Raw genomic sequence first — 72,089 nt, forward strand, 5'->3', positions numbered from 1 at the left:
TTTTTTCTAGCAATAGTTGCAGCAAAACTAATACTAGACAAGATAACAATCTCGATGAACACCCAAACTTTACAGTATTTATTTGATTAGTTGTTGAGAATATACTAATGAAAGTTTTGAGATAACGTCTTGTTTTTTTGCAGGTCTTACCACAAGTTTTTGCGTTAAACAGTTTTGAAGTTTTAGCAAATTGGAGCAGAATTCCTCATCTGGCAACACTAGTTTTGTATGTAGCTATTTTCTTTTTCATAAAAAAAATCACCCGGTATCTGGGCAGTTATCTACTACGTTTCTGGTTATTGTTGAACAATCAACACATGCAAGATCATAAAGCAATTAAACGAGGAAAAGTAGCAAATGAAATAGACCTTTTGTGTCTCAATCAGCTACTCCTGCTTTTTGATAAGCAAAAACAAAACAAACATGAAATCGCGTTCATATTTTATAAACGGAAAATTAGCCTTTTTTCTGTTAGAGCAAGTGACAGCAACTTCTTTGCTTCTAACAGTCTAGATTTAGTTATTTCTCACCTCAAGAAATTTTGTGCTGTTTTCACCATTAAAGTTGATGATGAAGCAGTCGCAGACTCATTTCTGGAAGCTTGATGGGTTTCTTGAAATGGATTGTTTGATATGGCAGATGCCACAGCTTTACCAGTATGAGTTTTATCATCCATGGGAATAATTGCTCCAGGAATAGGCACATCTTCTACCTAAGCAAAAATAAATAAAACGTAAAGAAAAAATCGCGACGAAGAAAACACCTTGAAATTAAATATTAATTAAAACATCAAATTTCAAGTTGACTTCAATAATTTTATTTAACAAACATCCCAAAAAAAATTTCCCAAAAGTGAGATTAATTTGCTTAAAAATAACTTTGCCAACAATGTTTTACAACTGTAAGAAATAGTAAAAAATATTTTTTGAAAAACTATACACAGTATTTATCAGCCCAGACAGCCACTTTATCTGGTCCAGATCAGGTAAAGATCTGGTCAGGTCCGTAACTGATCTTGTAAAGATCTGGACCAGATGAAGTGGTTGTCTGGGAGATTTCTTTCAACAGTGTACTCTTTAAAACACGTTTGCTATTTTTCCACAGTAACTAAACTACTGTAGAATAGGTGTAAACTGATGTCGTTGTGCATTGTTTTAGCTAAAGCGATAGCTCTCTTCCAACCCAAAACGACCTTACTTGTTCAAAAGTGGATGAAGAAAAAATCCTGTTTGTTTCATGATTCATTTCGTTTTTCTTGCATATGTTTGAGAAGTGTCTGACAGAACACTGTCTTGAAAAAAAGATTGTTGAACAATTTTACTGGTTTTAGTTCATCAGTTACAGCAGGCCTATTCTGTTTTGGCTCAAAGCCTGCAAAACAAAAGTTGTAGATGTTGTTGTTTTCTCCATCAGTTTAGTAATTGGTTGAATTACGAAAAAAAAGAATTTAAACATTTCGAACTTTTAATTCGGTGGTTCGAAAGTTAGCATAATTTTTGTTTCCAAACCCAATGTTACGGTAAATCTGTAGTTTTAAGTCTTTGCGGAGACCTACACTAGTGACAATTAACTCTTTTTAACTTTGGTAGAGAAATTGGTTTGTCGAACTTAAGTAGAAGAAAGAAAAAAAACCTAACATGTGTCATAACAAACAGAAGAAGTATGTCAATCTTTTTGGCAATACACCTAGCTCTTGTCAAATATGTGTGCTTCAATGATCTACCGTTTTGTGATTTCATAGCAAATAAACCACCCAGACAGCAAATTCGTCATTTTTACATTGATTTAACGTCTGCAAGCGTTAAATCAATGTAAAAATGACGAATTTGCTGTCAGGGTAACAACCTTGCCAAACAACGATAGCTGAACTCACACCGTGGCCACTGTGCAGATAAGCAACGCACTTAAACCAGCTCATTGGTCGAGTGGTTATCGTCTTCGTCTCTGGTGCTGATAGATCTACTGTAGGTTCGATTCCAGGATGTCTCAAACCGAAAACTTTAAAAACGGTACCGAATATGTTCTTTCTTCCCTAACAAAATGGAAATAAGTCGGATAATGATGCGATGACTGTGTATCTGACAAAAAGTTAAACATGAGACCTGTCGCTAAAGACCTTGGCAGTTGTAGTGCGACAATACATAAAACTATAACATTTTTATTACGCAGCAACAATATAGTAATTCAGCGAAGCATCACACAGTCACCAGCGGTAAACGGCCTCTGCCAATAGTTAGAAGCCTCTAAAAGTGTACAAACTTGCTAAGATTGAAATTCCAAACAAGCTTTTTTATTCTGGAGATAAATATTTTTGCAAAAAATAGAAAAAAAAAACAATTAGCTCTTAAACAAAGAAATAAGAAAAACTTTTTCGTCAATTGAGTTGTTGGCATACGTCATCAAGGCTACTAACATTAAAATGTAGCCACCAAAAAAGGTTAAACGTGACCTGGTGAAGTAGCCTAATTTATACAAAATATTATTTTCCTTGGGACTGGGTGATTTGCTCGACACAGCGTGAAAGGTTTAATACGTTAAAAAGACAAAAAATCATATTCAAGTAACATTAGGCCTAATCAAGAAAGTTCTTATTCAGTTTGGTTATTTTCTGACGAAAGTTGAACCTTATGACATTTTTGTACAACGAACTGCCACAAGCAAAAAAGTTTAGAAACAGTTGTCGCAACAGATAAAAAGCTGGCATTGAAGAAAAATTCCATGGTTTAGGCATTTAGGCATTGGTTTAGGCATTGAAGAAAAATTCCTATAAGATATTCCTACGCAGGTTCGAAACCTCACGTTTTCCGAAATCCGGTTCTTAAGAGCAAAAAAAAAACTGTTTGCAACGGACTAATCTGCATTTATTTCCATAATTTCTTTTTTCAATTTTTTATTCTTTTAGATAGAAAAAATACATAATACTTTATTTGCATTTGTCTAAATGAGGGTGATCCAGTGATGCATCTACTACAGATGTTGAGTTTTATTGAGAATATAAAGCAGCACTATCAATTGCAAATTTTGCGTCTGTCAAAATAATTAACGAAATAAAAGATTGTACATCCATTGAAGGCTACTACAAGTACCTTGCCAAAACACAGAATTTGTGAATAAAGCTCACGTGCCACTATACTGCAAGTATAGTTTTAAATTTTAATGCGCTGTTAGGAAATGATAAATTTACGCAGATATACTTTTTGCTTTGTTTTACGATGACGCAACAGAATAAACTAATATCTGCTGTCGTCCGCGGAATCATGTCGCCAAAGAGCAAAGCCAGTTTATTAAATGTCAAAAGTCAAACAAAACTGCTACAAAACATTTTTTGAAGACAAAAAGTAAATAAATCTGGCAAGTTGTCTTTTTAAGTAACTATTGTAAAACGCATACAAACGTTTGATTTCAGTTTTCAGGTCACGCCTATTGTCAAAAACGATTCAAATTGATATTGCATCCGAGTTCGCAATTGGGCTACATTGGGATTGCCTGCATTAAAACCGCAATAGTGAATAATCAACGTCTATTCTGATTCTACGGTAGGCTATACTTGCTTTTTGCTATAAGTAGAAACAAATACATGCAGTCAATGTAAAAAGAAGTTGAACTGATAACTTAATCACGCACAATTCTACGCTGAAGGCCTCAACTTGCAGAGATGTAAACCTCACAACGCTGGATGACCGCACAATCCAATGGCTGCACTGTGCCTGAATCAAACAGGGTAACCTACGCGGCTTCAAATGCAGATCGCATTTGATCCGGACAAAATAAACTAAATTTTACAATGTTACTTTTCATTTTAGTTTAAGCGATTTTTTTTTATCATTACCCATCTGATATGTAGGCTACTTAACTTTGCTTGAGTTTAAAAATCCTTTGCAGCAGCTAGTCAAAGCCAATTCAACAATAGCAACTTATCAATTTAGAAAAGTTTTTTGGCGAAACGCTAAACTACTGAACGTAACTGACCATTGCTATTTCTTGAAGTAACTATTTTTTGTTACTGACGTACTTACAGTTTTACGATCAAAGCAAAGTCAAATATTGACCATTTCTCTTACGAAAGATTTTATCAGTTTTAAAGGTCTCCAACTCATCAATTTTCTTTCCGGCACTAGATATATTTACTTTATCAACTTCGATTAAGTTTTATGAATGTAAATTGTAGAATATGAAACGCGCTTGAGACAAAACTATTCTGATTGGCTTCTTTGCCAATGCCATGACTAAACTTCATGTGAAACCATGATCAGACACAAGACATTTTTGAAGAAGCTAAAGTGAGTCAAGACGTGGTCTTCGCGAAAACATAACAATAAAACGAAACGGGGTCACAGAAATGTGATAAAACAAAATTGAAGTTAATGGCGCTTTTTTCTTCAGAGAGCATCATCCGTTTCAAACTTATTCAATAGCCTATGAAAAAAAAATTGGTCAGATTTCGGATAACACTAAGCTCGTTGCTGAAAAAGTTATGTTCGAAAAAAACGTCAAACCAAGAATTTCATAAAAAGTGAAGATAAACAATGATGTTTCGACGAACCATATAATCTACATGCCAGAGGTGTACGGAATCAGTTTTTTTAGACTCTCGTTTCACTCTGACTCCGAAGTCTGTGACTCCAAACTCCACTCTGGCTCTAAACATTTTAGGGTTTGTGACTCTAAACTCTATTCCGACTCCGAACGCAAACCATAAAATACAATCCACAACAGCGTATTGGTAAAAGTATGAACTAGCAAATAAATCAGGCTCCGGCTCCTGTACACCTTTGATTTGCTTAGTCGTTAGATTATTTGCTGTTGTTGCATCTAACTCTAAATGACATGTTGGAAAGTGAGGACAAAGATTGCCTTCCTTACCGTCATATCTGCTTAATCTATATCGTTTATCAACAAGCAGTAATGTGCATTGTTTAATCAAATTTTCCTCAGTGTAAAACTGACAAACTAGAGATCAAACGAAGGTATACAGTATATAGGCCCATGCCAGTTTGAGATGTTTTTTTAAAACACAGCTTGGAAACACATTGTAGCCTAGTACATTCTGTCTAAGCTGCACTAGAATCCAAAAGTAGCTTATAATGTTTTAGCCAGAACCGTTGAGAGGACATTTTGGGCCCGGTACTTACAAGATACTTGAGCCTCAAATCAAGACATTTATAAGAAAAACGCACTGTATCCTAAGAATATGAGGTGATTTCTTCATGTTTTTAGACATCTTGGAAAGGTTCCCAGCCCAACAATTATCCCCGGCTCAGGTCCCAAAAAAACCAGGACCACTTTGTCAACGCTACTGGTTTTAGGGCTGTGTTACTTGATGACACGTAATCAAACGTGTTTGCCTACAAAGTCTTTCTCTTTTACTTCTTCTTAGTTGGCATGCGGTAAAACAAAATGAAACTTTGTCAATACTTTGCTTCAATAAAATTTAGTTTCAAAGAGCCAATTTCTTATTTATTTGTATATTTTGAGAAGTTCTGATTGCTGTGAATATGCTATTCTATACGTATTTTTCAGAATATAGCCCCTCCCTTGGGGGAGAAAGCGATATAATAGGGGGATAAAACCTAGGGGAAATAGCGCCTCTCAAAAATTTAAGATGATCGCAAAATTGTTTTGTTTATCTGCTGGTTGTAAAAAGCTATATGAATAACCTGGTAAATTGTGATGTGCTAAGTGCTAAGAAACTGCCTTTTCATCAGCCAGCAAAACGGGGTGATTTACAGTTGTAGCCTACCTGACCAAAATGTTTCTAAAAATTAAAAAGCTTTTTGGAGATCAGGCTATTACATCACAGCAAAGATCTACTTCAAAAACGAAATGCTTTCTCCGAGCGTCTGCAACTTCCAGTAGCGAGTTCAAACGAAACAAGTTAGCTTTGTATTGAACAACGTTGTTAAGGCAAATACGTTTGCTTTCAAATGCGAAAAAAACACCTTAAAGCAAATTATGGCTACGAATTCTTTCTGTGCAACTGCACAATCATGCAACATTAGTAACAATATATTTACTTTTAAATATTAAAGTTTTATGCGAAAAAAAGAGAGTAATTAAGAAAACAAAACAAAACTGGCAGGAAAGTAATAAATATAAAACTGAAGAGAAATAGAAAACAAATTTGTGAATCAACATCCTTTTTTCAATGGGACAAGTTTTCCTTTGTTGGATAAGCGACGGTTAGTTCTGACAGCAAACCTTTCGAAGTCCTGAAAAAGAAAGATGTTTAATAATTTTTTTTCTGAAGTGTATTCACATATATGCAACATTTTCTTGCTTACTTGATTAACTATTTGCTGTTGTACGAGGTAATACCATTTGAAATTTAAGCCAAGTTTAAGAGTATGCTGTACCGTTGAACATTACATGTAGGCTATTGCGTGCTTTGTCGCTAAGCACTATCTTACGTTATTTTAATTGGCATCATGCTTTGGTGTGCAGTAAGCCTAACTTCGTCATACAAAACTAATATTGAAAAGCTTGGTGTTTTGCAAAATAAGGCAGTCAATACTGTGGCGAAAGGCAAATGGGCTGACCATGTCAAAACCTTTTATAAACAACTCAATATCCTAAAGTTAAATGATCTGTACAACTTTAAAATTGCTGAATTTATGCATTAGTTTAGTTTTAGTTTATTACCAGGCACTTTCCAAAACTACTTTAAAAATGCAATGAAATTTATAACCAGACTACTCAAAACTCGACCAACCTAGATTATTATTATTGTCGATACAGAACCACTAAACTACAACGCTCTATAAAATACTCTGGGGCAAAAAATATGGAACAATATACCAGTTGAAATTCGCAAACATTGTGTTTTGATCTATCGTGCATTTTTTTCGCAGCAACCAATAAACCTCTATCTATCTATATCTATCATATTTTTAGTAAAGTATCCTTATATGCATACGAATTTTATTAGTTACAGTAAGAAATAGTCATATTTTTTATTGGAATTAGAATAATAATATAAAGGTTTGTTTATCAATAGCTCAACTTTTTAATTTTAAAGGGCGGGGAAACCCAAATTAACTTTTTGCGAGTTTTTTGTTTCAGCGTGATGTCATTGTGTACAACATGCGTTTTAGCAAAAAAATCCAAATTTTGTTGCCCTCGTCTCGCTAAGGCCGCTTTTGTTTGATACCCGTTTGCGAGGTCTCGCGTGCATCAAGCTGTGACGCTGTTCGCTGTGACGTCACAAGGTACATATAGTTGTGGCCAAAAGTTTAAGACCAGACTTGATTTATGACCATTTTTGCATTACTTCAAAATACTGCATCAGATATTGTTTCAGTTGCATCATCTTTATGCATCATCTTATATCTGATGCAGTATTTTGAAGTAATGCAAAAATCGTTATAAATCAAGTCTGGTCTTAAACTTTTGGCCACAACTATATGTACCTTGTGACGTCACAGCGAACAGCATCACAGCTTGATGCGCAACGAAACCTCGCAAACGGGTATCAAACAAAAGCGGCCATAGCGAGACGAGGGTAACAAAATTTGGATTTTTTTTTTTGCTAAAACGCATGTTGTACACAATGACATCATGCTGAAACAAAAAACTCGCAAAGTTAATTTGAGTTTCCCCGCCCTTTAAAGCAAAACCTTCAAGTACAAAAGTGCAACAGGTTGTGACTAAATCTTGAGGGACGTCTACCGGATAAAAAAGATAAAATTATTACCTCTATAGTTGCGAGCACAGAAGCATCCACTTCTTGTTCTATTCGTTTGTCTTGTTTTGTTGAACATTTTTTAAAGTCTCTCGTTTTGTGAAGGTGTTGTTCTGATGAGGTACTGGATGAAGAGAAAAAATAATGTCTTGGTTGTTCATGAGGGGAAGTACTTCCTTGAATGGAGGCAGAAATAGGAAGAGTGCCTCTTGAAGATGAAGATGCAATGGATCCAGTGGACTTGGAGAAGGACCGATCAAGACTGATGTCACTTCGACTTAAGGTGTCACCATTTCCAAACCCACTGTCGCAATCTGACGTCACGGCACAGTCAATAGATTGACAGCGACCTGGAGCAAAAATGAAAAATACATATTCGATAGAGGCAGCATATGATATAGATTAAACTATCACATGCAAAGTACATCAGATTTTTGCATCAGGGTAACCGGGATGATTGATGGTCTTTTTGTCATTTAGTAGCTTATCTTGAACAAAAAACTCGCAAGTAGGCTTTGATGAGGACTAACTTTCTAGCCTAGTCCAGTCGACTATGGTAGGCCAATACAAAAAACAAACAGAGCGACTAAATGTAATGTCTGTAGTAGAACTCAAAAAGATGCAAAGTCGGTCACTTTCAGAACTCAACTAGAAACCTCAGTTGAGCTACGTTAACTAAAACAATGTTTTAGAATATCCATACATAGGGAGAGCAACCGTGTTAAGCATTGCTCTGCATCTACGAGTTTCAAAAAAAAGAAAATCACGATGTTTGCAGTCAGCCACAGCTTTTGAATACAGGTGACATAGATGTATTACAAAAACGAGCCGCTTATTGCGACCTTTCTCAACATTGCTCGACAAACTAAATTTTGAAACTAGAATAAAATTTTACCGGAATTTCTCCCTTCTCTCCGCAATTCGTCGATCGACGTACATTTTTCTGTTTGTGTCTTCGAGGTTGATACGTCACACACACCAGTGGAACCAGAGCGCCGATCGCAAAGAGAAAGTGAAGAATTGAGATTGTTGTCCTTTTGTTCCTGAAGATTCAAAACATATTATAAAAGTTTCTGATATCAAAAACACACATTTCGTAAATAGAAGAAATGATGAGAAATTTGGACTTTTTGCTTTAAAAACACAGCCTTAGTTTATTAGAATCAGGTTTATTAGAATTGTAACCGATCTTCCTTCAAATGCAAAGAAAACTCAAGGCAGTACAACAAAGCATTGATTTAAAAGTAGCCAAAACAAACGAGTTCAAAAGCAAAACTGTAGATGTTGAAAAGTCATGTTTTACTAGCTGGATATGGACTTTTGTAAAACAGCAAATACTGTACACTGCATGGTTAACATTGCTTTGACATAAAAGTATATATATTTGACGTTTTTGTTAATCGTAATCGACCGATAGCCTGAAGTGAGACAATAAAACTCACCAAAGAGTTGACAGAAGAAGTGTCATCAAAAACACAATTCTCATCCACTGATTGCAAGGTCTCACAAGAGGCAGAGGAAGACGATGGATTGTTCTTCGAAAGATGTTTGTTCTGTCTCTTCTTTCGGACGCAGCAAGAGTAACCACTCCTCTCCTCCCGAATGAGATCCAACTGGTAAAGTTCCAAACTCTTCTGGAGCATGATCTTAGCAGAATCGGCCTGGAAATGCAAGTAGAAACATTGACAAAGATTTCTCTATAAGTTTATAGCTTACTTCGAATTTAACAGCACAGCAAAGGCAAAACTTTAAAAAATTTTAACATTAACCTGAAATATGAGCATGGAAAACTTTAAGTCCTCTCCCAACCATCTCTTAAGCAAACATTGTTATAAAACTTGAGATTCTTTCTAGTAAGGTAGTGTTAAATAGATGAATAAAATTCTGTTCTTGCCCAGAAGCTTAAATAAAAGTAAAAATCCTACTATAAATTAAAACGTAAATATTACAGAAATAATTTTTATCTAATGTAAAAACAAAGAGCCCAAAATGTTAAAATTAAACTCACACTTCTATATTTCTGAGTTTTTATTATTTTTGATCAGATTGACCAGGCGTTGCAACCGATGTGCTCCAAACTTTTACTATTTACTAAATTTGCATCTCAACAAAACCGAACAGACAGAGAATTTAACCAAGCTTAATTTGTTATGTTTTTCACTTCATACACTGAAAAGATGGGATCACCAAATGATTTTTTAAGCAATTATAGATGAAATTTTGTACTTCAAACTTTTTTTTGAAAGGAATAGTAAACTATTTGAACAGAACCTTCATCGCTTTCGTCTGCTCATCGATACATTGTTCCACGATCTTGAGCTTTTTCTTCATTTGTTTTATGCGGGAACGAATCGTCTTTGAAACGTCATCATCGCCAGTTTGATCAAGCAAGTCCTTGCCAAACTGGTCACACTTTATTTTCAGCGAATTCTTTCTCCTAAAATAGTAACAGGATTCAATAGACGAATATGGCAGATAGTAAAAATAAAAATACTCATAAGTAGAACGTCATGAAGTTGCTTGCTGTCATGTTGGCTGGCTGCAAGCATTGAAATGTGATTAGTCGTCCCAAATGATGATAACTATCGAAGCTAATAGCAAAGTAAACAACTATAGTAATAGCCGAAAAATATAAGCAACCCGATAGTTTAGTCGATTAAGCGTTCGACTTAGCTCGAAAAAAAACATCAAGATCAAGAATTCGTGATTCTGCTGTGAAAATTTACGCTTGAGCAATGCACGTTAAAGAAAGCCTTCCGTTCAGTGGCACCTGTTGGACGGAATAAATGACAGACCAGAACACTTCCAACAACCGAAAAGCTTCACTCTATCAATCATTGTGACCGGGACTGCGTCAGAGATCCAAAGCCTCAATAAATACGCGAAACTGTCAGGATTAAGATCACGAAGAGACTTTCTCAGTTTTAGGATAACGATTTCCAGATTAAATCAACCAAAGTAGTATGCAATACAAATTGCAGCACAATGCAGTAGCCTGCAGGTGAACTCCCATCATTGCGCGCATATTTACAGAAAAGGAAACGAATAGAAAAGAGAAGAGTATGTTTTGTTTGGATTTTACCTTTTTAGCAAAGTAACAATAGCAACTCTTCGCAACTCTTCTTCTTCGCGTATGTCTTCGTATTTTTTCATAATCTCATACTCTGGAGTGCATGGTTTTGGTTCAGGGATGTCGGTAATGTTTGGATGTGAGTTCTGTAATTATACTTTTTTGTAACGAAAAACATACCTTTAACTTTATACCTTTAGCTTTATACCTTTAACTTTATGGTCATTACCCGGTGTACCTACTGCGCCAAGGAGGCTGGAAGACCGATGCGGTGTGCACTGTTTGCAGTTACCTTTAACTTTAAATGCATGGAGTAAATAAAAAATAAGTTAGAAGCTGCAAGATGAAAACCTCACCTGCAGCCCTTCAGTAGCAACACTTCGAAAATTTGACTTCATGCGGTTTTCGTTTTCGGTTGTTGTTTTCGCCTGCTTGTGTAGGTTCAGACTTGAACTTTTTTCTCGAGTTGTAGGAGGCTGCAAATAAATCACAATTTTTTTTCGTTTCGGAAAGGCAATAACAGCCTGGTAAGGACGACTTGATATTTTGCTTTTAAAGAAGCCGTTTAAAGTTAGTCGCTCAATCTGCAACACAAAAAGAGTGCAAATTTTCCTTCTTAATTTGACAAAAAATAGTGAACAAAATAGCACAACACACAATATTTTTATTATTTGTCAATGCCCTTTACGTCCGTAAGTAAGCGAAAACATTTATGTTGAACACCATTGAACCAAGTGATATAAGCCACTCGGTTGCATCTAAGATATTGCGAAATAAGATATTTTTCTGAAGCAGCACTTGAAAAATCTTGGACTGTAAAAACTCAAAACAATGTAGTGCTGGTGGTAAATAGCCTACTACAATAATGCTCAAATGCTAAACGCAGTGTGCCCAAACAATTGTTTTTTTTTCAAACTTTCGTTTGATACTTACAATGTTTTGTGGCACAAAAATGTATCAATTAATTTAGTTTATTTGATTATTAAGGAAAAACCTTGACGTGATATGTGGCGCATACGTGTATCAAAAAAAATTTTTTTTTCAAATATTTAAAGTAAAAATTTTTTTCATATTTTTAAAAAGACAAAAAACTAAACTATAGATTCATCCCAACTGAATATTTCTCACAAGGTAAAATAACTCAACTCAGTTTATGACGTACTGAACCGTGAGCAAGATGCGTCAATTGTAATGACTTAAGAAGATTGGAAAAAATTACAGTGAAAACACACATGCTTTGTTTATACGATGATGTGCAGTACAATCTACCGTTATTCTACTCATTATGATTTTCAATGGAAACTAACATCAGATTTCTTAGTTTTTTTATGGAATTCTTATCATGTTGAAAGAACCCGTGCTATGAAAAATAAAAAAGGCGTCGCAATGTCAAACTATGAGAAGAACTGGAATTTTTCAAAAAGATTTAAATCCAAACTACACCTCGAGTAGAACCACAACGGATTTAATAAACAGATACACCTGCTTTGGTCTGCACAATCATCATCGGGTTATGCCGATCGATAAGAAACTAACTAGTTAATCCTATTTTGCTCAAAGAGTGTAGACTTGATCCACAAATATGTGACGCTTAAGTTAGCAAGGTTAGAGTTTTTACCAAAGGCTAATGAAATTCCATAGCCGTTCTAACTACCAGCTTTCCGGCCAGAAAAAGTTGCCTCTTGTATATTCTTTCAACGAGGCTAGACTTTATAACGATGTAAAAACAGGTTTTTCTGATTACTAGAATCACAGATTGTTGTATGAACGAAAAATTGATTGATTAAAACCTTTTACAAATACAAAAAAATATGTCTGCTCTCCAACGGTTTGCAAGAAATGTTTCTGTTACACGGAACAAATTCTCATCTCGCTCGTTGGTTTAACAACTCGTGTTCTTGAGTGACTATTTATATTTTTGAAGGCTTGATGCGTAATGAATCAACTCATTTCATACTCACTGGCTCAGTTGACGATGTGATAATCAAATTATCGCTGGAGCTTCTAGTCAGTGTTGCTGGATTGTGGCGGGAAAATGACGTAGATTGTGACATCACTTTCGGAACGTGATTGTCGTCACCAATCGGAGGTCGTACACTAGAAATATAAAACAAACCTAGATAAGACATCAATAAATAGAAAAGAAAACCAATGAGCAATGGCATTGGCACGTAGTTGTGCTGTTTATCAAAACCTAATGCGAAAAGCTTCACAGCTGTTTTCCTCCTTTGAATTGAACGGGCTTTTGCAATGTTTTTTTTGTAATTGTTTTTAGCAACGAGATGAAAAATGTAGTTGAAATTCTAATTTTGGTACTGAAGGGTTCGTAAACCGTGATGACAAAGAGAATGATAGCACGAGTTCCTTTTTTGATGCTTCTCTTCGAAGACAATTGGCTGTTTGTAATTTGTATCTTTGGTTTGGTTGTATGCAACTTAAACTATTTTGATAAGGATTTATTCCGTTGCTGGGAAGAATTGCCATGTAAAATTATGAACAGCACACCAACCAAAGCTATAAGAGCAACACATATTTTTGCAAAGTTAACTCGCAACTAGGAATAAGCACGGAATGTATAGTGGTAGTGAATATAGCATGATTTGGTTGTTCACCAGCCGTCACGACCCGATGACTCAGTTGGTTAGCTCGTGACTTCAAGAAGCTTCAAGATCATGCGGCGCTTGTTCAACTCTCGGGGTGTGCGCTTGAGCAACGCATTCTAAGGACTACTCTACATTCAGTGGCACCTAATGAATGGAATAATTACTCGGGAACAACACTCGGAAACTTCACTCTGTCAATCTCGGTAACCGGCCCTGAGTCAAAAGCCTTTATACAAGTATGCGAAACTACCAGGAGTAAACCTATCAAGGCTTTTCCAGTCCGAGAATAAAGATTGAAAACCGAAACCAACCAGCCGAACCAGTACAGTAGTTGCTCTCTGAAATGCTTATCAGATCATGAGAAAGCCACAAGTAAAAGATACGATGTTACATGAACCATAATTGCGCTACTAACATTTGAGGCAGTAGACTGTAACGTATCTCCAACGCTAGAGATGTTATTTGCACAAAAGTGCTTCACTCTTCGAACTATTTTAAGTACGAAAATTTAACTCCAGCGCATAAGTTAATTTATACATTTTTGTCAGGACAAAATGTTAAAAATACCAAGCCTTGCACCCCAGTAGGCCTACCACCAAAAACAACCCGGCATTGCAAGCCTTGTCCATAAACATACCGCTTAACAACAACCGAGGTTTCTAGTATGTTCCTCTGTTTTGTGTTCTTATTGCAACAGGCAAAGGTGTTATACAAACTTGTAGGTATTGTTTGAGCAAACCTTATGTTATGCATTTATTTATGCTAGCCTAAATAAGGTGTAAACTTTATGAATTAATTTTGTATTTGTTTTATTAGACGAAATGTACGCTTGCCAACAAAGTCATTACAACTACACCAGAATTACAGAAAGAAGTATATTTTCAGCTATTTTTCCAGGGCGACTGACTGTAAAGATTGACAGAATGTGACATATCGTTCTTTTTTATGTAAGAGCAAATTATACGTTAAATGTCTAAAAGGAACCCAAATAATCGGATGCAACTTAGCAGAATGATAGGGTCATCTGTGGCTAGTGATGCTTGAAGCTAAACAGATATTTGGTCTCGTATTGCCATGACCATGACACCAGTAATCAAACACTTGACATTGCAACACAGAAGCACTGCTCGGTTTTCGCTTTTCAATGCGTTTCTTAAACGGAATGTTTCGCTAGTAAGCTATTGTTATGTAAGTTAGAGATGTACAATTGCACAACAACCAAATGATTTGTTCGTTTGCAGACATAGCAAGTCGAAAAGTGCGCTGCTCACCCTGTTTAAATTAGCCAAGTTTTTTTTTGAAGGCTATTGAAAAACTGCACACGCTTGAAACAAGCTGGTCAAAACTACTCAATTATTAAACAAACAAATATTTAGAAAACTGCTGAAGCCTTGTGGAAAATCAATTATGTAATGAACTAAAGGTCCAACCATAAAACCAAAAAAGCACAAAAAAAGGCTAATTTGGACTCACCATGTTTACCGTCTTAAGCTACTGTAAAAAGCAATTGGAAAAATATTTACTTTGACCTTCTACCCGTTTACCAGAATTAAACAATAAAGTGAAACAACTAAAAGTTTTAAACAAGAAAAAGCAAAACATCATCTTTATTTTAACACAGTTTGGAGGAAAAGTCATACTGGGAACTTTTGTTAAACCGGGGCTATAGCAATTCACTGATACAAGTTTTAAAACACCGAAAAGAAACAATGCTAACATTTGTTCAAGATAAAGTACTTAGGCTTAGAAAGGATACACCAGCGGTTGGCTGAGAAATGTTAAGCATTACTTATCTGGTGCATCGGAAGATGGAGAAAGATTTCACTTTAAACAATGTTTATAGTTCAGTGATTTCAACCAAGATTATTATGCTGTAAAACTTCGAATTATTTGAAGCATTAGAGACGCGGTGAATCTGAAAATCGAATTTTAAAGTTTTTTTTTTTCAATTCTTCACTTCCTTACATAATTTTCAAGTTGCTGTGACCTATAGCTTTCTAAAATAGGCTCTAGAAAAACTAAACAAGAAACATTTGCACAGACTTCTACAAACTGAAGCTCGCGGTGCAATTAAGGCTGTCTCTTTAAAGCTAAGGGCATTGCATGAAAAAACAAAACAAACAGAAGAAAAATCTAAGCAACAATGACAAACTTTTACAACACAATGTAGCACACGCATCTAATTCTGATCCTCACAGTCAATACCAAACTCTGAAATAACTTCGGAGAAAATATTAAACAAACTTCGATATTCATCTTATGGCGTAATATTTGACAAAAATGAACCAATGTTGTAGTTGAAATGTTTTTTTTTTTATATAAAATAAAGTGATATTTGTAAAATGTCTCATGAATGACTCATGGATTAGATGAGAAATTTGAATGGCGATAATTTATCATGAGCATCTCACTAAATATTTTTATGAAAGAAAGCAAACACTATGCTCCTTGTGGTACATTATCTTGTTGTAGTGATGAAACGTCTGATTACGTTGTTAAAATAAAAACTGTTACCGAGTAAATAGCTGTTTTTACCTTGAAGATTTTGTGTCTTGCGGCTGTTTTTGTAAATTTTGATTCCACTTAAACAATTTGTTCCACTTAACAGGTGTGTCGGGACGGGAACTTGGCTTCACTCGTCCTGAGTTCACGTCTTCAGCCGAAGTCTTCTTCTTGGCCATGCGGAAGCTCTTTCTGGCCAAGCGGGACGCAGCGTTGGAGAACTTGGAGTTTCTTCGTTTCATTGGGACTGGTTGTACAGGCAAAGGATCTGTTTCTTCTGAAACGTTTCATTACAGCGAGTTAAAAATCTAGAAAAGAGCGCTGTTGGCTTAAAGCCCCTAGCAGAATAAGTTTTTTTCATTAAACCAATAGCAGACTATTTGTAGCCTACGACGACAGCATACAACGCTGTTTTCAGATATTTTGGTCAGTTTTCATTATTACAGCAGTTGCAAGCTGAGAATAAAAAATGCTTTGAGATGGATGGTAGGGTAAATTGTGGAAGAAACAAAGCTCAAAGAAACAAACACCTTGCTTTTATGCTACCAAGTGTAGGAAGAATGAAATTTCTTTTACCTTGAGTCATGTCTTTTCGTACGATGTTCAATGCGTGATTTTTTCCCTTGTTTGTCGTTGTGTTAATGCCTTGTTCAATATTGTCACATTTGGTCTAAACACATACAAATTACGATCATAACACATCTCAGAGATGCTTTTATATTGTATAATTTATCCATCCAACCGTCACGTTGCTGCTCGTACAATACAGCAATCAGTTCTCCCAAAGATGGCTGGTTCTTTGCAAACATGCATTCACAGCTACCATTATCTATTTCGTTAATGAATATTAGATAGATCAAGTTAAATATCACAAGATTTGTTTGGTACAAACGGGGTACCAAACACACACCATCCATGTTAGAGGCGGGAATTTTATTCATTGGACTGGGAAATTAGCAAAACCAACTTTTCTCAGTCTTGAAAAGACAACCACACTTAAACTACGTAGATCGGCATCTCCCTTGGTGACATTTTAAATAAAACAAGTAAATTCTCACGCGAAAACGGTGAATGTTTATTATATAGCGTCATAAACAAAGTGTTTCGTTGTAAGCTCTGCAAATTCACAAACATATCGCCACGTTGCAAATAGGCACTACAGCTACAACAATGTCAAACAAACGTAGAAGTTCCAAGTCTTAAGTCGTAGTTTGCCTTTTGAGTTGCAACTTCCATTTTATTACCACATTAAACAAATAGAGCATTTCAAAGATACTACTGTATTTCTTCTAAACATTATAGCATCGCAATTAGTAGATTGATCGACCTTGAAAAGGACAAATTCAAACACCGACTTGTGATATTCAAAAATGGTTGCTTTTAATTGATTCTGATTCATCACATTCGACACAAGAGAAACTTGTAAAGCAAAAAAAAGAAATTCAACATCATTTTCAAAATATTGTTGTAAAATCATTGCCTAGTATTCTCTCCTAGATACAACTAATCAAATTAAAAATCGACCTGTGTCAAGCATTTTTGAGTAACTTTTTTACAAAGCTATGAGAGCAAGTTTTACATATGTTCGAGAAATGATGTTCCAGTCTGGACTTGATGAGAAAAAAAAAATACTATCAAGAAACCTTCTATAAAAATCGTTATCTGCGCACCTCCACCAGTGATTTATGTTCTGAATACAAACCAACATCTTATCTATCTTCCGCTTAATTTTTACGATTTCTAACTTTAGCCTCTTTAGTTTCTCCTGCAATAATTTTGTAAAGCAACGAGAAGGAATGAAAATCCAATCCTTGGTTGAACATTTATAGCCAAGACTTGTAAATACCTTTGCAAACATCACAATGCAGCAAAGGTCCAGATATCAAGAGATAAAAAGACAGCGAGCATTTTCAAGCCAAACCTAAAAAGTTTACTCTGACAACAACAAACAATGAGCACAAAATTTCAATGTTAGTTTGCGTCGATACAACGGTTAACAATCTTTGCTAAGCAATAAAGTTGCAATGTCCACGTTGGCCTTACACCAGTGAAAGTTACAAAAGAAACTATTTTACTGCGTCCACTACTGCACATATTTGAAGTTCCACAAAAGGGCGGCTATCGAGGTTAATCACACAACTTCAACTCACCAGTTCCTTACTTGGCAAGTCTTTACATGTTAGCCGTACACCATAGTGCGTAGAAAATTATATTAATTGCTTTACTTCATTCTAGCGTCTTTTTGCTTTACGCTTTGACAGCCAATCGATGCCTTTTAACTTGTACGTATTTTGACAATTGTCTGCTGAATGAAGATTTTTTAAGACTTCCAGAGTTTCGCTTTCGATTAATGAAGAAGTGGCTTTCTGTTGTTTTTCTTTTAAATGTTTAAATTGAGCTGAACAAAAAATTGAAAAACATCATGCAATTAAAACTACCAAGCAACTAAGGTCGTCGAAAATTCCATAACAACTTCACACATTCTCACACCGGCCACATGAAGACATAACTTTCGAAATAGCAAAGTGGTGTGAATTTCTGAAACCAACGATTCTCCAAAACTTGACAATGTGATAAAACCCAAATTTTAACTAAACACGCGGTAGGTTTTGCCTAGGTACAACGTTGATACTACGAATAGAGCAGTCGTTAAAGCCTTCGGAAATAACCTAGTTGTCTAAATCCGTATTTTGCATTCATTCAACGTTAGTAGACATTAAATCAATGAAAAAAAGAACGGATTTGGCTAGATAAGAAAAACAAAAAATACAAAGTGCATTATCTGTGCAATTCTCGCATTCAAGCATACAAAAAACCTTTAAGTACATGTTTTCACTGAAAAAAAAACAGCAATTTTCATTCCAAAGAAGCACTAGAGAATGCAATGTCCGCTGCAACTGTAATTTAGCTCGCTGATATACATCGCAAATCACCATTACGTAATATTTTTTGTGTTAAAAGTTGAAAATGACGTAACTTGTCAGTGCCACATATCTTAAGTATTTAACGTCTTTTAGCAGTGCCGTCTTGCGTTTTTTAACAGAATGAGCAGAAAAAATGTGCAGATTTTTGATATTTATCGCACTTCTATACAATCAGACGACATTGCAAACGAAATCCAAGGCATTCCCTTGCACAGTTAAGTTCAAAAGAAAACATGAAACAAAACGTTGTAATTGAAGTGGAAACACTTAAGCAGAACGAAGCCAAACTGGTCGAGCGTGATAGCGTAAAACTCTCTGACTTTCAGTGACTCGACAATTTTGTCCAATCACAGATGCGAACTTAGGGATGCAAACGAACATTCAGTGACAGCATGCTGTTACGTCAAATTTTTACTTCATTGAACACATGAGCATCGAGTAATAACAATTAGGATCAATACCTAGTCAACAAATCAATCCTTTTTTGCACTGATTGCATAAAAATCAACTTGGTGCCTAGGGTCGAGATTAGTGCCAACTGAAGGAAACGCACGATGAGCAGACAAATTATACTTTTCCATCTGATTACGTTTTATTCAGGATTTGGTAACTGTACAATAATGAATTCCTTTGAAGAAATGCATACTTTTAGAAATTTCATGTCAAAACGTAGCTTTTCAACTATTGCTTTCAAACGCAAGAGTCCCGTCAAAAACTGTTACTACACTAATGTATCTTTGTTCTAACGTTGCTAGAAAGTAGCAGACGGCATTGTTAGAACCAATAATATCTTTCTAAACGCCACTTACAGTGCTCAAATTTAACCAGCAGAGTAGACTGACAAACGGGTGCGCTGAGGCAATGTATACTTTCTGACTGTGTCATCAGTCACTTTGGTCCACTTGTTGGTGTGGTGCTGGTTGTAATTATGGCAGAGGCAGCGCAATTGATTTGTTTACAAACATAACGCACATCAAAAAGATTTCCGAAAAACGAAGAGCAGGGGAAATAAATTATAGGCTGTCGAGCCCTAATCGGGTCGGGCAATACAATTACGTTAATTGGGGTTAGGCCTGACCGTGGTTTTGTCCAAATGAGTTTGATTATCCCAAATTCTGGGCTTGTTCAGTTGAATTTCTGCACTAGCTCAAATGATGCTGTCAGTCATATCTCATATCTTTACATTTGCGAAATAAAAGAATAAGCGGATATTATTTGTGCATTTGCAGTTTGTGTATTATTTTGTTGTTTTGTTTTGGATATGGACAGCTTTGTCTGATGCAAATAAATTATTATTATTATACCCTTCCAAAAATTCGAGTAATGTTTTGATTTTTAAATTGCTCACAAGGTTACCAAGCAAGCGAGGTTAGCACTGACATATTAGATTCGGAGATCATATTTGATCTAATGGCATTTTCCTTAAGAACAATATTTCTTTTTGAATATTTATAAAAGTTGTCTGCAGGTCTGTAGAACAGTAACATGTTGTTTTAAAGCTATAAAATAGTTTTCTTCTTATGAAAACCGACATCATAAAAGCGCAACGACAATAAGCATTATTATAAACATCAAAACCAAAACAATATTACGTAGAAATGTTTACAGCAATGATCACAACGTCACTTCTACGTCATCAACTTGTCCAATTGGATAAATTTAACTCACCGTATTTCATTTTTCAAGTTTGGTTTAAGAAATGGTTCTTGGGACAGTTAAGAAAACAGAGATGGTAGCAACTAGCTTAGGTATTCTTAGAAAAATCTTTTGGCAATGACACAAGTTGTTGACTTTACCATTGGTGACATTAAACTAATGCAAAACGTCAGAAACATCGGAAGAGAAAGCAATAGACACTTCCACTTGTTTAGGTAACCTTTCGCCCACAAAATTTAGACCTTGATATTAAAAGCTGTGGAAGACAAAAGCGCCAAATGGAATTTGAAGCACGTTTGAAAAGCTTAGTTCAAGCCAAACAGAATTTCAGCAGAAGACGTTTTAATTACGAACGAACAAACAACTGTAAAATCACTAAATTTGTCAAGCAACCATCACCAATACCGGCATCCATCTTCAATGATCTAAGCATTAAACTTGTGTTTGAACAAAAAAGTGAAATTAGCTGTGATTTACGTTTTGACAAATGTCAAGTCGCCAAGCGGTTGCGTTCAGTTTGATTTCTACTCTTGAGTTCCAGAAAACTTTTTCAAAGCGAAGTTTTCAAAACTGTATAAGTAAGTTATGTTACGCGAAAGCATGGTGCGCGAAAGTAAACAAGTTGACCATGACTTTCTAAAGACAGATTGGAGTAGTTTTTCCATCAATGGTTCAAAGTGTTTTTACGTCCAATAGTTTTGTGCTGTCATTGTAATATTTATCGGTTATATTTTATTTTTCAAGGTTTATTATTATTTTGTATTTGCACGAACCTTTGCGATTTAATATCTTTAAGGTTTTAGGTCCGGCAAGAAAAAAAAAAACATTGACCAATGCAGAACCACATTTCAATATCAAATAAATCTAGATATCAAGTTCTACGTCGCTTTTAGGATCAGCCACACGCATTCTTCAGTAACTCACAGCTCAAATTCGCAAAGCTACAGAAAGATTGCTTACAAATGTTTCATTTGATTTGCTGCAACCATAGAAGACCTACCAGCATTCTGCCAGGCTTCAGGCTAGACGAAATTCAAACTAAAATTTATTTCGACTAAATTTCAAGGTATGATTTTCAATTACCTGCTTCGCTTCGGCAATGGCAGAAAATGAACCGGTTGATGTCGAATGGTTATCACTCTTCCACGACCCCCGTGTTCCAGATGAAACTGCAAAGTATGAGAACTTACAGAATTCAAACAAATGGCTTGTTGTAGCCTACAAGCGCACAAATATTATCTTAAACATAAAAATTTAGTTGATACGCCATGCTACAGCGTGGGATAGGCCGATAGGGGATAGGCCACAGAATAACGGAGTGTCCCAATCAGCTAAAGTTCCAATCAATAAAACATACTAATCATTACGCACAAAAGTAGTTAGTTTGAAAGTTATAGCAAAGTTGGGACGCGAATTGTATACAATTCTGGGATGTATACAATTCTGGGATTCATACAATTCTGGGATTCTGGGTTGCGCAAAAAGAAGAAAAAAGAACAAACGAATTGTTGTAGCCCACAACCATCGTATAGGCTACAGTGTAACCTTAGATGAAAAAGTCCTGTAGCTACAGCTTTACGTTTGCTAAGACACAATTTGCGTGAAACAGTTGACCGCACTAAAATCTTAGTTTCAAATGAGAGATCAAGTTTTTGTAGGAGTTTTATTATAATGACAAAATGTTGATCTATCAATCAATCAATCAATCAATCAATCAATCGTTTATTTATCAAAAAACAAAACACAAAAGTGACATAAAACAATAATACATATATACAATGTTTAGGTTTTGTTATTGATAGGAAGACAACGAAACGACCATACGGTCAACTAGTCAGTTGCCACCCTGGAAAGAATAATTTGAGTTATGAAACTAATCAACAATTTAACCAAATTGGTTACAATCAAAAAAGAAAACACAAACAAGACTAATACTTCGATTAGTAGCTTACAATTAATTGTCAACTTCATAAAATTGTATGCGAGATTTTCCAACAAATAGTAATAATGAAAATCAGTGGACACTGGACACCATGACAATAGACATTGTTGAATGTAAGAGCTTAGGCCAAATGAAGACCCACTTATCAAGTATCATAACTTTGCAAAGCTGATGCTTTGCTATGTTTTTTGAAATCATAAAAAGATAACTTTTTGAGATTGCTTGGAACCTCTGACCACACCACTGGTCCAAATACTTGTATGGATTTTTTGCCAAATTCTGTATTAGTGCGTTTAACAAAATAATTATTGTTTGCTTGATATCTAGTGTTATGGTTGTGGATGAGTGAAGAACTTGTGAACAATGCACAGTAGGCAGAAGGGTACAAGTTCATGCAGACTCTGAACATGTGTTTTTTTACTTCTAGTGTACATATGTCTTCCAGCTTTAAGATATTCATTTTAAAAAATAATGGACTGGTATGGGCTCTATAATCGCTTTTTGTGATTATTCTTATTATTCTTTTTTGCATTTTTCTGAGAGGATCTAGAACTTTGTTGCAAGCTTTACCCCAGCTAGTAATGCAATATTGAAGGTGGGAGTAAATTAAAGTATAATAAACGGTTGTCAATGTGTCTGAATTCACATAATCTCTCAGTTTTAATAGTGCCCAAGAACCCTTTGCAACTTTTCCACAGACTTGTTCTATGTGGTGTTTCCACGTTAACTTATTATCAATATAGACACCAAGGTACTTGATTTGATCTTTTTGCTGAATTGGTTTACTTCCAATCTTAATGTTAACATTTCTTATTTGTTTTTTGTTTGTAATAAGCATGTATTCTGTTTTTGTAAAATTTATTGATAACCTGTTAAGTTTCATCCAAACAGACCTGCAGTATATTACCAATGTTTTGTTAAAAGATTCGTGTAAAACGTATCGGCATTTTGCGTCGCACCATTTCATTTTAGTCAAAAAAACTCAAACGGTAATAAAAGTACGGCGAAAAAAACGAGTAATTGACATAACGAGCCGTAGATTTTAAATTTAGAGTTAATCTACTTTAAAAAAAAAATCTTTAAACTAATAATACTTAATCTCCCAAGCTAATTAGCTAACATAAGTTACGTTTATTCAAAACACAAGTTAATAGCACAATATCATGCATTACGTACTGTAAAATGAGAAAAATAGATGCAAAACAGTTAAAGAAAATTAACCTGAACTTGAACGGATTTGTCCATAGGTTTCAACAAAATCATCATAGCTTAATTCTGTAGACATGATCATCTTGGAAAGTCCTTCTACCATCATAGCAAGAAGCTAATGTAATTAAAATATTCAAAATAAGCTTATCTCAACAGAACATTAGCCGAGACCACATAGACCTACAACCTAAAGAAGATTTAACTTGCCGTGAAAACAGGTTTTTAATTGCGGCTTTACTCTATGAACTAGCGATCATGAGACATACTGCGTCACATGCTAGCTCAAAATAAAAAAGACTAACAGGACACTTAAATTTTCGATACTAAAGCGATGTGAAGTGAAACAATAAAAGCTCAACAGAAAAAAAGCTGACTTGCATATGCTATAGTTCTGTTTTGATCCTGCGTAAAAGTTATCACCTCTGCATTATGAGGTTCGTGACGGGTATATCCGGTGTTGCTTCACAGTACTTCCCCTGATATCAGCGTTTTAGTGAATAAATAAACGTGATGTAATAGATGTTATGGTAAGGTAACCTGTTCGCTTGTTAAACTGTTTAAAACCTTTGTCGCGCTATCAACTGCAACAGCTTTTAGTGCGAAAACAAAATATACGAATAGTATGACAGGAACGGCATCCTTTTACGGCTTTCGCAAAGTCTTTTCAAGCCCAAGAAGGTACAGGGGCAGATTCAACAAGTAACCTAACGATTTTAACAAAGCACAATAATGTGTAGGTCTACATCAACCCGATCTTACAAATACACCGTCCATAAAGTTGCTTTTGTGTATTTTAAAGGTGGATTGCCCCTATCCCTGAATCCGCCACTGAAAAAGTAGAAAACTGCTGCAAAGAGCACTCTTTCAATTTTTATCGACCACACTAAAATTTCCCATACAGCAAATATTTGCATTCAATAAATCTTTAATTTCAACTTGACAATGATGTGAAGATGTTACCTTTGGTAGTATCTAGGGATCTAGGTCACATGAATCAGGAGAAGCAAACTTATGATCTTTCCATACAAATAGAGCTGTTTGAAGATGTCTGTCACTCTTGTGCTCAATCATTATAGTTCCACTGACATGCCCATTTGTTTTTGCAAAGGTTAGTTTATCTTTCAAAGACAACCTGACATGCTGCAAACATCACTCGTTTGCCAAGCGAGATTGATAGCTAGTGTCTGCTACATTACTTAGCAAAAATACCGACCCTTTCTTAGGTTATAAATACTGTACTAAACAACCTATATTAGATGAATAAAAAATACGCTTAGAAAAACTACTAGTCTGAAAAATAAAAAAAATTCCTTGACAATTATCAAAACGTAACGTATGTCTTGAAATTTCCTTGAAAAGTGTCTCGCTGATGACTATACTAAAGCAATAAACTCAAAAGCGTAGATGTTCGGTTATGATTGTGTCCTTTTTTCCATTTTCTCTCTACCTGTAAAAGGCTGATCTCTCGAATGTGATTTGTCACATTTCTCCAACCACATTACGTCTTTTTTGATGTCACTGAAGTTTTAGTCTGAAACTAACTTCATAAAGATCGTTATGCTACCATATCGCGCTGATGCAAAAGTATTAGCAGTAGAGTAGGCTACATACCAAATAAATTAGTATAAAAGCAATAGTATGTATTTTTCGGGTATAAAATAAGCTATCCTGTACTCCACACAAAATGTTATAAATCGTACTTTGGCTTAATTTATATCAAAACAGTCTAATTCAACGGATTAGTATGTTATAGCCTACTTTTAAAAGTAAGCCTATGTGTAGCATGTCTTCTTCGCTGTTTTTAAAACAGGCATTTTTAAATTGTGAATTTGAAAAGTGACTTACCGTTATTTTTTGTTTGTAATGCGCTTTCAGCTGGCTGCTGAAACTTCTAATCATACACAGCACAACGATAAAGAAATCGAGTTTTTGTTTCGCCCATTCAGACATTTAAATGAAAACGGAGTTTCTGGTATTGCGCATCAATTAGTCGAACTATAGTGGGGAACATGAACAATGTTGATTAAACCTAAAATAATGATCGCCATGTGCCGTTTATTAAATAAAGTGTTAAAAAATAATCAACCCCTAGGAGAAGTTCTCAATCCCTTCAGGTTGAACATAGTAGGCTATACTTCATCATAAAGGGTCTGCTCCATCATTTTACCAAAACCTTATTGCGTGTTTGCATAAGATACTATTGCATGCACTTAAAAAATGATTACCGCACACTATATCAAGCATAATTATGTAATTATTACTTAGTCACCAAGAAGATATATCTTGAATCGAAGAATTTCGAACGGAATTTTTAGTGTGCTTCCTCTTTTTTGTGCAAATTTCTCTAGAATATTGTTAGATATTTAAAATAGGTCTAGCCCGAAGTTAATTTGTGATCATGGTGCAATACTGTAAAAGCACCTTATGTTGAAAAAATCCTGACAACAAAGAACAGTCATTGTAAAATAGTACAAAACCTTGTATGGAATCCCTCCACCATGATGTTAGGTATGTGTTTTCTGTCATGCGCTTTTAATAACAATGTTCTACAGCCTAGTTCTCCTTTTGTTCAGTTGCATTGCGACATTGATGGTTTACGTTCAGCTTAGTTACTTTGGCACTCGCCTACTCAACTTCCATACAAAATCTCATGACTGACTGCAAAAGTCATCTGGTCAGTTGTGAAACTACTTCCCCATTGCAGGCTACAATCGAATGAAGAATTGATCTGTTGTCAGCACAAACTATAAGTCTTTCTACTGCCATAATCGATCTTCTTGTTTTACCCAGCTATAAAGTTATCTCATTTCGATAGTTTGGCCACTTCATGACCATGTGATCTAAACGGAAGCCATAAGTCGCAATCTATGACACTTGACGGTTTCCAGACCAACTTTTAAAAATAGTTTTACAACTTCTGTATAAACGAAGCCCCTAGCTAAACAAGCTTTTAATTTTTTCAGCAACAACCTTTAGATGTGCAAAATGAGTAGAATTTAAATTCTTGTTTTTTGCAGGTTAATGTCAGGTTCCAAATTGTCTGTCTGCCCTTTACGACTCGTAATGTGTTGCACAAACCTTAACGCACTTTGCATGCTGTTTAAGTCACAGTGTTGCAACTTTGGTGTTGTTCAGTAATGTGAGCGCCTACGTTAACACATCACACTAACTGAGCTTATGATGTTGTTTGCATTCACAACCGAGAGACAAAATGCAGGCAGCCCACCGTTAATTTCGCTTAGACACTAATTTCTGGAAGCTGTAATATTTTATGTGCAAAAATAAATAGTCCGTTAGGACTCGTTATTTTTCGCCAGCAGATGTATGGATTTGAAATATTTATCCTTTTTCAAATAGCGGTACAAATTTTTCCCAGCCACTTGTTAAGCTGCAACAAATAAATCAGCCCACAAAAAAATCTTCATTGTACGTATCGTCGCTTTTAACAACAACTACTTAGTACTTAGGCTAAGTGTAAAATTAGCGATTTGAGAAAATCATATTTTAAGACTTATTCGTTGATTCTACGCCCATTACTACCTCCAAAAGCTAATGCTGGATAAACAACACCAAACAAGTTCTAAAGAAGAAAAATGAGCAAAAATGAAGTCTTTAAAGTGTTAGACTGAAGCTTTTACTATTTTTGTTATCATCGATGAAGTGCAAACACAACAAAAATAGGTAAGCCGGAGGCCTATAAATTTATTTCTTTGCTTTTCTCAAATCTTTTATCTGATTGTGGCAATATCATGATTAAAATACATTCTCAAAGCATTAGCAGTTTGACTAAACAATCCTCTAATTGTTATCTTGGTCACAAGGAAGGGTGATCGTGTCTCAGTATGGATTTGAGAGCGAGTGCTTCTTGCTTAGTGCTTTTAACAACCAATAAAATATCACTATTTACCAACTCAAGCAAGGTTGGTATAAGTCTTTTTCAAGAATATACTATCACAAATTTCAAAAGCAAGCTACAGCTATTCATGCTTTGTCTTTTCAAGCATTACAGTAGCCTACGTCTTCGAAATTAGTTTGCAATTTACGCTATAATGTAAAGAATGTAAAAAATTTGTATTAAGTGGGCTACGCAGCATTTTTCTTACAAGCAGGAATGGCATTTTAGCGATGACGAAAAATCCTTTCGAATTTTATTCATTTGAAAGATCAGTGGAGCATAAATTTTGTTTCTCCTGAGCAAGGGTATGGTTACGTTACATGGCATTTACAAGTAATAGATGTTGAATAGAGTTTTTGTGCATACCTAAGAGTCATTGTACCTTTCAATGAACTACTTGATGTGAGTCATTGAAGGCACACGTCATTAAATGACATTGTCTGAGCTTGCTTGTGACATGGTGCATAAAAAAATGACCTCCTTCACGTAAACCCAGAAAAACCTATTGAATAGCAAGTTTCAGTTGAAATACAAAAGAATTTAATTTTTAAAGATTTAAATACCAAATGATTATGATACTATGATATGTCTACGTGCCACAGCTTCCGTTTTGGATCAATAACGTTGAAATAGAGCTCGTTGGCTACAGAACTGATAATATTTAAGAAAAAATAAAACACGTTCTGGAGTATGATGTGACTACCAATATATTTTGATCTGTCAATTATAGTAAGCTTTTTTGCCGTATCTAAGCTTACGCCCAAGTATTGAAGCTTTACATTAAGTGGATGGACGAAAGACAAAAAGCCAATCTTCGTGTCCACCTTCAGGCATGCCTTTGAACGACCTACCAAAAACACAGCTTCATGTTCTCGAGCGGTGTCGAACCGTGCCCTTTCGAGTATATTACCAGGGCTCTCACAAGCCACCACTCGGTTATTCAGCCGACGTAGTGAGCTAATATGACACCATAAGCCTTTGGTATCCAACGTATGGGTCGTGATCACTCTTGACGTAACGCACCATATGCTTGCTGTTTTAGTACAATTTATGTGTGTTTAAACTCGTTTCAACTTTTTATGTACCGGTGTTTATTTTGTTATTGTGGATTAAAACGGATATCGTCTACTAAAGCGAGGCCACTCAACCAAGGTTTATTTTCCTGTTTGTGTGATGAGATGGGTGCTGATCACACAGGATTGCTATTGCATAACCTACACAAGTCCGTTGGTTGTCACATGATCCACCCCTCAAGCGAGTTGATGAACTACAAACAAAAAACGTTATTTTTCTAAACAACCAGAATCGTTTGACCTTGGCTGAATTTGAATAGTTTTGGAAAAGTTCATATCAAACGTGACAAAACCGACATTTTTGATTCCCTGAACTGTTTGAATCAATCCATGCAAGGTTTTGGCTTTATAATTTTTGACCACCCTTCAAAAACAACCGCATTCTACAAAAAAATAGGATCCTAGCCAATAGCGCACCCAGAAAAAAACTTAGGGGGGGAGGGCTAATTCAGAAATGTCGGCCGAGTGATTTGCGACAATATGCTAATGCCCATCCTTTTGATTAATATTTAAAGACACTCACGGCCCACAACCCACCGGTTGCCGATACATCAGGATTCGTTTTCTCAATCAGATTAGAAGTTGGCCTGGTGAACCCCATGCTACCAGCAGCATCCTCACCCCTACGTCCACTCTCGCAATATTCTATAGATCTCGACTTTTTCGTCATTTAGGCTATGACAAAACAAAATTAGCTTTCCGTTTGCCAACACAAATAAGTGCGAAAACAACAACTAGCACGAAAACAGTTTGAAACAAAACACTAATTTTGTAAACAGTAAATTTGATGTGGACGTTTTTCCTACTTACAAAACATTCAAAGTACGGTAGTTCGTATTTTCAAGTAAACTCCCAGACGCCTTTGTCTCTCTGCTCAAATGTCTTATACAGTTTTACTTGTCCGTGTGATTTGGCATTGACATACGGTAGGCTACATCGGTAGCCTATGTCCACCAGACATTTGACCACGAGAGTACGGGAGCATCTGAACTTTAGGGAGTTAAAGAAAAGTGCCATCAAAGACCATACCATGGAGTGTTCTTTTTGCACAGATCGAAAATTCTCTGCTGAGTCATTTAAAATTTTACGCAAAGGCAAATCCCAATTTGACACCAAAATTCAGGAAGCGCTGTTAATCAAACACTACAACCCAAATTTAAACAAACAATTATTGGCCGGAGGCGCATCCATTCTCCCCAACATTTACTTGATGTATCACGTTCCCTGTGGTGCAATTTTTTTGTAGCTATTTATGTAACTTAGTTTCCTTTTCCTAATGTAATTTTACCTTCAAAAAGTTGAAATTTATTGCATTTTTATAAATATTTTCATATTCCTGATGACGGCTCAAGTTAAGCCGAAAACGTTCGACTGTTAAAACTATTTGTAAATATGTATAACATATTGTTATAATGCTCAGCCCTGTTGTATTGTTGTGTCTTATTCCTATCTAACCTGTAAGCAAAACGTATAAATAGGAAACATACAAAAACTTCATTTTTGGTGGCAGGTTTGGGGGGGGGGCTTGATCCTCCTTAGCCCCATGCTGGGTGCGCTACAGATCCTAGCAACTTTATGTGAAGCGAAATGAATTTGACATGTTTCCAGAATTGCAACAATACATTGTCGAAAAAATGTATCTGTCCAAAATATCACATTTGGATGTACATTGGACACCTTCAGCAGGATAGCAAAAGGTTTGAGCACTGCAAGACGACATGTTGACGCCGTCCGAAGAACAAAACTCATTTAAAGCAAAACATAAACATCCAAAGGCCTCAGCTAATATTTACTTTTAGATATCAATGAACTTAACACATCCGACTATGCCAAATTTGTTGTTTGCCTAGCTTACTCATCCCGTTTTCAACCACATGGCTTTGTGCAGCAGGATTCAGTGCAATGTCTGCATTAACAACGAAACTACGTAATCGATTGAAAGTAGAACATGCGGTTATGCTTATGCAAAGTTAATGCGGTTATGCTTATGCAAAGCTTATGCAAACTTGCGGACAGTAGGCTATGCACAATTGCACATGCAGGCGCAATCAGCGCACAAACAATGCAAAGGAAATGTTGAAACAAATCGACAATTTTGTGTTCCTGAAATCAAATTCATGTGTTAATTGTAACTTCTAAAAAACAATCATTTTAGAATACGTGTTATTTATCTTCAGCGTTGTTTGAAATATTTTTCTCCAAACTGGAAAATAAAATGAGGTCGCATGTATACGATAATTTTATTTTCTTACAATTTGTGTCGCTTCTTAAAAAGGTCAAGGACCATTGCTGTGGGCTATGTAAAATAGCAACAAATTTTAAGCACAGTAGCTTGCTGAAAACCGTGCGCAGACCTGAACCTCAGTTTTGCAAAAGTGTTTCCAACTGTGCTTTTGCTGGAAGGCTAATGATCTTCAAGAAGTTTTTTTCAATCAATGTTTAGAAATGACTTATCCCAAGGAAACCAGACTCTTGTGCATCAGCACTGATCGATGGCAACTTTGCTAATTTTTCTGTTATCAGGTAATAATCTTCTCAACGCAATCCAACAGATAATTTAATATTCCAAAGTACTACCAGGTTTGGTCTGTTAATGACAGTCCAACTAAAAATGTGGTCAGAAATTGATCCCTTTCACAGGTGATTGTTGCGTATATGATGATTGCACTTTTAATATAACAGGCTTTAACGAAATTCTTTCTTTGTAGGTGTTCGGATGAAGGATTGCAATCAATATACTTTGCTTCCTTAAATTTTTTCTAGTTTCAGAAACAACAGTGTGATTGCAAATTGCATACAGCATTTGGTCTGGAAACAAACTTCAGGCTTTATTCATAAGCAGATAGCAAAGTAAACCAGTTCGAAAATTAAAAAAATGAAAGCATTTCCACTTTATGCTACACAGTGCCAGTTTTTTCGAAAAAATGCAAAGATCTTCGCATATTTTAATCGAAACTGTTTCAGTTTTTATGAAGCAAGTATGTTTCCAATTCTTATCTATAACAATAATCGTTTGGCCAGCCTGTTATCTCGGTGGTAACGGTCCAACCCACAGTCAAGCGGCCTCCGACAAATTTCTCAAATTGCAGGTGGGTTTATCCACTCCTGCCTGCATTCCATTCGACAATCAACGCAAGACGTTATAGGCCGCAGTGGTTCCCAAACTTTTTTGAACGCGACCCAAATTTGAGTTCTGTTAACATCTCGCGACCCAAGACACAGGTAACCTGTACAGTGGCGTAGCCAAGGGGGGGTTTTGGGGGTTACAACCCCCCCCTTTGGCACGTGTGTGACGTCACGATATTGAGAATGATGCTTTCAGTCTAAAAAAAAATTGCCTAATTTTAAACAAAATTGCATTAAAAGAGCGAGTTTTTCCAATACCAAACATTCAAACATCTCAGCCAGGAATTAGCAACAAGAAAACACAGAGAATTAGCTTTATTTCCGAAAAATGCCGAAGAAAACATGATCTTATCCTTTTGCTATGTTACCGGACAGCACCATTTTACAGGAATATTCGTACCCACATTTTTGTTGAAAATGCTCTCAGAATGCACCAAATTCAAAGTAATTTTTCAAAATTTTCTAGGGGAGGGCCCCCAGACCCCCCGCCGCTGGGTGGTCAAAACCCCCCTTTCAAAATTCCTAGCTACGTTACCAAACCTGTATAATCAATTTTACCACTCCACTGTTTTTGCAATCTTTGCCTGCTATAAACAAGACACAGACAATCAGTTGTAGGGTGGTCTGCTGTAGCTCGTCTTCCTCATGAGACTAAGCAAAAGTGCTAAATTCGTTGCTGAGTCAAACCGGCTTGGCTCCAGTGCCTCTTGTCGGTGCTTAAAAATACGCTCATATTTTGCATGCATCGGATGTATCTTTAACTTGTTCTTCTTTAGGAATTCGTTTGACAACATTTTACATGACAGCCTACATAGTGGCTTGCCAGCACCAGGGTCGCAGAAAAAATGAACTTCAAATTAAGAAAAAATAGTTTTGAAATTGTCAACTTAAAGAATAATTTACGTTTCCCGTGATTTATTGATGGAAGTGACTTGAATGCCGGTAAAACTGCTTGCCATATTGATTTTGATAAGAGAAGCCAAATAAAAGCATACTATGAAGCAATAATTGTCGATGTTGGGATTAAAACAACTCTATAGAAAAAAAAAAGTTATTTATAAATTAATTTACAACAGTCCGATTTTGGCAGATTTAGATCGTCTCTGCACGACCCATTTTTTGACCCTTTGCGACCCATGTTTGGGTCGCGACCCATAGTTTGGGAACCACTGTTAGGGTAACTGGAAAGCGATGGCCGCCACAGTCTACGCCTTTAAGTATAGTAGGCCTAATAGTTGTTGTGAAGTAAAATTTCAAAGCCAAGTTGAATAGAGAAAGGAATTCAGCCCCCACAAATTGTGAAGAAAGAAGGTATTTGTCAACCTGCTACTTTCAAACGAAAGCAGTGCTTAAGCTTAAATAACGCAAATTGTATGTTATTATCTCATATCAAATACAATTGTCTACGATCAACTTTAAGCTGGTAAAAGACTGTTTGCTGTGACAAAGCTTGCATTTCAGCGTTACCGTATCAAATAAATTGGTAACACAATTGAAAATAACGCCATGTTAATCGGCAGTTTGATAAATAATGTCACACAAGAAAACAATAGAGATTCCAATCTTGAAAACAGTAGTTTATGCCAAGAAAATGCTTTATCGAGTGCAACCAGATGTTGCCATACATGTATTTTAGAATGATATCAGTAGCCAGTGGCGTACGCAGGATTTTCTCAAAGGGGGGGGGGGCATTGAGAGTAGCGTAGCCAGGAATTTTGAAAGGGGGGGTTTTGACGACTGGCGGGCGAAGCCCGTCGGCGTTTTCTGTTAAGAAGACACCCAGCGGCGGGGTGTCTGGGGGGCCTCCCCCAGAAAATTTTGAAAAATTACTTTGAATTTGGTGCATTCTGAGAGCATTTTCAACAAAAATGTGGGTATGAATATTCCTGTAAAATGGTGCTGTCTGGTGGCATAGCAAAAGGATAAGATCATGTTTTCTTCGGCACTTTTCGGAAATAAAGCTAAGTCTCTATGTTTTCTTGTTGTTAATTCCTGGCTGAGATGTTTGAATGTTTGGTATTGGCAAAACTCGCTCTTTTAATGCAGTTTTGTTTAAAATTAGGCAAGTTTTTTTAGACTGAAAGCATCTTTCCCAAGCATAAAGAGACTGAAAGCATCATTCTCAATATCGTGACGTCACACGCGTGCCAAAGTGGGGTTGTAACCCCCAACCCCCCCCCCCCTGGCTACGCCACTGGCCATTGATATCCCAGACGTCTTCATGATATCCCAGTATGGTTTTAGTTTAGACTTTATCCATTTCTCTCTCACTAATCACTATAATAGGCTTACAGAACACTATGCTACATTGGCATACCTGGGGTGGGGTAGGTGGATTGGGCCATGTATTTCGCATTGGCTTAGTCTATAAAACAACATTGTTACAGTGATTGATTTGACAAAGCAATGCAAAACATATTAAATGCCTTAATCTACGTCGTTACCTACTAAACTATTTTTAAGGGGGGGGGGGGGGAGCCATGGCCCAATGGCCCCCCCTGCGTACGCCACTGTCAGTAGCCTCCCATTAGTAACAATTTTAATGAACGCGGAAAATACTTCCAACTACCGAAATTGCACCTATATAGTCATCATGTATGGTCAAGAGAAAGAAACATGCCTCTGGTATTGATTTTGAGAGTGATTTTTCAATATTAACAATAAAAGTTAATCATTATACGTAGCCTATATCTATTTTTTGTGACAGTATTTTTGGCTACTTCTTCATAATTAGTGAAGTATCTGTCAAAATTACTAAGGGACGCATGAAATGAAAATGAAACTAACTTTTGTCAGGTGGTAGTGGAAAACAAAATAAATATAATTTAAAGTAATAGCCTACAAAAACAAAACTTATTAAAAAAGTGGACAAAAACGATTAGATGATGTAAAATAAAACCTAACGCATCCGGAAAAAATGCTTCTTGATAGGCCTATTCGGATCTACATCCAAAGGGGTTGATATGACCTTTTGTAAGTTAATTGTAACCTATCCGCAGCAAAATTGGCATAATTTTGTATGTTGATATAAGGTCTGCAAACGCGGAATCAATGTAATCAAGACCAGTTTTTGTAGTTGGGTTGATACAAGTTGCACAGAGATCTCTTTTTTGCAAATATAATTGTGATACTATGACAACTTGAAAATGTAGAATAGGATACATCCATTTTTGTACAAAAGTCGAAACAGCACAGTAACTACAAAGCCTGAATGCCATAAAGAGAAGTTATTAGGCTAAACAGGCGCAGTTATGCACTTTGCGGTACAAATGTCGTCTTTTTTATTCATACTGCAAACAAATTAATATTTTGGGGGTCCGTATACCCCATTACCCCAGGATGGTGGAAACCGTAGTGTCATAGTCTCAGTCTAATGCAATAGGCTACTATGGATTAAATTCAAGGATTGGATACATCTTTGCATCGTGGTTTTAAATCATAGTTTTGGTACGACCGGTCAGTAATGGTGAGATAATCGTCGTACGATAGGTTTGATGAATATTTGATTTTCTCATGCAATAAAGTTTGTGGTGTATTAAATTTACAACATCATTACAACTTATGAATGTGTGATAATACATAAAATTGTGACTGTATGGAAAAAGCATTTTGATTTAAACCATTCATGTAATCAATGATTAAAAGTGCGGGGTATTATTAGAAGCAGACACAAAATGTTCCAAGAATTAAAACAAGTCTATGCAACCATAGACTTGTTCCAAGACTTTAAGAAGCCTAAATGTATAGTATAGGTTGCACTGCTTTCTATGTACCATTTGTTGGAAGGTCTTTAGTTTCCGCTGTATTTATTTCTTCGCAAACTTCAAATCATATCTGTTCAGTGTTTGTGGTATGGCAACACTGTAAGAAATATTTAATGCCTCATTTATAACAGTAAATATTTTACTTGCCAACGTAGTGTGGTGGGTCTTCAAACAGGTGATTTATGAGCAGAGAAGAAATGTGAACATTCAAGGTTTGAGTTAGATCGTAAATTTTTTTCACTCGCACACCCATTTTGTGAGTTCGGTTAGGCCATGGCCGTATGAACGGCCGTAGTCATTTCTCTCTAGAGCAGTGTACTGTTCAAGATCATCAAAGAAATCAAGGGCTATAGTCGAAGGAGCGCCACTCCGCAATCGACGGCATGCTTTTAGGTGTCTTGCCAAAGACACAGCCACGCGTGTTCTTGAGTAGTGTCCAACTGCGGTTTTTCGAACGTCGAACCAAAGCTCTCACCACTCGGCAATGCAGCGGAGTGGTGAGAGCCATGAAACAATCGTGGAAAACTTGTCGGTGTCGACATTTTCGTAAGCGGTTGAATCAATACTGCATTACAAACAAACCGTTAAAACTTTCATCCAAAGCCAAATGAAAGTGTTTTTATTTTTTGATGAAATAAAAATGTTTAAACAACGCAAAAACAACAATCATGTTTTAAAAGTTTTATTGATATGTTTATAGTATGCCGTACGTTTATCTAAAGTTTCTAAACTTTATTTAAAAACGAAACACTGTACATACTTTTTTGTATACTGTAATAAGCTCAACGTACGTTTATTCTTAGTGCTCGTGTTTTTTGATTTTTCTTTTTTTGATTGGTTGTAAGGTTCAGTCGTCCCCGCAAGGCTTCATCAACTGTCAGACCTCCACTTGCTTTGGGTATGTGGAGCCAACTGATTCTTTCAACTAATTCATCTATTTTAAATTGTTAGGTTTGGTGGCCGTGCTTAAAATTACTTTCATCGACGTATCCTTTAAATTTACACCGCATGCACGTTTTAAACTTCTTTGGTTTTGCCGCCGTTTCCTTTTGTTGGTTTTGTTCCTGTAAACTATTGGTAACTTTATCATTGCTGTTGTTTTCCGACAAAGAAAAATAAATTGAATTGAATTGAATTTAAACAGCAATTTGATCGAAGTGGGTTGTGGGCAAGCACGCGGCAATTGGTTTGCCAATTGTGACGTGTTGCAAAAGTGAAGATGACGCGATGCAGCAGAAATTTCAGACGAGCACCTCGATTTTACAGTCTTGTGTGCATCAATTTTAGTCTGACTCGAATACATTTGTCCGTAATCTTTATTTATTTAAAGTTTTCAAAAAGTATTCGCGCTGCGAAAAATTGTGAAGTTGGACAATTATTCACTGGCAGAGAGCTTTTTAAGAAAAATAAAACAATGTGTTCTGGTTTTGCAGATTGAGTTGTAGAGATTGAATAACATCACAAGCTTGCTTACTTAGTGCCGCAAAATCCACTGCCCTAGAAATATTTTGCTCAACTGTTACCTACTTATACTGTCTACATTTCAACGACCTTTACCTAATATTGTCACTCTGAGCTTTAGGCTACCTAAACAAACTAATTAGCTATCAAGCTTAATTTATTCAATTTGATCAATCAATCATGTATTAGTGTACCGAAAACGGGCAATGCAGATTAGAGAGTAGCAAGCTTAAAATGATTGTTTTAAACTATGCATAATTTTGTTACCTTACTCTTTGAATTCATTATTTCCCCGACATGATTGTCTCGCTTCGGGACTGAAAGTAGGTTTAAATTTCACCGTTTAGGATTAATTGAAATCATTTTACGTACCGTACTGTATGCTGCTAGTTTTGCGGTTTGTAAGCAATACATGAAATGCTGGTGTCACGTCAAGGAGTCATTCACAAAATTATTGCAGCACTGCTCTCTTTGCAACAAGGGATTGGATTACAAAGATCTCGTTTACACCATAGCAGCAATGCATTGTTTTCGTTCAGCTGCTGGTTTCATTTGACGATGACGTCTGTCAATTCCCATGACTGATTTTTTTTTAAATCACACTAAATTTGGAAAAAAAATAACGAGACCATTTTAAGTTTATGAGTTTAAAATCTGTGAGTTTTTAATTATGTTGTCGTTGGAATTTCTAAACTCAAAAATAATTTTATCGCTCGATGTAAGTACGGTTTTAATCCTTGTAACACTGCAACTCACAAAGTTTAGCCTACACAGTACACACAGATAGTTGTATGTTAGAGTGAGCTTGATAAGCGAATTTACTCTGGGCATATGCGGCGATATGAAACTAAATTGGTTACAAACACTCCAGTTAGATCTTATCCAACACTTACTTTTCAACAAAATCTAAATTACGTTACGAATTGGAAAGTCCCATGCAATTGTAAACAGACACTTCTAGAAAAGATTGCATGTTGTGTTTGAATTCTTTTGTTGAAAGCAGTCTTTTGAGTGATTATTATTTTATTCTTCTGGTTATTGGTTAACCTAAAATACCGTATGAGAAAAAAATTGTAACGCCTTTAATGCGTTGCTATCATACTTCATGAGCACAGTTCAACATTGTCGCAGTTGAACATTTTCCTAAACCTTAGCTCATGAATGAGGTTGCTTCAACTTTGACATGCAATCTATTATCTTCCAACGATGAAGTTACGTTTCTAAAATTACCACAGATTTCTAACCTGTGATTTTCGGCAGTCAAGTGTAGGTAGTGTTGTTGCCAGGAAGATCGCTTCTTTTCAACGATAACGATTTCTGACATCAGGTTAAGTAGCCTTTATTGTATCTAAAGTCCAATGTTTAACACTTGATCGCCTTCAATGGCTAAAACCACCCAACAAATTCTATGGAAAACAAATTCTTGACCTGACTTGGTGTTGTTTCAATATTTCTTCAGGTAATTAATTGATTTGAACTTTATTCTAGGACTGGGAAAGCTTCTTTGGGAGCTTAATTCTGGCAGTTTCGCATACTTTGTAGACTGGAGGCTTTGAACCACTAACGCAGGCCCGTTTACAGCAGTCCTGAAATTAATATTTCAAGCGAAAACTCCAAGAATCGAACCAGCGCCACGTGATCTTGAGTCGAGCGCATAACCACTGAGTTATCAAGGAGGACGTGATTTCGATACTATACTGTGAATCAGCAGCGTAACCAGGAATTTTGAAAGGGGGGGGGGTTTCGACCACTCAGCGGCAGGGGGTCTGGGGTCTTCCCCCAGAAAATTTTGAAAAATTACTTTGAATTTGATGCATTCTGAGAGCATTTTCAACAAAAATGTGGGTACAAATATTCCTGTAAAATGGTGCTGTCCGGTAGCGTAGAAAAAGGATAAGATCATATTTTCTTCGGCATTTTTCGAAAATAAAGCTAAGTCTCTGTCTTTTCTTGTTGCTAATTCCTGGCTGAGATGTTTGAATGTTTGGTATTGGCAAAACTCGCTCTTTTAATGCAATTTTGTTTAAAATTAGGCAATTTTTTTTTAGACTGAAAGCATCATTCTCTATATCGTGACATCACACTCGAGCCAAATGGGGGGGTGTTGTAACCCCCAAACCCCCCCCCCCCTTGGCTACGCCACTGCTGTGAATTAAATGTTTGGTTATAATTTCATTGAGGTTTTTAAGTTATGTTACTATACAGTAGTTTTCATTTATAGGCTACATTCATAATTTCATGGTTTCTTAGTCTCAATAGTTTCAAAACGTTTCATTTCAAGACTACTGAAGCATGTCAAGTTCTAAGAAACGTCACAGACGCATCTGGCAATTTTCAATGAATGTAACAGCGTTTGAACGTTGGAGGATTTGAATAAATGCAAACTTTGAACGTTCGTCGTCGTCGTGTGAGCTTCTGGGGCCGAGGGTCTATCCTTTTACCACCCCAGTTTCAAGATGTTTTCGGACTACACTGGAAGGCTACTAGAGAGCAGCCAGACTTTGGTACGCAGACCTTCCACTACGTTAGGTGGCTTGAAGATGGTAAGTCATTGATAATGTGGTCTGCGGTCTGTTCCTCGGCACCACATTCACAGGAGGAGGAAGAGGCCATTCCCCATTGGTGCATGGTTGAGCGAAAAAGCCGGACGCCCGTACGAAGACGGCTGAGGTGCACCCATGCCTGTCTTGGTAGTGTCAGACCAATGGGACGAGTGTCGGCGTCGGGGATGAACGAATAGAGTCCGGTGGTGCTTGACTTTCATTCAGAATTCCATTTATGGTCCGCCCAAGCAGCCGCAAAGATGTCTTGGTCATCAGCTTCGTTGATCAGAAGTTTAGCCGCTGGCACAATTGGGTGTCTTGATTTCAGTCGACGGGAGTGCTCATTTAGGAGAGCAGAGATCTTGTGGTGGAGACGTTGGTTAGGACAGAGTGGCTTCTTTGCAACGAAGCTTAGCGGGTTGGATGCCAGCGAGAATGGGGAGATTGTCCAATGGTGTGGGGCGCAGGAATCCGGTCACTGTGCGTAGGGCGCTGTTTATGGCAGTGTCGATGTTATGGCAATGAGCACTGCGGGACCAAACAGGTGCACAGTACCCTGCTGAAGAGTAGACAAGGGCTAAGGCTGCTATACGCAAAGTGTCAGCCCTCGCCAAGTGTCAGCCCTGATTGGGTTGACGCGGGCATAGATCAGTCTTTCGAGGATCTTGAAAGTAACACAGAGGAGGGATATCGGACAATAACTCCTTGGGTCCTTTGGTGACTACTGACTTGTGAGGCTTAGAGATTGCAACTACTAAAGCTCTTCTCCAGATTTTGGGGATTGTGAAGTGGTGCAGGCAGGAAGAGAGGAATCTAGGCTACGTAACCAGGACTTTAGGAAATGCCAGCATGGAGCACAAGCTCAGGTCAGATCTTATCCGACCCTGGAGACTTGTATGGTTTCACTAGGCGGAGGGCGGTGGCGAATTCCTCTGGAGTGAAATCTCCAGAGATTGTTTCTTCTTGTGATGTTTCCACTTGCCACAGGGCAGATACTTCCTTGGCAACAGGCGGGATGCCTTACGGCCGTTTGTCTTGTAGACCCCGTTCTGCACTAGCTGGTAAGCAATGGCATTAGCAGAAATGGGGCACTGACGAGGGGAGTTTGCTGAGCGCCCAGTGACGTTGTTGATGATGCTCCATGCTTATGCGAATTTATGTCCTTCTGATTCTGAACCGAACGAAAATACCTCGGAATGTCATTCCAGACAAATCGCAACCGCAGCCTATACCGCCACTAGTTGGTGGCAACTGCGCAAAAAACTGTCCACTAGTTGGTGTCACTGCGCAAAAAACTGTCATTGCGCGTTACGTCACTCAAGAGATGGGCAAGATTACCAGACTTGGTGATTTTTAATTGCCCATCTCCAGTAATCCTTGCGGTTTTTCGAAAAATTTGGGCTTGCTATTTTCGAGATTGCGAAATTTTTTTTTGAGTTTGCGGATTGCTTGTTTTTGGACTTGTTTTTTGCCAGTCTAGCGTTTTTTGATTTGTTTTTGACACTGAAATTAAAAGTTTTTTTTATCGTATTTAACATTACATTCTTTGGTGGCTAACTAGAGCAGGGCTTCTCAAACTTTTTTGTTCTGCGACCCCATTTTGAAAAATATATTTCTGTGCGACCCCATTATGAGGACATCCACGTTAATGACATTAAAACGAGGTTAGTTCTTTTGTCTCAATTTGTTTCGGTTCTTTTTAGCTTACTTTATAATTCTCTTGTTGAAAAAACACCGCTGGTTGTTGAAAAAACACCGCTCATCTCTACCCAGGGTGTAATAAATTGGGTGGGCGTAGTTGCCGAAGTAAAGGCGGCCGAGAGAAAGGAACTGGCCACCCTACTCTCCTTAGTGCCGAAGGCTTAGTACAATGGGAACCTTATCTTCTTATACCCAACACTTGAATCAAGCATGGGAACACCTTTACATTTTTATAATTCTCTTACTATTGTTTTCTTTGTGCTCCCATTGTTACCTCATGAATCTACGGAACTTAACCAGTAACCACTGATCCATAGTCAATTAATCTTGTAGCCTAACTACTTTAAACTTTAGTCTAGGTTCCTTCAGAAACTAGTTGCTAGGCTACTCTGAAATCATTAAGCGACCATAAGGTTGCTTTTGGTCAGCACGTTACAGCAATGATAGCGTAACAATTTGCATCAATTGTTACGATTGGTTATATTTTATGTTCGCCATTTCACACCGACGGTTGCGGTCAATCGACATCATGGTAATGTGGTTATATATTATTTAGGTTATTTAAGTATGAGAATGGTTTGTTTATAAGTTGAATTAAGATGTAGGCTGTCTAACTGCCTGATGAAATTTCTATCTATCTAATTTATCTAGTTTGGCTATCTGACTCCATGAAATAATTTCCACACAATTGTTATTCGAATTATAATTTTAAGTTATCAGAAGGTGTTCATATAATATTGTAGGTCTCTAACACAATTTGAATTTATACATTACAGAATAGTGAAATTACAGAACAGGGAAACATTATTGAAATTACGGAACAGGGAAACATTATTACAAATCATTACATTTTTAGCTAAACAATCAATTTAATGTTTTCTGAGAGCTGAACTGGTCTAACTGGGCTGGTTTGATGTGAGCTAGTCCGATTTGATAGAGCTGGTTTCGTGTGAGCTCGTCCGATTTGATAGAGCTGGTTTCGTGTGAGCTCGTCCGATTTGATAGAGCTCTCGTCAAAGGACGAACAAACCATTTTATAATCATCAGTTCCCTGTTTCTTATTGACTTCGGGAGCAGATTAAATGGAAATTTACAATTCTTTAGGAAATTACGCATGGTTTGAAATGGTTCATTTTAGTTAAAGAAAGGGAATTTATATGATGAAATAATGGATCGCTACAGTAAGACTACAACCTACCGGCACTAGACTAAATTAAACTATTTCATTACGACCCCAAAATTTCATTACGCGACCCCATTTGGGGTCGCGACCCATAGTTTGAGAAGCCCTGAACTAGATGACCGCTTATAGTCTTTCGCTACCATCCTGATTGCGCCAAAATCTAACTAACAGCTGTAAGCCTTTAGCTTACAATGCATTGTTTTTTTCTTTTCATCAGGTTGTTTTTTGCATGTGGCGCTATTGAAGCAAAATAAATTGACTTGACTTTGTTTTTAAGATAATTATTGCGTAGAATAGCGCAAATAAGAATATTATTTGTAGAAGACGTCGAATAGTCCAGAGCAGCCGCTCATACCTAGCTGTAGGCTAGTTATTCCAATTTGCAGCAACATCTCGAGCACATCGGTGGTGGGGATGATTCGAGAATGATGTCTGGATGTCGACATGTATAAGTTTATTGCAGAAAACAAATCTTCCAACCATCAGGACGCATTAACTCAAAAGGTTGCAACCTAACAGAACGTGGTGAACTGAGTCAAATCATGACTCGTAACATAAATTGAACTGGCACCACAATTGAACTGGTACCATAACTGTAAATACAGCGTGGTAAACTAACTGAAAAAATCATATTAGGCTACTGCCCTACTGTAATGAAATTCAACGCTAGACGCGTTGGTTTGAAAGAAAAGCCCATTGTGGTTAGAATGCTCCGAGCGATGCACTTAACAACGACATGCAAACGCACTGTGAGTTGTGACATGCAGCAGATGCACAACGCTGAAAAGACGTAAAACTACGTGTATAGGTATCAAAATACCGATTGCAAGAATGCGCTCCAATTATAAGTTAAACCATAGAGAAATAAAACATAGTAACTTTAGCGGGTTTAGCATACTTTATTTCCCACAAAATATAACATAATTAAATAAAATAAACTCAAACGTTTTCGACACGTACGTGTGTCCTCATCAGGAATTAAATCTGCAATAGGCCTACATAAAATGAAAATCGTAAGATCATTCATCACTATTCATAAATAAATAAAAGTTCTCTCTCTCTCATAATGTGCCTTCAGTTGGCCATTGAAATCCGGTGTAACGGCCATCTGGACTTGAAAATTGTTTCGGATTCGCCAAACAATGCATGACAGCAGCACAATCCGATTGTTGCTTCCGAGAGCACCACCTTGTAGTAGACTATCCACTCCAATAGCCTGCATGCCTGTAAGCGACTAATTACCGATACCGCCTGCAAGGAAATAAAATCGCTTCGTTTAGTGTGCATTCTTTAGCGTTTAGGGTATTTTTAGCCTAATGTAGCATCCTTACTCTTTTGATAGGTCTCCGTTTTCTCCTTTCGGTTTATTGCTTTTTTTCCAGTTCTTTCTGCTCCTCATAAAAAAAGTCCTCAGAACTGCAGGATGTAAGTGTGCCTCAAAATCGGTCAAATTGGTAACACAGCTAGATGCGCCTTTCTTCAAAAGTTCTCTGTGGCACTTCATGGCAACATACACATTGATTGGGCTGGGACATATAGACTCGCACTTGTGGCAAACGCACCACCTAGCCTACAGTTCCCAGCACGCCACTCATTGCTGAGAAGATCCAAATCGGGTTGGTGGTGTTAACAAAATCATCTCCAGTGAAGTGAAGAGAACATATACGACTAGTTTTTGGTCCATCCCACTTTCGAACACTTTGACTATTTTCTTCTTCGAACACTTTGACTATTTTCTTCTCAGCAGTCAGCACCTTGTTTTGTTTGAAAGCATGAAAAGATAGCACACGTCTTTGTCACTGACTCTGTCACATAAACAGCAATTCCAGGCATTACCTCAACCAGGGCCCACAAGAGGGGGGGACAACCGGTGCATTGCACCGGGGCCCGGTGAGTTCAAGTGGGCCCAACAAAATGTCTAAATTCACGCGATAAAAAGATTGATTTCAACGATTTTGCATAAAATATTGTTTTTATATTAGTTCCGTATGTCGAATGGGGCCCCCTTATGGGTAGCCTAGGCTATGCCCTTTTTTAAAATTACAAAATTTTTAATTTTTTTAGTTTAGAGGGGCTCGACAAAATGTTTAAATTTGTGTGCTCAGGTCGATTTTGCATAAAATATTGTTTTTTTATATGAATATTAGTTTTGTATTTTGAATGGGCCCCCTCATGAGTATGCCCTTTTTTAGAACAACAATATTTTTATTTTTTGCGTTCAGGGGGCCAATATAATGTTTAAATTTGTTTGATAAGGTCAATTTTGCATAAAACTTTTTTAATATTTTGAAGTTGGTATTTCTTAATGTCATGAACAATAGCAATGCATTCATCCTAAGCTTGCTGCCCTAGTCTCTGCCGATTTCAAGGTCAGAAATGGTAGGCCTATTGTATGTTAATGTAAAGCTGTAAGTGGTCACAGCGGTAAACCATAATCTCTTCGTGGGAAAGTTGTAACATAAAATTCCCGAATCCGTTCGTCTGTATGCAATGACCGAGAAAGAAACACTTCTTGAAACGTCTATTCTTAAAGTGTATTCCTGTAAAATTAGCCCGCGGCTATCGAAATGGAGATGCAATGCCTACACCTCTAAAACTGTCACTACGATACAGATTACTTGGATAAAAGACGGAGAATTTGTCCAGCTAGCAAGCACCAAATAAACCAGTTAAATGTGCGACCGACTTCCAACAAACAACTTCGAGAATGAATCAGAAAAATTTGTGATAACTCAAAGGCGACGCAACATTTCATGTTTAAACCGGTTTCAACAGGATTGACACGAGTCTTACGGACGATGGTGCAATTTTGGCTCATGTTTTAGGAATTTCCATGACGTAATATTCAGTAGACCCGAACGGTTTCTACATGACGTTTGACCAAGCGAACAACCGTCTGTAACATAGCGGCCCCTAGTTATGACAGTCTGACATGGCATAACTAAAAAAGAATTGACGACAATTGTGAGCCAATGAATAAAAACACATGATACACAAATTGTTTGAATCATTCACGTTTAAGTTAATACGCAAATACAAAGGGCATGCAAAGAATGAACAGCAATAAGAATAAACACGACGATACATGAAATTGGTACCATAGGTATTAGGTACACGCAAAAAATGACGCTATATACCATGGTTGCGATAATAACCGACTGTTCTGGGCTCAGACAAGTGTCGGCCACCGCAGACAAAACCAGGCTCAAACCCTAACACTTAGGTGTTCTTTACAGGGGCGAGGCACGAAATATCCCTCAACACATAGTCTACTTTCACTTTCCCCGTACTCTCATCATAGTTGCAGACGGCAACTTTAGCTCTACGAACCACAGGCTTCCCTTTCCTAATTTGTGGAACTACCTCATGCACCCTCCCAAGTTGATACTTCCCACGTTTACCAATGTCCTGGAGAGAACCTACCACTACAAGTTGACCAGGCTCCAAATTCTCGGCCATTTTTAGCCATTTTTTCCGGCCCTGAAGACCTGGCAAGTAAAAATCGATCCATTTACTCCAAAACTGCTGAGAAAGTGACAAATTGAACCGATAATCCCTTCTTAATTGGTCACGATCATGTGGTTGCCCAACAGCACAGTATGGGTCTAAGTATGGGGTCAAAAGTGAGGCAGGGGTGATGACAGTAAAATCCCTAGGGTCGTCACTCAAAGGTACCAAAGGGCGTTCGTTCACGATCCGAACGGCACTGCCTGTGTACGTAAGCAGTTCAATAAAATTGGGCTTACGACTTGAAGAGTCCAAAATGTGAAAAAATGCAATTTTAAATTGTTTAACCATTGCCTCCCAGGCGCCACCTTGCGCCGGAGCATACGGAGGTATAAATTCCCAGTTTATCTCTCTCTGTCTCAGGGCGTTGTGAAATTCAGCTGATCCTATCAACTCGGGTAACTTCTTAGATGCTGCTTGAAAGGTACTTCCATTGTCGGAATAGATAGCATTAACCTGCCCACGTAAATCTGTAAACCTTGTAAAGGCAAGTAAAAAATCACTCAGCGACAATGACGTAACCAGCTCAACATGAATAGCGCGAGATGCCATACATGTGAACAAGAGTCCCCAAGCTTTTTTGTGACTTCTACCTTCAACAAAGGTTAAAGGTCCAAGATAGTCTAAGCCGCAATCAAAAAAGGGTTTCCTATGCGCAGTTGTGCGAGACAAAGGTAAATCAGACATGAGCTGCCTTATAGGCCGTGCTTTCTCAATCGCACATACACCACAATCATTAAGATACCTCTTCACGGAGGCATTACCATTAGCGATCCAAAACTTCTGTCGCGTAGACAACAAAGTGTGCTGTACTCCACAGTGCGCATTTCCATTATGATGCGACAGTACAACAAGCCTTGTGAAGGGGTGCTTCGAAGGCAAAACAATCGGATGCTTTGCTTCAAGAGAGATCTCGGGAGAATTACTCAAGCGCCCTTCAATGCGGATTACACCAGCGTCATCTACACAAGGTCTGTACTTTTTAAGTGAACGTAATTCTTTCAACCGTTCCTTCTCACGTTGCGAAGCGCCAACACTACCTCGCTTTATCACTTCCTCAAGGGCATCCGGCGATCGTTTGGTCATTAAATGTACCACATCACCATACACGCTCTTCTGAACAAACTTCACAGCCAACTCTGAAGCACTGTTAAGATAAGATGCATCCAGTTTTGGCTTCACAAAGCTACGCTTTCTCGTTTTACAGCACAAAAATTCAACAAAAGCAACCAAATAAGCGATTCTCTTTTTCATAACATACAAAGAAGGTGCGGCCTCGATCAATCTGTGAAGACCACCCTGTCCAACGTCAAGCGACTCCTCTTCGTCACGAAGATATAGGCTATGGACAGGTACTGGAGTGGCATTTTCTACAGATGGAATTTCCTCACACTGGTAGAGAAGACTAGAACCATTTAACCACAACTCTCGAAATTCTTTCTTTGTAATAAGATTTGGCCTTGTGCCAACATCAGCTGGGTTCATATCGGTAGGGCAAAAACGCCAATCCTGGGCTCCAGACAACAATAAAATATGCTCAACTCGACGCGTAATAAACTTATTCAAACGTAAATCGGGGTTTTTAACCCACTGCAACACAGTACGAGAATCACACCAAAAATACTTAAGGCAGTCGGGCATCTTCAATGCCTCGTATGCCTGCTTCACGAGTCTTGCTGTATTCAAAGCGGCAACAAGCTCTTTCCTAGCTATCGGCCAAGAAAACTGATTTTTTACAACAATGGTAGATTTACCCAGAACGAAAGACACACTCGGAACTCCGTTAACCAGTCTACGTAAGTAAACAACAGAAGAGAAAGCTTGATTCGAAGCATCACTAAACCCATGCAATTGATATGAAACAATATCATCCGGACTGCACACACCAGAGTTTGCAAAATACCATCTCGGTAACGAAAAATCCTTAAGCAGGTCCAAAGAGCGAAGCCACGACTCCCATTCTTTAACAAAGCTATCAGGGACCTCGGTGTCCCAATCAAACTTGTCTATCGCTAATTGCTGAAGTATAAGGCGTGCTTTTAGAAAAAATGGCGCTCCAAAGCCTAGCGGATCAAAATTTTGTCCAAGCTGACTGAGCATACTTCGGCGCGTGTGTTTAGCTAAGGGCTAGGAACATGCGATACGCATCTCGTCAGACTCGGTTTGCCACACACAACCCAATGTCTTCGCTGATGGCAAAGTCATATTTTCAGTCTGAAAGTCAATGTCACGAATCAAAGGTGAAAGCATCTCATTATCCAAATTTGACAAGACAATCATAGCCTCCTTGTTAGCACTCCACTTACCAAGTTTAAACCCACGGCTATCAAACAAAGCAATTGATTCATGAGTGATTTGCTGAGCTTCCTCTAAGCTATCAGCCGAAAATATAAAATCATCCATGTACATATTATTTGCAATATTGCAGAGAGTCAATTCACCAGCACTGCTGGGATTCTGCTCGATCATTTTCTTTATAGCCAAGCAAGCGATATACGGGCTACTCTTTATTCCCCAAGGGTGTACACAAAAACGAAATGGTACCATCCTACCATTTTCAAGGTCATCATCTTCAAACCACAATATACGAAACAAATCCCTTTGCGACTCAGGTAACTTTATTTGAAAGAAGCATTTAGTCACATCAGCCATGAGACCAAATCTACCAAGCCGAAATCTAGCCAAGACATCTACCAGAGGGTTTAACAAGTCAGGACCCGAAAACATTACATCATTAACACAAGTTCCTCGAAATTCAGACTTGCCATCGTAAACAATGCGCTTTTTTAATTGTGACGTAACAAAGTATGGTAAATACCATTCAAATCCCTTGACATTTCCTGCTTCACCAGTACGCTCAATATAGCCATTTGATTTAAGATCTTTCATGGTGTCAGTAAGGAAATCACAAAGTTCAGGTTGTTTTAAAGCCTTCTTCCTTAAAGCAGCAACTCTATCTGAGGCCAACACAAAATTGTTAGGTAGATCAATATCTTCCTTCAACGGAACAGGTATCTCAAATCGACCATCTTTCAACTCAATATTCGGTTCAACAAGTTCTCTAGCCAACTTATCATTGCGAGACAATTCACAGGTTTCATTTTGCAACGTCAAATCCTGAATGACTTTATTCAGGTCTGCTATTTCCATATCACGAGACTCAATTTTACGCTGAAAGCCAGAGATGACATCCGACTCTGAAGACGTCTGCACTCTGCACACTTTAGCAACGCTTTCATCTAAGGGTGACTTACCACCACAAGCCAACCAACCGAGAGGAGTGAGTAAAGCATGCGGTTCACTACGATTTTCACCAACACGTTCTTCTTTTGCCCACATCAAATAAGCGTTGTCGTTGCCAATCAGTACATCTACAGTACTACAATCATTCAAATGAAACATATTCACGTCATGAAAATGACGGAAACCATTTAAATCTTGTTTATGCGGTAAAGTTTTAACATCATCAGCCCAAGCTGGGTTAACCACCGAAGTTATATCACAAAACAGTTCATCTGTCTCTAACGACTGGATGTTGAGTTTGACAAGGTCAGCACAAGTAGCTTTCTGACCAGCCAGGGTATCCATTTTAAACGACGCTTTATCGTACGGTTTAAGATCAAGTTCACACACCAAGTCACTCGAAACAAACGTCAACTGCGAACCAGGATCATGCTGACAATACACCAACTTCGATTTGCCAGTCATTGGATTCAAAACACGAGCAGCAGTAACGCGGTTAAAGGCTGCTTTAACATTTCCAATCTTAACATTACGCACAGGAACTCTGGCACGAGCATCATCTTTCCCAACCGAATCCAGAGAATCACGTGACGTCACATAAAAATCATGCAGAAGAAAATAGTGTTTCCTATCGTTGTTAGGCCCACACTTACGACAGTTATTTGCATGAACGCAATCCCTAACCATATGCTGGCGCAAACAATTCAAGCATTTGCCAGCTTTCACAATGACATCTCTCCGATCTTTAGGTGTCAAGCGCAAAAATTCTTTACAATTAGACAAAAAATGATATTCAACTTGACCACGTGACGAACAACAAATGCATGCCGGTAGGTTTTTACGTCTGGCTTCACCACCGCGCGATGCGCCAACAACGGTCGAGTACTGCGAACTCCCTGACATCACATCATCATGGGGTTTTACGGACGTCTGCCTAACCGGACATGAAGGCAATTTTCCTTTGCCAAACTTTTTAAATTGCTGCGACTCACCAGAATCGCCCATTAGCATAATGCTAAAATCAGTCGACTTACGCGTTTCCTCTCGTACAACAAAATCGAACAAACTCTGAAAAGTAGGCTCATCAGTGCCACCATACTGATCACCTAAAAAGTCAAGATAACGCTGCTTAGCGTCAAACGGGAGTCGCTTAGCCAAATCCAAAACAAAACGTCCTTCTAATTTATCACGCTGACCATAAGCTTGCGCATAAAGCAAACACTGCGACAATTCATCTTTAAACTCTTTCAGATCACTGGAAGAGGTCGAAGTCAATTTGCTACCATAGCGATACTTTCTAATTTCCGGTTCTGCAAAAAGACCTCCACGAACCCCAAAACGCTGGGACAAGCGAGCTAACGACATTTCTATCCTGTCTTCCTCTGACAAGCCAGGGGTGTCAGAAACCAAATTAGCAATCGTTTGCGCAGCTGTCCTAACACAAGCTGCTTGTAACAAAGTCAAACGAGTCCCCTTAAAGGGCGAAGCTGCCATTAAGGCCGTAACACGATTTTTAAAGAAGATAAATGGCATATTATTACCATCGTAACCAATCAAGGCCGCCTTATCGAAAAACGTCCTACTATTTTGGTATTCAAAAAAGCAATCCTGCTGTTGAGAACTCGATTTAGCGGGAGAAGACAAGCTATATCCCTTAAGGGGCTGAGTGGGCTCAGTCACATGCACAGCCCGATCACGATCCTCACACACGTTAAAATCAGGAGACGCGATACGCCTCTCACAACCACCCAAATTACGTGTAGCTGGGCGATCAAAACCTAGCGGCGCAGAAAACTGTGAAGGGGGCAAAGCATTACTACTAATGGCGGCCCCGTGACCTGTACGCTCTGGGGGAGGAGTTCGGTTGTAATTCGCAGACCTTGGCTCTACAGCATTCGGAAGACCCTTAGCCGCGGCCCCGAGACCTCCTGAAACAGCTGGAAAACGTGTGGATTGCCCTGGTCCACTCACAGGTTGAACGGGCGTTTGGAAAAGGTTATGTAAATTAAACTGCGATTGATGTTCATTTCTGGAATGCCTAGAAGAGCTCTTCCTAGAGCTACGCCGAGAGCCCGCCTCTGATCGATATTCAGCTAAAACTACCTCTTTACGTTGTTCAGCCCTCAACTGAGCGTCTTTGAGTGCGAACTCAGCAGCTCTAGCTTCGGCTCTCGCGGCGGCCTCAGCTGCTCTCGCTTCGGCCTCAGCTCGAATGGCCTCAGTAGCTCTCGCTTCGGCCTCAGCTCTCGCGGCAGCCTCAGCAGCTCTCACGGCAGCCTCAGCTCGTATGGCCTCAGCTCTCGCGATGGCCTCAGCAGCTCTCGCTTCGGCCTCAGCTTGGATCTGGAGCTCCTCTCGTCTTAGCTGTAGGTTAATTTGTGCAACTATCCGAGACGAACTCTTAGACATCCTAGTGCTTACATTTGAGGCGCTATCCTCAGGATGTAGCCTATGTCAGCATCCAACATATCTGAGAACTCACTTTCTTTTTGTTCAAAGTTATTTTTTAACGAGTTAAATTCGGGATCTACCCTATCACGAAGTTCTGCCAAGATTGCAGAGTTAAAGATTGTAGTCAAAAGAGCATGGAAATGCCGTAATTCCTCTTCTAAAGTAGATAAGTTAGATCGAAAAATTAACAGTTCCTGCTTATCACTCAAAGAACCTAGGGCTACAGAAAGTTCTCCAATTTGAGTCAAAATATCCCGTCTAAGATGCCGGGCCTCTCGAACTGACTTAGCCTCATCGTTATTGGGTCCCTCCCCAGAATGGCCTGCCCGACCGCAAAGAACATCATCAGGCTTAAACTCAGTCGAGTCTACGGCGGTCGAGTCCTTGTCGCCACCGAGTGTAGACATATTAAATGTTGGGGCTAAATTTAACAATTAAAAAAATTAAGTTACACAAACACACAAAATTATTAGGCTACAGTAGTTATAAAAAACTTAACTGCAAAGACAGTAAAAATACAAAAAAGAATTTAAATGCACGATACCGTAGCTGTACGAGTATGAAGTCCTAAAGTCCACAAAACTTGCTTGGATTCTTCCACTTGAATCTTCAAGCACAGATGGATTGTCTTTTAATCTTCTTTCTTGCCAATGATTGTCAAAGTTATTTTTCTTCAGTACCAAACTGAGAAGAAATGTCTTTACTTTTCTTTGCTTCTGTAAGAGTGTAGACTACCAACCAACAAATCTTCTTTTATTATTTCTTGTACTTCTAATTAGTTCTTCTGCACTAGCTGACAACAAACACGTCGTTTATTTTTATGCCTTCAAGTGCTTCTTGGCCTACCAGCTAACAAAAATCGTCGTTTATTTTTCTTGCTTTAATTTCTTCTTGACCTACCAACTGACAAGAACTCGTCTTTTATTTTTATTTTTTGCTTTAATTTCTTCTTGACCTACCAACTGACAAGAACTCGTCTTTTATTTTTTATGGTCACAGCGGTAAACCATAATCTCTTCGTGGGAAAGTTGTAACATAAAATTCCCGAATCCGTTCGTCTGTATGCAATGACCGAGAAAGAAACACTTCTTGAAACGTCTATTCTTAAAGTGTATTCCTGTAAAATTAGCCCGCGGCTATCGAAATGGAGATGCAATGCCTACACCTCTAAAACTGTCACTACGATACAGATTACTTGGATAAAAGACGGAGAATTTGTCCAGCTAGCAAGCACCAAATAAACCAGTTAAATGTGCGACCGACTTCCAACAAACAACTTCGAGAATGAATCAGAAAAATTTGTGATAACTCAAAGGCGACGCAACATTTCATGTTTAAACCGGTTTCAACAGGATTGACACGAGTCTTACGGACGATGGTGCAATTTTGGCTCATGTTTTAGGAATTTCCATGACGTAATATTCAGTAGACCCGAACGGTTTCTACATGACGTTTGACCAGGCGAACAACCGTCTGTAACAGTAAGCACACATATGCAATGCTATGTCAGCCATGTCGGATAGTATTGCAATTTTTATCTTCGAAATAGCTGATTTTACCATAGACATCTTATTATAACTAGACCGCGCATCGTCACTTCTCTCGTTTACGGTTTTTGAAGAAAGCAGGTTCAGACGTCAGCCATTATTAGTGTACCTATTCCGCGCGTTTGCCAATGCTTTTGTAGGGACCCGTAATGAATTTTCATTGTTTTTAATTCAATTCAATTTATTTTTCCTTGTCAGAATGCAAAATAAATGATATTGTGAAAAAGAAATACAGGAACAAAACCAACAAAAGGAAAAGGTGGCAAAACTATAATGGTTTAAGACGTGCATGAAAGGATCTAATATTGCGGTATATGAATCGATAAATATACAGTATAGTTAAGCACGGCCACCAAACCTGATACTTTAAAACAAGTAGAAGTAGATGAATTAATTAGTTAAGAATCAGTCGCCTCCTCGTTCCTGAAACAACTGGAGCGCCAATTCAGCAATGAGAACACGACTGAACACAACTTAACTTTTTACAAAATGTAATTCTCCTATAATATTTGCGTTTCTTAAAAAACTCAGTTGTTGTGAACAAATAATTGACAAAACAAATAGTTTTCTATGCAACAACACAACCGCAGCTTTTTACCAGGATTCTGTTCAATAGAGATTGATGGCTTTCGATTTTCTCCGTTGTAGCAAAACGTTGCATTATGACGTAAATTCGTGTGATTTCATCAACAATAACTTTTAAAGAAATAGCTTCAGTTTCAAGTTGCTGTGAGATAACAACTAATAAATATCTCCGCAATTCACCTAGTATGACGAAATCTTTATATGATTTCACCTTTGCTGTTCTACAATCGCAAACATATTGTTGGAATTTGTTAATTTTAAATTACCGTACGTAATTGCTTGCTTTTTCTTTTATTTTGAAAGTGCTTTATATACCTCCGCACAAACAAGTTTTACATATAATATAGTAGGCTAGGCCTATAGTATAGTATGACAATTGCGAAGAGAACATTTCCGCGTTCATTTCACAGGTATGGAAATATTGTGATACTTTTAGCGAGCTATGAGAAAATAGAAAATACTACTATTGTGACGATAACACTGGTTGGTTGGTTTTGAATTTTTATCCTCGGACTGACACTGACTAATTTCTTTTCCTTCTAGGCGGATATTTTTGTAATTTTTTTTGTTATATTTTGGACAAAAATTGTGGCGCTTTTCTTATAAAAAAACAAAACAAATGTGAAATCGGGCTTTCAATATATAGCCTAGCTACTACATTAGCCTATAACGTATCATGCTATTTTACGTTGCTTAGATTTCCAACCAATGAAGAACGAAGAAAATTATGGATTGCGAACGTCAAGCGTGCCAATTGGACACCTTCTAAACACACATTTATTTGTTCTGATCATTTCAAGGAAGAGTTCATGTATCGCTGTGGTGAGCGAGTGACTTTACGAGACAACGCTGTCCCCACTCGTTTTAAGGCATTTCCAAAGCATTTGAACAAGGTAATCATTTGAAAAACATACGAAAAGTTAACTGCCGCATGGGCTTAAATAAAAACACGACTAGCCTATTATTATTATGATTATGCGCACTGTTGGCCAATGATAGGCTATTTTTGAATTTAGTTCCAGTTTTCAAACAGCCTATAGCCTACCTTGTAGCCTATTTTGTATCTGCTTAATGAAGACAGACGCTTAGGCCTATGTGCATTGCGACTTGTAGGCTATGCAAGACGCATAAACATAACTCCAAATAAATAAAATTATTTGTAGAGTGACATATTGTGAATTTTAATTGGGTATATACTATAGGCTACTATGAGATCGCATAAGCTCTGTCGAGTAGAGGGGTTCAAGCAGACATAATCCTAATCTGCCACCATTGAAACATGGAACATTGGTGGGCCGAGTAGTTAAAATATCAGACTTGTCTGGCTGTAGACACCAGGAGGTCTAGGTTCGAAACCTGAGTCTGTCTGATGTGCTCTAAGAAGAGCGAAACCGGTCACGGAATCCTTGTTCACTTGAAATAATGTGATTTGAAAACTGGGATGCTTAGACATGATAATATTTTCATAAAAAATTACGATTGGTATGCTTGTAAATTTTATGCTTATAAAATTAAAACGATGTAACTTCAAAACTTTTTTTGAAAAATGAGACTTGGTTTTAATAAACGTTATGCTTATACAACTTTAAAATCAATGCAAGCTACTGTGCAATTTAATACATGCTTTTATTCATTTCATAGATGACTAAAACCTCTATTACACCAAAGTTCTAAATTATAGTTAACAAGTTAGTTTTCTGCAGAAGCGCAACCAGCTCAGAAATGTTATCGTTAACAGCGCAGCTTTCACGCGAGTTTGAGACACTAACAATGGCCGCCGCCTTTTTTCAATTTCTTCAATCGAAATACGAGAAGCGCAGTCTAGTTATAATAAGATGTCTGTGGATTTTACCCACTTGTTGCCATGGTTACAACCAGGTGTTGCCAGAGTTAGGAAGGGTTAAAGTTAGGAAAGGTTAGGGTTTTGATCTTTGTCCAGGACTAAAAAAAATATCCAAAATACAAGTTTTTGTTTTCAACAGCTATAAACTTTTCCTCAAATTAGGGCAGAATTCCATATCTGACAACGCTATTGAGGCTATATTTACACTATGTAGTGTTTTAGCATTTTATCTTTGTGTATAACTAGTGTGTATCTGTGAATTTAAAGATATATTTACAATAGTGCATTGTTTGTGAAATAATGGAGTGTTAATACTTTAACCTAATTTATCCTTTGTAAGAACGCGCATCGCAAATTTTGCTTTTGATTGGTGAGATATCACGCAACATGTCGCGCTGGGGGGGCCCGGCGGCAACATCTGCACCGGGGCCCGACAGGGCTCTTGGAGGCCCTGACCTCAACCATAAATTAAAGGTACTGTCTGTGAGATACTGCTGTTACACTGCAAATGGCTATAGCCAGATTAGGACAAATAAAATTTATCCAAATTTAGCCCTACAAGAGTTTAGAAAAACTGCAATTTCAATTGAATGGAGATGCTGTTTGATAAAAATAAACTCAATCTATTTGATCTAAACCTGATAGTAATAAAAAGTTGACTTTTTCATTTCGGTAATTCTCATTTTACACATGCTTTTTAGACCAATAGAGCCCCACACATTGACGTTTTGGAGCAGTCTTACCATACCTTACCAACTCACCACAGAGAAAGAATGTAGGCCTATCCTTCCCACCCATGATGACGTCCCAGCGAGGTTGCCGTTTTTATTTTCGCAATTGAATGAGTGCCAGATTCGCCGAAAGTGAACGAAAGTTTGCAAGCGTGTAACTTAGTAGCCTGCAGTGGCGTAGCCAGAAAATTGTTTTGCGGGGGTGGCCAAATATTTGATGAATTGAAGAGAACGACAAAGGGTTTGATTAAAGACATCGCCACCTGATGTGCAGTGGCATATCCTTGTGGGACAAGCAAGGGAAGCAATAAAAGTGGTAGGGAGTTAGAGCGTGCCGAAGGCACGCGTATTCTAGGGGAGTCCGGGAGCATGCTCCCGTGGAAAATTTTTGCAAAATTACACTCAATTATTGGATTATAGCGCTTTCTGAAAACACTTTTAGGGTAATATTTGTATGAAATACATTAACTTAGCAGATAAACAGCTATTAACTTATTAAAGGTAGCTATTACACACGAACGGGCAAAAACTGCGGCTAAAATTAGAGAACACCAAAAACTCAGCTAGTCATAAACTACACAAAAACCCAACAGAGTAAGCGATTCTGAAATTGCTTCCATAGATTAGTTAAAAGAAGCATAAATTGCGTAAACTTTGCGCAATTTACGACTTGCAAAATTTATTGGTGTCTTTCTGTGTGTCTAAAACAAGTCCTGGGAGGTGATAATAGCCAGATGTCTTGGAAAACGATATAAATTTCTACAAATTTTATTATATTTTCAACAAAGGGCTCAACTTCGGAATCCAAACTTTGAAAATTTGGGGGGCCATGGCCTCTTTCGCCCCCCCCCCCCCTGGCTACGCCTATGGTAGCCTGTTGATATTTTTACGATTTGCTGCTGGTCAGGGAAGTTTGTTAGTGTCATCTCTTTGGTATCTTAGGTAAATTTAGCAAATTTATGTTCCTGTCAGAGGCACTTTAAGTGTCCTGCCAAAGACACAGCTGCATGCTCAATGAGCATTGCTCATGAGCGATGTCGAACCGGCGCTCTTTCGATTGCCGTTCCAGCGCTCTCACCACTCGGCAATGCAGCCGACGAAATATATGAACGTGGTACGTGAACGTGAAATAAACGTGATCTATGAACAGTAAAAATTTTATTTTAAATTTTGAATTGTCAAATCGCGTGCTTGATATTGTTTGGTATTAGTCGCAAATTACTGGGCTTGTTTTTGTGTTGATTCGCCTGTTTTAGGCTTGTTTTTTTAGATTCACTTGCTGGTTTTTAACGAATAACCTGGCATCACTGAATTGCAAATTGCTGTTGCATAAGGTTGCCAGATTGGGCGCTTTTACGCCTAATTGGGCTACTTTTGATTTCTCCAGGCGCCAAAAATTCGCGTTGGGCGCGCTTTTTTGGTTGGCGCCCAATTGGGCTACTTTTTTTTTTAAATATAAAATAACTTTTTATGTAAAAATTGTATTATGTTTAAGATTTTTACCTAATTTTTAGTTATTTTACTGAGGAGCAGCGTTTTTAGAGACCTCGGTCAGGCAGGGTTACCAATTTGGTAGAAAGATGCCAATTTTCAAAAATGTGCATGTTTAGGGTTTAATATCTGGCAATTCTGGCAACTTAAGTGATCCAATCCAGGTTTTTATGAAAATGCAGGTGGAGTGGTGGACATCAGTTCAGTTTGTTTTTATTTCTAACCATCGCAACGAAAAACAATAAACGTCAAACATATGCAGAGGTCTAGAAAAAGGTAGAAGCGATAAAACACGGACGCTATAACGTGCATGATGCCAAAGCAGGACAATCAGTTATGGCATGGTCGCAACACCTTAATAAAGTTTTTACAAATGTAGAAAGATGAGAAAAAAAAAGGCTAGTGAAGTTTTTTTTAACAATTTATATATATGAGTAAAAAAAAAAACAAGACAAAAAGATAGTTTCTACGTTGATCGACCTTGATGGGTTATCAAAACTGTTGATGGTCTTAAGGGGAACACTCTTGAAGCGTTAGCTCAGTGGTCGGGAACCTTTTTGAGTAAGAGAGCCATGGCATTAAAGCTGCATTTTTGGAAATACATTTCCGTGAGAGCCGTAGGTTATACTGCAATGCCTTAACACTTAATACAATTAACACGTGGTGGCACTGGTGAAGTTTTGAAAGTAGGAACGTGTCTTGGCAAGAGAAGAAAAACAGCGGGGGGGTTTTCCCCACCAGAAAAAAATGAAAAATTACAATTAATTTGGTGCATTCTGAGCGCATTTTCAGCTCTAAATTGTAATGAAAAGTTAAGATAAAACTTTTGCGGTTTGCACTTTAGAAGATTTTTTTTTGCGAGCCAGATGCCGTCTTCAAAAGAGCCATAGGTTCCTGACCCCTGCGTTAGCTCATCACGAAAAGAAATTAAACCATTTTTTGTGTTTAGGTACTTGTTTGTAGTTATTTTAACAAACAGTTGAGTGAATGCATGGTTGCCAATCTGTCTGAAAGATGTAAAGAACTGGAAAAAACACTTATAATTTGGGACTGATGATCAAGCGCTCTGGAAGAATTTTGTATTTAAGAGCCTGTCTCTTTGCTTGGGCTCCATTTTAGAACCCTCAAAAAAATTGGGCTACTTTTGGGCTACTTTTTGCATAAGCTTGGGCTCTTTTTTATATTAACCTCTGGCAACCCTACAGTGCTGCAGTACAAGTACAACCATCTATTCTTATTCTATGGTACAACACTGCAACTTGCAGTGGTGTCACTCCTAGTGTTCCACTAGATCTAGTGTTTTTGGATATCATCTAGTGTTATTTTGCTATCTAGTGTTATTTTAGCTATTTACCGCTATGTCGGTGTGTATAAGTTTGGACAGTGTTCAAAGTAGCCCCGCCTATTTTTTGTTTGGCTGCCTCAATGTGTTTGTAGTGCTTTTCAAAGTGGACAGCGAGTTTTTTGTCTGGTTACACCCAATGTTGACCAAATTTGAGATATTTAGCATACCTTAAATACTTTGAAAAATGCACACAAATGACTGTGAAAAGTGTTCAAAGTAGACTAAAGTAGGTACCGTATCGTAGCCTACCATATGGTAGGCTAGGCTTACATTTCGTCGGCTTACATTTGATGAGTGTGGAGTTCTTAGACTACACTACCTCAGAGATTGTGAGTAATATTGTGTTTTTGACAATATATTTGCAAAGGCCAAATTTGGGAAAATTTTGTTCGCCCCCCCAAATGTTTTACTCTCCTACGGCTATGAATCTTCAGGGCTCTCACTTTCAAGCAAATTCAATTCTATTTTGAAATTTTAAGGACTTTTAACAGTCGCTAAAGTCATTGACTGTCATTTTTGTACATTGTACAATGTACATGTATATATAGAAATGATTGTGTGTTTGTGATACTAGTGTTTTTTTTTTGTGAATCTAGTGTTTTTTCAGTCAAATCTAGTACTTTTTCATGACAAGAGAGTGGCAACAGTGGGCCAACTTGCATTAGGCAGTAGCCATGATTTGTAGCCAGTTTTTTGTCAGTTTTGTTAAATAGTAACCCACTTTTTTGGTCAATAGCATGTATTGTATACTGTGGAAGAGAAAATTTGGAAGGAATTTTGTTTCCAAAATAAGTGGAAATAATTACTTGGTAATGAGGAAAATGTTTAAGCGCTGGGTGGTATTTTTTTCAGATACCGGTACACTCTTTAAATGTTAGGAAGCATTTTGGGATGTGCATTTCTAGTGATAACATAGGCCTACCATAGATTGTTTTGACTGTTGTAATGCATGTGGAAATATTAGTACGGTAAGCACTAAGCATGTGCTATTATTGTCCATCACCATCAGCCTCATTAAAAATTTGAATAGGTCATTTTCCCTTTGGTTTCATATATTTTCCAACAGTCAAAATAAGAGCTGGAGAGGAACACGGCAAATCAGGAAAAAGTAGGTTTTTTCAACTAAAACGGCAGTTGCGTCATTCTGTGTTTTGATCAGGCATTAGCGCTGTGGGTGAATTGTGGGCAAAAGCAAATATTCAATGAATGTAGCAGTGCAAGACGCTGCAGTTTAGCAAAAATAAATAAAACTCAAGGTTTGTTGCCAACAACTTAATGGTTTGTTTTGCACAGTATGTATGGAGCGTATGCAACGACAGACTTTGTGAAAACATGTGTTACAAAAGATGCCCTTGCCCAAGCTTGTATCGAGGGCATCCTTCTTAATTATTCTTTATTTGACAAAATGACTTAAAATAGTCACATTGGGTCACTTAAAGTGCAAGCGTCAAGCATTCCACTGCCTCATATCTTGCAATATTTTTAAATAATTTACTGTTTTGTTTTTAAGTTTTGCTTTTCTAGTATTAGCTTGTTAAATGTGCTTTTTGTCTGGTTTATATTTTGAAAATGACTGGTGTTTTAACTGAAGAACGTTGGACACATATTTGGACCAAAAATGACTTGTCTGCGTTTCATAAGAACTATATTCATCCAGACTTAATGAAACATGAAAATGAATTTTTACCAAATCCTTGCAGAGTTTTTGTTCCATTATGTGGAAAATCTCAAGATATTGTTTATCTGGCCAACAAAGGGCATGATGTGTACGGTTGTGAATATATCGCAAAAGCTGTTGAGGATTTCTTTACTGAACAATCGTTGCAGTACGAGGTATCCACTCATAAATCTGGGAAGTTTCAAATTTGGAAAGCAGTTCAGAAGAAAATCACAATTTACCAGGGGAGCTTTTATGATTTAAACTCGACTTTAATTGGTAAATTTGATGCAATATATGATAGAGCATCACTGGTCGCTATTAATGTTGATGACAGGATTCACTACAGTAAAATCATGCATGATTTGATGTCATCTAAGTGTAAATATTTATTAAATAGTTACATTTTTCATGGTGAAACCTACCGTGGTCCTCCACATAGCATATCGGAAGAAGTTGTCCAAAAGCTTTTTGGCAATTTTTGTTATATCACGTTTCTGGACAGCCATGAAGGAGATATACAGTTTGAAAATGCTGGCTTCATGGAAGTAACAAATAGAATGTTGAAGTTTAAAGAAGGGTGCTCATAATAATAAAACATGCATTTTTTCGAATGACATCTTTCACAAACTGATACCTTGGTCTATTTTGGAGAACATTATACGTTTGTGCATGTCTGTAGAATTATACATAGATCCCCAAAAATATCAGTTGCAAAGAAAATGCTGTCCAATACCTTTCAAGATGATTTACAGGGACTACAAATCAATCTATTGAATTGAACAATTCATGTTCTTAATTCTTATTTTAATATTATCCTAATGAATTACCAGAGCATGTCGTTTAGACATATTTACTGTGTTGCCTAGCAATTTGTGTGTTAGCTCACTTTGTCATATGAACTTCATTAGATCCTGAAGTAATTTAACAAACCACTTGTTTCTAAAATTAGCTTATTTGCATAGGCACTTAGCTTATATCTGTACTTTTCACTACTTTTACAAGAAGAAATGGCACAATTCTCGACCATTGTTTTAACACAAATATGTCACCATAGCATGTATTTTAATATACTTTTACCAAAAATCTTTGTTACAGTTTTTGCTTGATGTACATTTTCTAGTTGATCAAGGTTAAGTTGAAATTTTAGTTTTTCACAGATATATGAGATATGTATATATACATAATTAAAGACAAATCTAATTGTATGGCCTACTTGTATATATATTATACTGTAATTGATTAGGTGTAGTACTTCACAATCATTATATTATGCAGATTCTTTGCATATGATGACAGTCACGTGGTTGGATGCAACCCAGTTCGTACCCTGAACAGTTCGTACCATCAGTTTGTACCCTGAAAAGATCAAGAGAAAAAATTTAAAAAAGCGGAAGTCGCTGATCGCAGTTTCGGCAAACATTTTAAAATTTTCCCCCTGAAAAGATCGAGAGAAAGATAGCACAAAGCCGAAGTCGCTGATCGCAGTTTCCGCTAACCGTAACCCTTACCCTAACCCTCGCTGATCGCAGTTTCCGCAAACATTTTTCTGCACTTTCCGCTAACCCTAACCTTAGACTAATCTATGCTCCAACCCTCGCTGATCGCAGTTTTCGCAAAAAATTTTCCGTAGTTTCCGCTAACCGCAGTTTCCACTAACCCTTACCTTAACCTTAGAGTAATCTATGCTCTAATCCTAACCCCCGCTGATCGCAGTTTCCGCAAACATGTTTCCGCTAACCTTTACTCTAACCATCGAGCAATCTATGCTCTCTTAACCCTCGCTGATCGCAGTTTCGCAAATATTTTTCCGCAGTTTCCGCTAACCCCGAGTTGTTTGTGGAAACTCCGATCAGCGACTTCGGCTTTGTGCTATTAAACTGCAATCAGCGACTTCGGCTTTTTTTAATTTTTTCTCTCGATCTTTTCAGGGTACGAACTAGGTTGCACCCCATCGTGGTTGGAGATTTTCAATTCGTATGTGACAAACGAGGTTATACTACGCCTGAATCATGCTGTTTACTTTTCACTTTGCGGCCTGAATGAATCCTGTTAAAACTATAAAATTCTACAAAAAATTGTTTTCAAATTTAAATCATTTTAATTCATGGTTCAGTTTTAACTGATATATAATAGCTGCAATGCTACATTGATTAATGTTTTCAACATAAGCCCGTTGTCATTGTCATCCAAATTCGGCTTTGTCCCTACAAGTGCGGTTAAAGGATTAGCGATTGTCTTCATTCCTTTTCTCCATCTCATTCTGTCCACCGCATCCCCTTCCATTAGTCCGACTTGTCTGCCTCGTTTTTTCCATGTTCTTTTTGGACGTTCCCGTTTCCTCTTCCCATCTATCTTCAAGGCCAATGTTTTTTGAAAAAAAATTCCTTCCCCCTCCTTGGTACATGCCCTTAGTACCGTCTTACTTCATTTTCCCTTTCATGTTGGTGAATAGTCTGGACTTAGGAGAAACATGAGATCCTAGGTTTGTGTTTGTTATAATGGGTTCTGTTAGTTCTCGTCTGTGAAAACCTCGTGTCCCTTCTTATTTAAGAAAATGCATCAACGCCAACCAATAGTGGTAATATTGACATTATACATATTGCAATTATACAATACCAGGAGAGCAGATGAAGAAAACACGTCACATGGTATTTAAACTACCTTTAAACTGATTTTTAAGCTGAATAGTTTATTTTCCTACCTCATCTACATCGATGAGGTAGCATCATTTTTGTATTAGACCACCATGTGAATTGCAGTAGAGCTAAAATGGAACGGTCAATATTTTTATTCAAGTATCTCTAACCGTAATAGGCTATCTAGGTATATCAATATCATGTATATGCTATCATGTGTAACCAGGCCCATTGAGAAACTACATTGAGCCCTGTACCAATCACATTCCCAGGCCCCCAAAAGAAGACACTGCTAAACAAATGAGCTGTAACAAAAACATATATACACAATATTTTCTTTAACTTTCCGGCCCCTGGAAAGACTCCGGATCCAAAAGCAACCCCTGGCTCCCACTTGTCAATGCTACTGCCTATTTATATAATCAACAAGCTATATAACAAGTCTATTAAAAGTTCAAGAGATGTGTTTTACCTCGTACTTTTTGTTTGCACATTAAGCATATAAATACTTTCGTGTGTGAATGATCGTTAGCCAAAGTCATGTGCTTTTCAGATAATAAGAAATTCATAGTTGAACAGAATAAAATGTCGGAAAATCTGGATCGCCCTGTTGTAGATGTAAAGATGTGGGAAAAATCGTGGGATCTTAATGAGATTGCCTTTCATGAGAAAGATGTTAATCCGGATTTGCTACAACATGAAAACTTAATACTTGATAAACCATCCAGAGTTTTTCTCCCACTGTGTGGTAAATCTGTTGATCTTGCTTATCTGGCAGAAAAGGGACATGATGTTTATGGATTGGAGTATGTTAAAAAAGCCATTATCGATTTTTTTAACGAACGGTCAATGAAGTATGAACAATCCACACATCCCTCGGGACATTTTGAAATTTACAAAAGTGTTGACAAGAAGCTTACTTTTTACAAGGGCAATATCTTTGACCTTAATGCAGACATCATTGGAAAATTTGATGCTGTGTGGGATAGAGGCTCTTTGGTTGCTATAGATATTGACCGAAGAAAAGACTACGCAAATATAATGCGTGATCTGATGGCACCAAATTGCAAGTACTTGCTGCAGAGTTTCGTAATGGATGGAGAAAACTTTAAAGGTCCACCACACCCCGTCACAGACAGTGATCTTGAAAACTTGTTCGGGAGTTTCTGCAATATCACGAAGCTAGACGTTTACACTAATGACGCGCCGCAACGGCAGAAGACTTTTCATGCCATACCTGGGGTAAACATTGTCATCACTAAAACTTTGTTGAGTCCCATCGAAGCAAGTTCGAATCAATCGTCCCTATAATAACTAAAAACGATTCGCAATGGAATAATTACATTATTGTATTTTTTGTATCGAAAATGATTCGATACAAATCAGAAATTCCTTACAGACTTATCGCAGCAATTCATTCTGATCTTCAACATCATAACTTTCGTCAAGTGAAACAAAGCTTTAAAATTTTTATCTTAACATGTATTTTCAAATGAAATAACCTATAAGTTAGATTTTTTAGTTTACTTTTTACGATTCTTTTGTGCCATCGACCAAATGAAGTATGCAATTATTGTGTTTTAGCCTAACTTTATCGAATGTAATTATGTAACAGAGTAGGCTAATAAAATTTTAATGTGCCTTTAATATGTTTCTCGTCTGGGCTTCTGTGTGAAGTTAGATTCGTATCCTTTTTATTTTTTGCGGTGCTGTAGTTTATTCAGAGGTGGGCACCCGCTACTTTTAAAGTAGCGCGCTACCCGCTACCGCTACTTGGGCCAAAGTAGCGCGCGCTACCGCTACCCGCTACCAATTTACAAAAGTAGCGCGCTACCCGCTACCGCTACTCGGGCCAAAGTAGCGCGCGCTACCGCTACTTCTTCCGCTACTTTTGTCTAAAATGACACTAGAAAACACTCAAGTCCCTAGTGTCGCAAAAATGACCTTGAAAACGAATGTTATCATTCGTTTACGCTGTCATCTTAACATCGTTATAGAAAGCACATTCTAAGGGAAATTTATTGTTACGCATCTTTCAAAAACACGAGCATTTCAAAATGAGGTTCACTAAGTCTTGCCCGCTTTCGCTTAAGCACATTTTTTCCAACACAGAAAAGTCTCTCCACCGCAGCACAGGAAGGAATGGGGGTGTTGTATTTAATGAACAGATGTTTTAATTCGGTATTCGAAAAGCTCAAGGACTTGCTCCTGTCCGAAAAAAAGGCGTCCACAATTGCTGTTTCCTTCTGCAACGACGTTTCACGGGATGGCGCAAACACTCCAAATAATACATCCTCGGAGTCGTGACTGGTGTTGGTGTCACTTTTCTCGGTATCAACCTGGCTTGATGTCTCCCGCAACAGTCAAATTACATCTGTCTTGACTTTTTCGCGCAGTGTGTCAGCATCATCCGTGGAAACGTAGTGCAGAAATTGTACCCACGACGTCTTGAAGGAGTGATGAAGACATGATGCCATAACGCATTTCATGTCGTTGAAGCACTTGCGATGTTGAATTGTTTCTTCACCCCTTCAAGGACTTTCACTTTCAACTCCTCACAGGTCACAAGATCACTGATCTCGGTCAACTTCTTCGCGCAAATTGTGATGGTTGGAAGCAAAACTCCGTAATACGGTTTGGACTCGCCCTAGAGAATGTCTAAAGCCTGGCAGATAGGCTTCATCACATGGACATATTCGCCGAAGAAGTTGACGTCAGCTAGAAAAGACCGAAACTTTGCAACCAAACCGATTATATAGCTGTTTGACCACGCCAGTATTGCCAAAAAAACAAGCATTTTTTTCAATTTAAATTAAAAAGTAGTGGGTAGCGGGAGTGCGAGTGTAAAAAAGTAGCGCCGCTACCGCTACTTTGAAAAAAAATAGCGTCGCTACTGCAGCCGTTACTCCAACTAAAAAGTAGCGCCGCTACCGCTACTTTTACCAAAAAAGGAGCGGCGCTACAAAAGTAGCGCGTTACTGCCCACCTCTGAGTTTATTGGATCAGATGAGTCAGTGTCGGTCTTTGGGGTGTGCAAACCGTGCGATCGCACAGGGCTCGCAAATTAGGGGGCCCGCAATTTACTCAGAAAATGCAGTAACTTTTGTCATTTCCAAGGGGAAAATTGAACAAAAGAATTAGCAACAAGAAAACATAGAGACTCAGCATAGAAACTCAATAGGTGCAACCTATTTCGTTCCCTGAAAAGATCGAGAGAAAAAAACAACAGAGCCGAAGTCGCTCATCGGAGTTGCCGCAAACATTTCAAAATATCTCTCGATCATTTCAGGGGACGAAATAGGTTGAAATTCGATTTTGTTGACAGCAAACAGCACCATTTTACAGTAATATTCATACCCAAATTTTTGTTGAACATGCTCTCAGAATGCCCCAAATTCAAATTAATTGTTCAAAATTTTCTGGTGGAGGTCCCCCAGACCCTGGATGTCCACGCCATAAGGCATCGCTCGCAGACCGTCAAACCACCTCCTTCCCCTTTCAAAATAGGCTACCTAGCTACGCTATTGAATTGGATCATTGTCGTTGGGGCCGCAAAGCATATTCCGCACAGGGCCCGAAATACCCTAAGACTGGCACTGGATGAGTATGCTACACTAAGATCCTGGCATTACGCGTTGTAGGTAAATTTGGTGGTTTTTTTATCTCGCGAACTTTTGAAGCAGTGTTTTTTTGCTGAGATATAGCCTAAAAGTCTAATTTTATTTGTGAGCTGTAGAAACTAGAAATCGGCTGCACTGCAACAAATATTAAAATAAATAGTTGTTGATCTCTTATGAACAAAACTTCCCCTTCTAACGGCGGCAGTCATTTGTAGCCTAGGCTATGTTGCGCCGAACAACTTGAACAGCACTCACAAAGCCAACGAACCATTGATTGATCTTGATCAGAGTTTCCTAAACTGTTTGACGCGAAAGCCTATATGCCAGGAGTAGTTGGAGATGCATGTCCATTGCCCCGTGTATTGACGGAAGTGGTATTGTCAGGTCCTATCGCCTTACAGGTATTGACGGAAGTGGTATTGACAAATGCTGGCCTCTTGTGGGTATTGACGGAAGTGGCACAGACAGAGTATTGACAAATTATATAGGTATATTCGGCGCGTGACATCACTCTATGATAGTATTGGTTTATTAAATATGATAAATAATGATTGTTTTTGAAATGTGTACCTTTCTTATTTTTCGAATCTGTTAAGAGTGATATTAATGAAACCGTTTTGTTCTACACAGCTGGTGGTGGTTAGGCGTAAAACTCTCATAATCCAGTAGGTCTAAAGTCCACTAAACAGAGATTTGTCTATCATAAGCAGTTTTGTTGTGGATGCACGAACTCAACCTGCTTCCTGTATAATGATATCTTCAGAATAGCCTAGCAAGGTCTAAAGTCCAGTAAGCAGAGGCCTGCAGAAGAATTATTTACGGTTTCTAAAGTAGTGAGAGTGAGAGCTTGTAAATGATGTGATTTTAACTATTTTTCATCTTCGCTTCGAAGTACTGCCATAATTATTATTCCAATACAAGTCCTAAACACACCTAAAGCATATACTTGAAGATCATAAAGGTTTATTAACGTTATTTATATTTCTTGCTCAACAAACATAAAGTATCAACCTCACAAAATATTAGCTAATGTAGTGTTGCTGATTTAAACTGCAGATCTTTTGGTTCTAGGCATATAGAGCATCACGATTTAAATACCATAAACGAATGTTTGTTTTTCTTCTCGTACAATACGTAGCGGGAGCTGATCGCGTTTAAGTTAGCAAACTGTCTGTATGTATTTGTTTTGTATATGTTCTGTATGTGTCTGTATGTTTTGTTAATTTTTTATCGGTTTGGTTGCAGCCATGTTTTTTTCGCTAAGCTGTTTGCTTGCAGGAGTGGAGTTTTCACTATTGAATCTGATGGATAGGTCTATTAGTTCGAGGAGTTTTCACTATTGAATCTGATGGATAGGTCTATTGGTTCGATTCCAGGTCTTTCCGAATACTGTGTTGCATTCTTATGGGGAGTGGATCTTTCTAGTTTCATAACTTGTCATTGATTGGTGGGATCTTTTGGTTCTAGGCATATAGAGCATCACGATTTAAATGCCATAAACAAATGTTTGTTTTTATTCTCGTACCATACGTAGTGGGAGCTGATCGCGTTTAAGTTAGCAAACTGTCTGTATGTATATGTTTTGTATATGTTCTGTATGTGTCTGTATGTTTTGTTAATTTTTTATAGGTTTGGTTGCAGCCATGTTTTTTCGTGAAGCTGTTTGCTTGCAGGAGTGGAGTTTTCACTATTGAATCTGATGGATAGGTCTATTGGTTCGATTCCAGGTCTTTCCGAATACTGTGTTGCATTCTAATGGGGAGTGGATCTTTCGAGTTTCATAACTTGTCATTGATTGGTGGGATCTTTTGGTGATTTTATTGGTATATGAGGTTTCACTGTTGTTTGGAATGTTTAGGTTGATTGAACATTTCGTTGTACTTTGATGAATCTTTTAATCAGTGGAATGGTTTTAGTTCATTGTAAGGCAAAACCCATAACTTGACCGAAAAAACTTAATAAATACTGCATTTAATCATCTTGAACACTAATAAATACTGCATTTAATCATCTTCAACAGTAATAAATACTGCATTTAATCATTTTGAACACTAATAAATATTGCATTTTATCATCTTTTCGGTTTATGTTGGTTTCAGTAAACCTTTATTTCACCAGGTCTTCGTTTCGCTGTAACAGCGGCTTCAGCTAAAACTTTATGGTAAGGTTTGATAAATGTAACTAGCCTGGAGTAATAGCTTGGTCAAAACAACATAACTTTAGGCTTATCATGCAGGAATAAATTTTACACTTTTATTTTAGATGATGCTAATACCAGCTAAACAATCAACATTTCTTTTAAACAACGAGAACACCCAAATGAACAGCTATAGAACAAATTGTTGCAACATATACTTCTACAATCTGAGGACTGGAAAAAAATCAACAAACCTAGCGCAATCTACATCACAAATTGTTACCTTAAGACAAGCATAAAAAAATACAAACTCCAGCAGAATGAGAGCACAAATTTTGCAACACGTAATGACACCTGCTGATAAAAACACACAAACAAATATCCAAACACAGATTTTAACGTTACAAATTTTGCAACACGTAATGACACCTGCTGATAAAAACATACAAACAAATCTCCAAACACAGATTTTAACGTTACAAATTATGCAACAGAAACTTGTGATATTTTGTTATAGTTTTTTAAGCTTGTAAAAATAAAATTGCAATTTGTTGAAAATATTTTTTAAGTTTGTAAAAGAAAACTTAAGTTTGTCACTTAACATAATTTTTCATGTGTATGTTTTCATGTGTTAAACTTTCAGATTATAATTTGTTAAGACTATTTTTTTATGTTCAGTTTGTAAGTTATGGAACTTATAAGTTTGTAGTTTGTTAAAACTATTTTTTAAGTTGTAAATTATGGAACTTAAACGTTTGTTAAAACTAATTTTCAGTTGTAAATTATGGAACATAAAGTTTGCACCTCGTTAGTTAATGTTTTTTTTTTAATTTATCAATCATACAAACTGAAAGTTTGTAGCTTGTTAAAAATATTTTTGGTTGTTGGTTTGTGCAATTAAAAGTTTGTGATTTGATAAAACTATTTTTCAGTTTAATAAAAGTTGAGTTTGTGATTAATTTTCGTGTTTATGTTATTAGAATAAAACTTTTAGTTTACGATTTGTAAAAACTACTTTCTAGTTTGTAAAACAAAACTTAACTATTTTTTTAGTTAAAATAATTTTTCGTGTGTATCTTATTAGAATAAAACTTTATGATTTATTAAAATTTTTTTTTTTTTTAGTTTTGTAAGTTGCAGAACTAACATTTTTAATTTCTTATTTTTTTTCGTGTTAATGTTTTAAAAAAGTTTTAGTTTACAGTTTGTTGAAATAATTTTGTTTTCAGTTTTAAATTATGGAACTTAAAAGTTTGTAGTTTGTTAAAAGTATTTTTTAGTTGTTGGTTTTTGCAATGAAAAGTTTATGATTTATTAAAATTATTTTTTTCAGTTTTGTAAGTCACAGAACTAACATTTTTAATTTCTTAAAATAATGTTGTTGTTTTGTTTTTCGTGTTAATGTTTTACAAAAGTTTTAGTGTGCAGTTTGTTGAAATAATTTTTTTTTTATTTCTTTCAAGAATAATACATCTGCTTATTTATTCTTTTGAGGTATTTCCAGCAACCATAAGCTTACTCCCAGCAACCTTAACCGTATTTCCAGCAACTTAAAGCACACTTATGATTTGCAAACTCTTAAATTGTTTTTATAATCTTAATCTAAAAATCATAAAACACTTTGGATGTGTCTCATGAGACTTTTAAATGACAACACTGTTTACTTAGGGTTTCACCTCCATTCGGTTCTGAAGGTTTTATTGTTGAGCTGTTGGATCCGTGATCGATCCCACGCTTACATTTGTAAAACGGATTAGTGTCTTGTTTATACTATGGTCACAAGTATTTTTTTTCACATTTTCAACCCCTGTTATTTTTGTTAAACACACGCATGGTTTACTTTGTAGATGATAAAATTTTATACTAGTAGCCTAGTTTTATGAAACATATTACTTTAAGTGATTTATATTTTCTATCTGCTACAACTACAATTTAATTTCACATTCATTCTTAGCGATTTAGAGATTACTTATGTATATTTTTCCTATTCCATAAGTACAATTCATCTGTAAAGATAATAATTACCTATAACTAACTGTTTTAAAATAACAACACATTATTTTTGAATCGTGGTAAGTTGTATTGTATAAATCAGTCTTAATGCTGTTTTATTAAAAACGTCTTTGGTAGGCTTCATATGCGTTGCATTTTACAAACTCCAGAACCACTCCACAAGATTGTTTAAGAAACAAAAGAAGTCACGGAGTTGCATTGTTTTGATGAAATGCTTTGACGGGTAAAAATTTTGTAGTATTAACGTAAATTTACCATTCAAGGGTTGGTAGTTTATAAGTTTATAACACAAGATTCACTTTAGTTATAACTTAAGATTCACTTTAGTTTCCTTGTTGACTTGCATAAGTAACTAATCAATGTTGTTTTATGAACTTTCATAACAGGTTGCTGTTTCGTTAGGGTTCTTCAGTTTTATAACGCTCAGTGCTTAAACTGTTTTGTAATTATATCTTACCTAATATGTAATCTCTAACAAATATACCAAACTATTTTATCACATTGAAAGATGTTTTTCTAGTAACCCATTGTTTTATACGTTCAATGTGCCTCTAACTTTATGTAATGATTTTTCCACATCTACTTATAACCTAATTTCAGTGAGGTAGGTATATTTAAGCCAACAACTTTCTATGAGTATCAATCCACAACTAAATTTTTTCACTTCAATTCATTGCTGGGTGAAAGCACACAAGCAGATCTCGAAAACAAAAGATTATTTTATACCAGTCCTAATACATTGTCTTGTATTACTGTACATCCAAACTTCAAAATTTATCTGTTACACTGATTGATTTGTATCAAAACGAACCCATAGTTCCTTAATTCCTATCAAATTCGTCTAACGAAGTGGATTTTACAACTTAATCGCTTCCCTTAATTGGATGACACCCTTTAATAAACTGCTAGCATCTCCTGTTTGAAAAGCTTAGGCACCTGCTATAGCACAT

General features: G+C 37.2%; 3 protein-coding genes across 4 annotated transcripts in view; 1 reads left to right on the plus strand and 2 right to left on the minus strand.

Moving 5' to 3' along the window:
- Positions 1–1,245, minus strand: part of LOC145773838 (uncharacterized) — a 16,746-nt gene extending 15,501 nt beyond the window's left edge. The window contains exons 1-2 of the mRNA XM_082584963.1: positions 1,198–1,245; positions 531–712 (exon numbers count right to left, since the gene is read on the minus strand). Coding sequence (XP_082441089.1) covers positions 531–712; positions 1,198–1,245 — 230 coding nt within the window. The remainder of the gene's footprint in view (positions 1–530; positions 713–1,197) is intronic.
- Positions 1,246–5,874: 4,629 nt separating this feature from the next.
- LOC145774359 (uncharacterized) lies at positions 5,875–23,762 on the minus strand. 2 transcript variants are annotated; one of them, XM_082585589.1, is made up of 12 exons: positions 23,597–23,762; positions 21,517–21,602; positions 16,430–16,523; positions 15,887–16,127; positions 12,710–12,845; positions 11,105–11,224; positions 10,761–10,894; positions 9,950–10,115; positions 9,121–9,339; positions 8,574–8,721; positions 7,691–8,028; positions 5,875–6,209 (listed from the first exon to the last, which is right to left on the minus strand). In XM_082585589.1, exons 1-12 carry the CDS (start codon positions 23,688–23,690, stop codon positions 6,129–6,131), a joined length of 1,857 nt encoding a protein of 618 aa, XP_082441715.1. In that variant the 5' UTR covers positions 23,691–23,762; the 3' UTR covers positions 5,875–6,128. The 2 variants fall into 2 exon arrangements, with proteins under 2 accessions (XP_082441715.1, XP_082441713.1); XM_082585587.1 differs by having other exon boundaries at positions 15,887–16,130.
- A 38,516-nt stretch (positions 23,763–62,278) lies between these two features.
- Positions 62,279–65,032, plus strand: LOC145774203 (putative thiopurine S-methyltransferase). Its single transcript, XM_082585380.1, has one exon. It carries the CDS (start codon positions 63,910–63,912, stop codon positions 64,678–64,680), a length of 771 nt encoding a protein of 256 aa, XP_082441506.1. The 5' UTR covers positions 62,279–63,909; the 3' UTR covers positions 64,681–65,032.
- Positions 65,033–72,089: the final 7,057 nt, after the last annotated feature.

Source organism: Aplidium turbinatum, chromosome 7, assembly GCF_918807975.1.
Source record: "Aplidium turbinatum chromosome 7, kaAplTurb1.1, whole genome shotgun sequence".
NCBI lineage: Eukaryota > Metazoa > Chordata > Ascidiacea > Aplousobranchia > Polyclinidae > Aplidium > Aplidium turbinatum.

Coding starts and splice junctions, on each gene's coding strand:
- LOC145774359 (XM_082585587.1), bottom strand. CDS start 23,690: ATGATGGTAGAAGGACTTTCCAAGATGATCATGTCTACAGAATTAAGC. Junction 16,524..21,516: donor CCATTGCCGAAGCGAAGCAG/GTAATTGAAAAT, acceptor GTATGTGTTTAG/ACCAAATGTGACAATATTGA. Junction 8,029..8,573: donor GAGAGAAGGGAGAAATTCCG/GTAAAATTTTAT, acceptor TTTTTGCTCCAG/GTCGCTGTCAATCTATTGAC.
- LOC145774203 (XM_082585380.1), top strand. CDS start 63,910: ATGTGCTTTTCAGATAATAAGAAATTCATAGTTGAACAGAATAAAATG.